General features: G+C 41.2%; 3 protein-coding genes across 3 annotated transcripts in view; 2 read left to right on the plus strand and 1 right to left on the minus strand.

Annotated features, from left to right (window-relative positions):
* The first annotated feature begins 19066 nt into the window (after nucleotides 1–19066).
* Nucleotides 19067–27830, plus strand: LOC139459155 (uncharacterized). The gene is made up of 6 exons (XM_071240611.1): nucleotides 19067–19130; nucleotides 21950–22414; nucleotides 23547–23643; nucleotides 24036–24155; nucleotides 25331–25432; nucleotides 27776–27830. Exons 1-6 carry the CDS (start codon nucleotides 19067–19069, stop codon nucleotides 27828–27830), a joined length of 903 nt encoding a protein of 300 aa, XP_071096712.1.
* Nucleotides 27831–31029: 3199 nt separating this feature from the next.
* LOC139459157 (uncharacterized) lies at nucleotides 31030–59087 on the minus strand. The gene is made up of 13 exons (XM_071240612.1): nucleotides 58851–59087; nucleotides 51777–51875; nucleotides 49152–49369; nucleotides 47163–47224; nucleotides 46321–46425; nucleotides 41492–41582; nucleotides 41203–41370; nucleotides 36965–37060; nucleotides 35497–35644; nucleotides 34804–34949; nucleotides 34057–34190; nucleotides 32076–32222; nucleotides 31030–31352 (listed from the first exon to the last, which is right to left on the minus strand). The coding sequence occupies exons 1-13, from the start codon at nucleotides 59085–59087 to the stop codon at nucleotides 31030–31032; spliced, it is 1974 nt and encodes a 657-aa protein (XP_071096713.1).
* Nucleotides 59088–65962: 6875 nt separating this feature from the next.
* Nucleotides 65963–72089, plus strand: part of LOC139459829 (von Hippel-Lindau disease tumor suppressor-like) — an 11282-nt gene continuing 5155 nt past the window's right edge. Inside the window, exons 1-3 of the mRNA XM_071241526.1 lie at nucleotides 65963–66039; nucleotides 69044–69390; nucleotides 70503–72089. The exon at nucleotides 70503–72089 is cut by the window's right edge and continues 5155 nt beyond it. Coding sequence (XP_071097627.1) covers nucleotides 65963–66039; nucleotides 69044–69390; nucleotides 70503–70627 — 549 coding nt within the window. The 3' untranslated portion in view covers nucleotides 70628–72089. The remainder of the gene's footprint in view (nucleotides 66040–69043; nucleotides 69391–70502) is intronic.

The raw sequence follows: 72089 nt of genomic DNA on the forward strand, positions 1-72089 counted from the left end.
CCCTACTGCGTGGATCGATGTTCATGATGTAAATCACCGGATATCTGGTCCAGACTTGATTATTCACAGACCGCCGTCATATCACCGGAATATTGCTGAGTGCGGCGTTATACAACAAACATTGGGTAAAGAAGGAACATTTCTACTCTGGAATCCCTCCCTACACCCCCCTACAACTGGGGGAACTTTGAAGCAAAAACGTTCAATAAGAAGGCGTATCACTTTAGTTTAGTACGTACACAGGAACAACGGACACACACGACGCTATCTGTGTTGCTGCATGCAATGTCTGGCATCTGCATGCAGCAGGTTTTTATCTTTAAAATCTAACGGTTTCCACAGTGCGTTTGTTTTGCAGTCAGCTGAACATGTATTTCTTGTTCTGCATCAAACGACATTGAAAAATGTCACGCATCTTTTTTTCCCGAAGATCGCCGAGTGGTACCGGAAAGCACCGATTCAACTTCGGGAAGAGCTTTGCGTTGCTGACAGCTGTATACGACAAAGTACACGACAAAGAATGCAGATAATTTATTGCATGTTTCTCATAATATCAATCACTGGATTGTCTGGTTCAGATTCGATTAATTACAGGCCATCGCCATATAGCTGGCATGTTGCTGAGTACGACGATAGACAACAAACGTAGACGGCTTCAGTGACCTGTGAACATCCGGGGTAGAATAGGTCTCCAGCAACCCATGCTTGTCGTGAAAGGCGACTGTGCATGTCGAAAGAGGCGACTAACGGGATCGGGTGGCCAGGCTCGCTGACTTGGTTGATGCATGTCCTCGATCCCAATTGCGTAGATCGATGTTCATGATGTCAATCACTGGATTGTCTGGTCCAGACTCGATTATTAACAGACCGACGTTATATAGCTGGAATATTGCTGAGTGCGGCGTTAAACAACAAACAAACAAACAACAACATTGATCCAGCCAGTAAAATATACAAACATAGATGAAGTGAGATGGAGATTTGCTTTCTTTATCTGCCAAGACGTAGCCTGAAAGAGATGGATAACATTTAGGCTTCTGTCTTCCAATATATGCTTTGGAAATGAGATGTCTGGAGGGATGATAACCTTGAACATAGATAGCTTCATCGCCTTAAGAAACACAGACAGGTAAAGCACGTGTACGTGATTCACCATCAGCATGTTTAGCGATTGGAGTTTTGCAATAGCAGTTTCCAGGGTTATATGTAAATACAAAACGTCAAAGCCAGATGATAACCAGTCTCGATTATCTCCCGAAACCGATTCCTTTGGACGCGAAAGGTAAAATAGCTGTGAAAATTATGTGGGTGAGTGAGTTGGATTTAACGCCGCTTTTACCATTATTCCAATTATATCACGGTGTATGAGCTTAATGTGGGAGGAAAGCCTGAAGTGATGCAGGTCTCAGACGTTTACCACTTCGGTGAAACCTACGAACACGGGTATGGTGCTGACAAACCTAGAAACATAATCGGGGCGAACCGGGATTCGAACCCACAATCATAGGTTTCTGGCACGCCCAAGAGACGCAGCTCTGCACAGCGAATCGCAGCGCCTGAGACGACTGGGCCACCCGTGCCCCCGAAAATTATGTGAATGCATCACTGAAAATCAGTGACACCGCCTGTTCGCAAAAAGGGTAAGCATGTCCTGTCCTACCGGTAGCACCATCCACTCACACCATTTGGATTACATAGACCTGACAGCACGTGAGAGGACCCTCCCCTATAACATAATATGTATCGTTTACTACACCAGCGAGGGACATTACCAGAGAAACATTGTAAAACTGATGCATACCCGAGAAATATCTGGCATATTGAAATCAAATGTCATACACTACAAGGATCATAATCGGCGCGAAACTGGGATTAGAAACCATCACCATCGGGTCCTGGAACGAAACTGTGGCGCTTTGACTTGTTTATTTATTTATTTATTTATTTATTTATTTATTTATTTATTTATTTGTTGAATAACGCTGCACTCAGCAATACTCCAGCTATGTGACGGCGGTCTGCCAATAATCGAGTCTTGACCAGACAATCCAGTGATCATGAGCATCGATTCACGCAATTGGGATCAATGTCAAGCATGAACAAGTCAGCGAGCCGGACCACCCCTCTTACGGCAAGCATGAGTTGCTTAAGACCAATTGTAATCGGGATCTTCACGAACGTTACCATTAAGTGTGAAAGTATGATCATAATTATGACATACACAGACGGGATTTTTCATCAAGAATTTAATAAATTGTTTTATATATAGATATAATGTTTATTGAAAACCTGAATTATTAAAATTAATCAGCGTTAATCAGTTACGTCCACTCTGCCAGATAGCAATGTTACGGTCGACTGTAACGAGGTATTGTTGTGGAGGAATAATATGTTTCTGGTATCACAATAAACTAAATGTTTTTATCTATAATATTTGTGTTTGTTATTTAACGCAACACCAATTTGTTCCGGCTAATTCCTCATCCATGAAGTCACCTCGCACAGCTTCCTTGGGACCTATTCTAAAACGCTACCTCCACGAGGTATATATCTGTAATTAAATTATAATTCGACTAACGGATCGGGTGGTCAGGCTCGCTGACTTGGTTGATGCATGTCATCGTATCCTAATTGCGTAGAACGATGCCCATGACAATCACTGAATTGTCTGGCTCAGAATCGATTATTTACAGACCGTCGTCATATAGCTGGAATATTGCTGAGTGCGGTGTTAAACAACAAACAAAGAAAGCCTAGCTGTATACAACTGATTACGATACGCCCCGTCCTAATTTCTGTTGAGAATGATCAGCGTCTACCATGCCCCTTCGCTGCGATTCATAATGTTGCAACTGACAACTCTTCTGTTGTTTTCCTTTCGTTTCAAGTAGATGTCAACAGATACAAAACAACAGCGGGGGAAAAACAAATATCATAAAAACTTGGTGGGATCGGTGTTTTCTCTTAGCTGACAGCTGCAATCGTCAAGGGAACACCTGTCTTAAACACCCACTCCCCCTGCTGAAATATTTATTACAAGATGGTTGCCTCTCGGCCGAACATCACGAGGTCGAGATCGCTGAAATTCCGATCCACAATTTCTATGTTTTCTATCGCATTCTGGTTCCGGTAACCTGCTACGGACATGGAACGGTTGGTATATTGTCGTAATAGTATGGAAGCATAAGTGGGTAACAGTCAGTTCCTTTTAAAATGTAGCGAAAACGTAAACGGTTATACAGGTTTTCTTTCCCAGTGGTGATAACGGGTTACGTCCCCTGCACGAGCGATTGAACGGATCGAGTGCTTAAGCTCGGCAACTGGTCTGTCTGGTCCAGACTCGATTATTCTCAGGTCACCGTCATATAAACTGCTGGACAATAGAAAGTGTACGCCCATGTTTCATGGTTCCTGAAAAAGAAGAAAACAATAAATGGTTATGATTCGGGTATCATAGTCGTGTTTTGGACCTTAAGATTGCAGTGTTTCAGCCTAGTATCGTTTTGATAACGTTTGTAATTTTGGAGTCAAGTCCAATTTTCAAGAGTATACTTTCTTTTGCCCGGCGGTTTAGTTGGAATGTTTCTGAGTGAGGCGTCAAACAAGAGGCAAACAAACAAAGAAAACCCGTGGTTGATAACACAGGCACTGGGGTACGATGACACGCAATAAACCAAGTCACTTACTCTGACCAAGCGATCCGTACGTCGTCTCGTAAGAGAAGTATAGGTTACCAGGGATCAGTTCTAACCCGGAATCTTCGCGGGGATTTATAAAAAAACATATATATACGTTGTGATGTGTATCGTGGCTGTTAATAGGTTGCAAACGAACATCCACAGAAAGCGATGATGAAGTTAAACAGGTATGTGTGTACATGATAAAAAAAATATCTCACGAAAAAAGATACAAGATTTTCTGAAGACTCGGATCCGTTTCAACATGTCCGTCATGAAGCAGCATCTCTCCTCCGTGTTTCCCGACAGTGAGAATTCCGTGGCATGGTTTCATCCGTATTCCGCATCATGTGGTGTTGACATCTAGTTCATAATTTTATGTCAGCCGCAAAGGTCCTGACAAGCCTCGACACGACTTAACGCAACACGCGAGATTATGGCGAGATAACGTCGCTCACAAGTTCTGACGTTGAAGCCTCGTTGTCGTTTTTCCAGCAATCTGATTGGCGTACCTCCATTAATCACGTGATAACGTGTTACGTCTCGAAGACCACTTGTTTCGATGACATCAGTGATGTCAAGATAATAACATTCCCTAACCAGTTGTCTCCCTTTGATTAACGAATGAAATGTAGAGTGTCTTTCTTACAATTTACTTGTGTCCTGATCATTTAGGTTTGTGCAATGGACTATGGGTGAGCGCGGTACGTTTGGGTCAAATCTCGTGGAATCTCGAAACCGCGAGATTTCGTTCCGGATCATGTGATAAGACAGAGTTTTCAATTTGTTGTACAGATTCAATCTATCAATGCAGAGGATATCTTTATGAAGTGTTAGAGGCCGGGGTAGTGTGATGCGTTCTATCCACGTATTTCATTCTCTGCAAGCTGTGTTTTGCGGTCGGGCTGTAAATTTTAGATGGATCGTGACAATACATTTTCGAAGACTTTTAAGGACGAATCATGCAACTGTTTCGAAACAAATATAATTTACCAAAATGAGAAAATTTCAGGTTTTATTCATAAGATATTAATTTAACTAAAAGAACGCGTGGGACTCATCGAAGTAATAATTTACTTTTTAAATATTTCGTCTAAACTCAGGGAGTCTAAGCAATCTAATGCGCCGCAATTCGCTGTACAGAGTTGTGTCCCTTTATAATCGTGGGTTCGACTACCGGTTCGCCCTGATTATGTTTCTGGATATTTCATCACCTATGTGGTAAACATCTAAAACATGCACTTCAGACTTTCCTCATTATTAGTTGGGTACAGGGGTTATTATAAAATTACATTACAAAAACTGTCATGGCATATTTAATGTCTTTGACGTTGTTGAAGGAATACGGCAGCGCCATTCCGAGTCGTTCGTCTGTCACTTCATTCCTTTCATAGCAGTAAAACCTCCTTACATTTTACTTGAAATATAACATACACATTTCTAGATTCGACAAAATGTGTTTTTGTTTACAAAACACGCACCTGTTATAGTCATTGTTTTGTTATCAGTAAATGGCTCTAAAATACATTCTGGACAAACAAATATATTAATATATTTATTTGATAGGAATGGGTTAATGGTGTATTTTATATTCATTTGATAACAGTACTGTGCAAATTAAATTAATCAAATTAAGAAGAAATCATGCGTTGTCAAACATTCAGGCATTCTTGTGACAAATTAATGGTTGACACTTGTCCTGACGAAACGATACATACAATAATTTCATAATTCATATTATAATTATAGGTGAGGTGAGGTGAAATGGGGTTTAACGTCGCGTCGAAGATTATTGCACTTATATAGCGACGTGCATGTACTTTTTATGTGTTTGTGTGACTGCTTGTACTAGTCTGGACTGATGCCGATTTATAGTGCTAGCTCACTGAGATACCATGCTGCAGTTTAACATGAATACCCGTCTCAGACACAGTATACTGACTCCGAGCCGACCAGTCCTTGTTTTAGCCCCTTAATACCTAGCGCCAAACAGGGTAACAACAAGTACCATCTTTTAACGTCGTTTGGTATGACGCGGTCGGGGATCGAACCCAGGACTTTCCGCTCTCCGGGCGGACGCTCTACAATTAGACCACGGAGGCAGTCTATTATAATTATAATTATAGAGGAATAAAGCAAACAGAATAAAGTATTTGAATACATAATGATTTTGTGTAAGAGCGATTATTGAAAAACGAGAAAGTTGGTCCCCATGTTCTTAGGCCGAAAATAACGCATGTATATTCCATTGATAAAAGATAAATAATCTTAAAGATATATACTACCCAAAAGTAGTTAAAGAACACTCGATTGATTTCTTCAACTTCTTTTGAGTAGTATATATCATTCACCCGGGTTCACTCATGTGATATTTTCAAGTGTTTAGATCTCTGTGTCATTTTCTGATATTTAGAAACACTGTAATAAACCGAGAGGGGTTTTGTGGAAAGTGTGTAGACGTTTGCCGTATAGCGTAGGACAAATGTACTGTTGACAAACCAAGGAACATAGTCGTACCGAATCTAGGATTCGAACCACTACCAGCGAATCCTGACACAAATCTTTGGATGCAACTACATGAAAATGTACGCGTCAAATGTTTGTTTGTTTGTTGTTTAACACCGCACTCAGCAATATTCCAGCTATATTGCCGCGGTCTGTAAATAATCGAGCCTTGACCAGACAATCAAGTGATTGATATCACGAGCATGAACATCGATCCACGCAAATGGGATCGATGACGAGCATCAACCAAGTCAGCGAGTCTGTGACCGATCCCGTTAGTCGCCTCTTACGACAAGCATAGTCACCTTTTACGGCAAGCATGGGTTGCTGAAGACCCATTCTACCCCGGATCTTCACGTGTCCATTCGTCAAATGAATAAATACCAGTACACTGCCTATTTCAACATAGATTTTCTGTTTTCAGTACAGAGACAAAACCCGCATCCATACTCCGGTATCCAACTAGTGCACTTTCTTAAATCCGCCTCCTGTCTCGTCCTGCTTCCTCACCCCCTAAATCTCACCCCCTTCTCTCCGCCCAGGAATAAAGTTCAAACGAGACATTCCCATATTTTCCCTCCCAAATCCATTTCGCGATAAACCACGTCCCGTTCGCCATTTTTCGTCATAACTTTCACGGCGCTATCAGAAAAAGTCCGGTCCTGTGCACGTGTTCACGTTAAGCCTCGCCAAATCTCCCGTTAATCTCGCTCAAAACAGATTTAGGAGCGCGTCAAAACTGGGATAGAGAATTCGTACTGAAAGTGGTTTGGACAAGAGATTCGTTGCCAATTGGAGCCTACATCTTTATTCTGGAGACATTTTGTGATAAAATTCTGATTTCTAGATTAAAATTTTATATCATTTTAAATTATTCCTGCAGGTGTACTTTCGGTTTGGAGTAATGTATTTACCAATATAGTGTCTTTCAGCGCGGCGGAGGCTAATAACCTGGTGCAATATATCGTCATACATATGTGAATATGTACTTTTTAATTTAAAGTTTCAGTGTATTTGATGAGGAATTTGATAATCTTTACCTGTCTGCAAACCAAATACATTCTCTTTGTGAACAGGTAGGCGTACTTCATTTCGAAAAATACAGTTACAAAAGATCAGTTAGAACAGCGGACTTTATTGACTTTTTTGAGCTCTCTGATTTAAATTTTACACCACATGAAGGTACAACATTATTTTTCAAAATGGTATGAATAAGGACTCTACCGTGAATGTGTAAAAATACCCGATTCTTATTCGTCAATTAGATACGTCTGGGCTGTACAGTTAAATCACCCACCCTACAGCCCAGACGTAGCCCCCAGTGACTATTTCCTGTTCCGGCAAATGAAATCTGCCCTACGTGGAAGACGCTTCCAGGATGTCCAAGTGGACAAGGAGGTTAGATGGGCCATTCCCTATAGAATACCTGTTCAGGTGTATATAGTATTTGACAAGTGGACAAGGAGGTCAGATGGGCCATTCCCTCAAGAATACCTGTTCAGATGTATATAGTATTTGACAAGTGGACAAGGAGGTTAGATGGGCCATTCCCTCAAGAAGACCTGTTCAGGTGTATATAGTATTTGACAAGTGGACAAGGAGGTTAGATGGGTCATTCCCTCAAGAAGACCTGTTCAGGTGTATATAGTATTTGACAAGTGGACAAGGAGGTTAGATGGGTCATTCCCTCAAGAAGACCTGTTCAGGTGTATATAGTATTTGACAAGTGGACAAGGAGGTCAGATGGGCCATTCCCTCAAGGATACCTGTTCAGGTGTATATAGTATTTGACAAGTGGACAAGGAGGTTAGATGGGCCATTCCCTCAAGAAGACCTGTTCAGGTGTATAGAGTATTTGACAAGTGGACAAGGAGGTTAGATGGGCCATTCCCTCAAGAATACCTGTTCAGGTGTATATAGTATTTGACAAGTGGACAAGGAGGTTAGATGGGCCATTCCCTCAAGAAGACCTGTTCAGGTGTATATAGTATTTGACAAGTGGACAAGGAGGTTAGATGGGCCATTCCCTATAGAATACCTGTTCAGGTGTATATAGTATTTGACAAGTGGCCAAGGAGTTAAGATGAGCAATTCCCTCAAGAAGACCTGTTCAGGTGTATAGAGTATCTGACAAGTGGACAAGGAGGTTAGATGGGCCATTCCCTCAAGAAGACCTGTTCAGGTGTATATAGTATTTGACAAGTGGCCAAGGAGTTAAGATGAGCAATTCCCTCAAGAATACCTGTTCAGGTGTATAGAGTATCTGACAAGTGGACAAGGAGGTTAGATGGGCCATTCCCTCAAGAATACCTGTTCAGGTATATAGAGTATTTGACAAGTGGACAAGAATGAAAGATGAGCCATTCCCTCAAGAAGACCTGTTCAGGTGTATAGAGTATTTGACAAGTGGACAAGGAGGTTAGATGGGCCATTCCCTATAGAATACCTGTTCAGGTATATAGAGTATTTGACAAGTGGACAAGGAGGTTAGATGGGCCATTCCCTCAAGAAGACCTGTTCAGGTATATAGAGTATTTGACAAGTGGACAAGGAGGTTAGATGGGCCATTCCCTCAAGAAGACCTGTTCAGGTGTATATAGTATTTGACAATTGGACAAGGAGGTTAGATGGGCCATTCCCTCAAGAATACCTGTTCAGGTGTATAGAGTATTTGACAAGTGGCCAAGAATGTAAGATGAGCCAATCCCTTAAGGATACCTGTTCAGGTGTATGGAATATTTGACAAGTTGACAAGGCGGTCAGATGAGCCATTCCCTCAAGAATACCATGACCAGATAAATGACATATATGTAGCTGAATTATTACCAAACAAATATATTGTTCCAGTAAATGCTTTATAAAATAATTTTGCTTCAGACTGTAGAAACAATAATTGTCAACCTAAAAAATACATTGTTGCAAGCTGTCGTCAAAAACTATTTAGGCTCATAGTTTCAATATTTGGAAAAGTAGACGATAACATTCCCAACAGTGTTTACAGCCTTGGTGCTAAAACGATCGTAACTCCCATACAGTGAATAGAGTCTTCGCGCTAAGACGAACGTAACTCCCATACAGTGAATAGAGTCTTCGCGCTAAGACGAACGTAACTCCCATACAGTGTATACAGCCTTAGCACTGAGACGATCGTAACTCCCATACAGTGAATAGAATCGTAGCGCTAAGACGATCGTAACTCCCATACAGTGTATACAGCCATGGCACTAGGACGATCGTAACTCCCATACAGTGAAAATAGTCTTAGTACTGAGACGATCGTAGCTCCCATACAGTGTATACAGCCTTAGCACTAAGACGAGCGTAACTCCCACACAGTGTATGCAGCCTTAGCACTAAGACGTTCGTAACTCCCATACAGTGTATACAGCCTTAGCACTAAGACGATCTTAACTCCCACACAGTGTATACAGCCTTAGCACTAAGACGATCGTAACTTCCATGCAGTGAATAGAGTCTTAGCACTAAGACGATCGTAACTCCCATGCAGTGAATAGAGTCTTAGCACTAAGACGATCGTAACTCCCATGCAGTGAATAGAGTCTTAGCACTGAGACGATCGTAACTCCCACACAGTGTATGCAGCCTTAGCACTAAGACGATCGTAACTCCCACACAGTGTATGCAGCCTTAGCACTAAGACGATCGTAACTCCCACACGGTGTATACGGCCTTAGCACTAAGACGAGCGTAACTCCCACACAGTGTATGCAGCCTTAGCACTAAGACGTTCGTAACTCCCATACAGTGTATACAGCCTTAGCACTAAGACGATCTTAACTCCCACACAGTGTATACAGCCTTAGCACTAAGACGATCGTAACTTCCATGCAGTGAATAGAGTCTTAGCACTTAGACGATCGTAACTCCCACACAGTGTATACAGCCTTAGCACTGAGACGATCGTAACTCCCATGCAGTGAATAGAGTCTTAGCACTGAGACGATCGTAACTCCTATACAGTGTATACGACGGTCGAAGCTCCAAGTTCGCATTGTGGACCGGGTCTGTTCGCTTGGAGAGCGCAGTTGCCTGCACATATCTGGTTTTGTTAAAATGAGAATTTCCGGGGCCAAATGTGAATTGCCGCTTTTCCTGTTAAACTCGTCGTAGAAAAATATGACCTAATTGTATAAATCACGCACTTTATACACATTGTTACGAAAGAAATGTTTAATACTTTTCATATGTTATGTCAGTTTTTTTATGAAACATGTTACAATAAAAAAAAAACATCAAATAACCGCAGAGCATCTCTCCTGATTAATATATATAGATGACATTGTAAATGATGTGATGTTATGGAAATTCCCGATTGAGAGTTGAATGTTTGTTCTGAACAGGCGGGGGGCACGGGTCTCCCAGTCGTCTAAGGCGCCACTAATAACTGTGCAGAGTTGCGTCCCTTTGGCATACCAGAAACCTATGAGTGTGGGTTCAAATCCCGGTTCGACCCGATTATGTTTCTAGGTTTGTCAGCTCCATACCCTTGCTCGTGGGTTTCACTGAAGTGGTAAACGTCTGAGACCTGCATCACGTCGGGCTTTCCTCCCACATTAAGCTGACACGCCGCGATATAACTGGAATAATGTTAAAAGCGGCGTTAAACCCACCTCACTCACTCACTCTGAACAGGCAGATCATCTGTGTAAACGAATAAAAGAGCGAATATCTAAACTGTCAGCAAAGAAAAGGAGTCCAATAATATTTTGATAAACTATATTTTCACGAAGGTTGCACTCCTCGATAATATTACCCGTTGGGATTCTGGGTTAGTGAGTCAGTGTGGTTTTACACCATTTTTTCAATATTCCAGCAATATCATTGCGGGGGACACCAGAAATGGACTTCACACATAGTATACATGTTGGGAATAGAACTCGGCCTCCGGAGTGACGAGTGAACGCTTTAACCACCCACCCACCCCACTGTCCCGATTCCGGGTTATAAGTGGTCCTATTAACATCAATCACTGGATTGTCTGGTCCGGACTAGATTATTTACACCCCGCCGCCATATAGAGGTAGCTGAAATGTTACTAAATGATACGTTAAACACCAAACAAACAAAATCTTCAATATTATTCCAACATCGATCATGCCTACTCTATCTTATCCTGAAATATACACTCCTGCACTGTTTAAATATCTTTCCGACACAAAGCCAACACATCACATCCGTTCGCTCCTACTTCCCAAAACCATCATTTATCATTAGGAAAATGACTTCATATAACACGGGACAAATTAACGAGCACCGTGCATGATGGAGAGCGTCAAAATATTTTATCACCCACACCATCTGTACAACATGTGTGTTAATTTACTCCGATACAAGTCGTATGAAAGATCTTCACTCGAGATCTTCCTTATCATTAAAGTACCTACTTCAGTCATATTATCGTGAACTGATACAATCAAGCTCAACAGAGAAGTTCTAAACCAAACGCGAAGCACCTGTTTAAGGTTCAAGCAACAGCCATTTTATGATATAAGGGAGGTAACTCGTGTTGGCTTATTCATACGAGCTGCCGATGCGGCGTTCCCACTGCGATGTCAGCGGAAAGATTTTACGCGTTACTCATGCCATGATTTGACAAGATGTGAACTTCGTTGACAACATTAAACCATTGATGTAAGTTTCTGTCGACAGGGTTAATTAGCAATGAAAATGCTACCACGTGAAATGATTTGATAAAGCGCCACTGCAATTATTTGTGCGATTCGTCATTTGTAAATAAGGGTGTTTGTTTGTGCATCATGTTAATGTATTTATCGAAACCAAGATTAACATGTTAGCGGTTGAAGGCGTCTTTTGAAAATGAAAAAACCCGTAAAAGTTAAAGTGAGTACATTTCCTTGATTTGAGTGAATGTTGACTTTCGGGGTTTTACAGGAATAGAATGAAGGGTTAAAGAGATGTTTAGATTTATAACGTACGTATTTATTAAACAATTCCTTCTTGCGAATACTCAATGCCTTTTAGAAAATGGTCAAATGTAACACAGGTTATATTTGGGTTAACACTTTCTGGGTAAAGTTCCAATTCCAGCATTCAACTAGAATTTGTACTTTACCAAGAAAGTGTTATCCCAAATATTACATTTATTAAATCCCTTCTGACTTGTATTCGACACATTATTTGCGTATTTAAACCACCATGGTTATGACGAACTGTTGGTTATAACGAAATCAATAATATTCTCTAAGCAATGATAGATGATAAACATTTTGAAACTGTCTAAAGTTGAGCATGTTACTGAGGTATCCATATTATATTGGGTGTTATTCACTTCAATGCTCAGCTTCAGAGGGGGAGAGCGGGAGTGATGATAAGTGATAGGTGGTATATTATGGCTTAAGACACATGCAAGAATGGTTCTGAGTTTAAATCTCCACGTGAACTTTGGAAATGTAATGTGGAGTTTTTCCCCAAGTGCATGTACTCATAAACACATTGTTAATGTGTTAAATACGCATGCATTCGTGCGCGCACGCACGCACGCACACACACACACACAAACACACGCACGTGCTATTAAGGATGAGATTTTTAGTAGAGTCTCGTGTTAAGACTGTAGCATTCCCGCATGGTCCAAGGAGAATACAGTTAACTACGGTTATAACGAACTCAAAGGGAATACTAATTTTAGTTCGTTATAACCGTAGTTCGTTATAAGCATATATACAGCATAACTACAGCAAATAGTCGGGACCAAAAACGAAGTTCGTTATATCCGTCAGTTCGTTATAAGCGTGTTCGTTTTAACCGTAGTCTACTGTACTTGTATTGAACTGTTTGTTTGTTTGTTGTTTAACGCCGCACTCAGCAATATTCCAACTATATGACGGCGTTCGGTAAATAATGGAGTCTGGACCAGACATTCCAGTTTCTGATATCGTAAGCATCGATCCACGCAATTTAGATACGATGACATGCATCAACCAAGTCAGCGAGCCTGACCACCCGATCCCGTTAGTCGCCTCTCAGAAGCATAGTCGCCTTTTAGAGCAAGCGTGGCTTGCTGAAGACCTATTCTACCCCGGATCTTCATGGGTCCATAAGATTGTAGTAGTCGTACCATCTGAATTACTTTTTTATAACTAAGTCGTTCAGACCTAATAGATGTATAGCGACAGCAGCGAAGGGCATGAGCTTCATCTTTATATTCTCCTGAATGGGACTGCTTACTCATTCGGAATTTCCTTATATCGTCCTCTCTTTCAGTCTTCTGTCGTAAGAGGCGACTGACGGGGTTGGGTGGTCAGGCTCGCTGTCCTGGTTGATGCATGTCTTTAAACAACAAACAAACAAATCTTTCAATCTCCAAGATGAGAGCACTTAAAGTCGTAAAGTTGTAATGTGGTGTTTATTAATGTGTTCAAACATGCAGACTTACGTTTCGATAACCTATAACGAGGATTGTTTTATTTAACCTTTTCGTTCATATTTTCCACTGAGCGGAATGTTAAATATTCCGGCGAGATAATCGACTGATAGAAAACCGACGTTAACACTGCAACGTAAAACATCATGCATTCACGTACGAAAACTGAAATAGCTCAAAATGTAATATCCCCAATACAATGCCGATTCTATCAAAACGGGGAGCGTAGGTCTGTTATAAATCCCGATAGTGAGAATAAATTAGTTAGTTTTCAACTGCATTTGGAATATTATTCCAGGACGATGATTCAGTGGAATAATCGGGAGAAAGACGCAGGTTATAGACGTTTACCATTTTGGAGAAACGGGTTTAGTGTTGAAAGACCGACGACTGTGAGTTGAACAACATTCACTTACTCAATTTCTAATTCGTTCAAAATTCGTCTCCTAGAAACCCAAACATCAAGTTAATAATTTGTTGTTATGTTTTGTCCGAATTAACTTTTTCCTCAGGCCTGTCAGCTGTGTCTATTTCATCAGCGAACAGCTAATAACACGGACCACACGATTCTGCACGTGCGTTTGCGCACGTGCAAGAATCTGACGTCTGCCACCGTGTCAGAGATTTACAATGGCAGACGTAAAACTTTCCCCCCATACTTGGCGATCACCGTCGATAAAGTCTCGTTGCTTCAATGTCACCGACGATTGTAGTTTTCAGTATTTTCAGAGAATACGGTTATCAACACATTATCTTTAAAATGTTTTATAAAGTTTTATTGAACGGAATGTGGCTGGTTAGTGCAGCTTGTTTTTAGCGCACTAACTGACCTCAAGGTAAACCCACATTGCAAGAATTGTTTTATAGCAATTACATTCTTTGAATAAAACAGTGAGTGAGTGAGTGAGTGAGTGTAGGCGTACACCCCTTGCATGCTTGCAGTCAACCATGTCCAAGTTATATCAGGGCTGATGTAATCACATTGGTTACATCTTGTGATCCCCCAACCCCAAATCCAAGACATTCTCGGCATCGGGTGGTCGGGCACGGTGACTTAGATGATGACTTACGTACCCCGTCATTTTTACGGTAAATTACCAATAGCTGTAAAAATAACTGAATACACCGTATCTTATGACGGTAAATTACCGTAGGATGTCAAATAACTGCAGCCCTTTACCCAAATTAGACTATGCTTTTTCTAATAAGCTTTGCACCTGGTAATGTGTTCCTCAAGTAGCCAATATTCCAGCCGAACTGGGTTTTTTTCAGATATAAATGTGTTCATGTACTGCTCCTACAGGTAATTGAGAATTTCTACTCGACTTTTCGAGAGTGAGTGGTGAAATTACAATGCATCATGCTCAATCAATCAGTCTTTATTAATCAATACTGAGGCGACCATAGGTGAGTGAGTGAGTGAGTGAGTGAGTATGGTTTTACGCCGCTTTTAGCAATATTCCAGGAATATCACGGCGAGGGACACCAGCCATGGGCTTCACACATTGTACCCGTGTCGGGAATCGAACCCAGGTCTTCGGCGTGACGGGCGAACGCTTTAACCACTAGGCTACCCGACCGCGACCATAGGCCTACAGTACATGAATGCATGATAATTTAATCATGTCATTGAGTAAGTGCACGCTTCACATATTCATAAGATTCATTGCATGGGAAAATGAACACTGACAGATTTGTAATTGTGACAGTATTTTCAGTCTTCATTAGTGGCTAAAAATTATACAAGTTAGGATCCTTGAAAATAAAAATCATTAATGAATTGGTTTCTAATGTTAACATAAAAAACAACCAAATAAAAAGAGATATTTATCTGCCATATTATTAAAACTATATAGTTGACGGATTCTGCCTTCACTATGGATTACAAAGTGTCTGCCTGATGCCATAAGGAGTGAGTGAGTGTGGTTTTACGCCGCTTTTAGCAATATTCCAGCAATATCACGGCGAGGGACACCAGCCATGGGCTTCACACATTGTACCCATGTCGGGAATCAAACCCGGGTCTTCGGCGTGACGAGCGAACGCTTTAACCACTAGGCTACCCGATGCCATAAGGATGCTGTCAGAGCTGCATCTAACTCGGGGAAACGCCACTCGCAATTTCTGTAAGTTTATTTCAAGCAAATAGCGCTCTCGATTTAAATTTGTTTTAATATCTGAATAGCGATGTGATTTATTAGATAAAGGTAGCGATGAGTCTGTGTGAAATCAGTGATACATCGTCCTGACATTTTTAGATTTTGTTCAGTCCAAACAAAACCATATCAATGCAGATGAACTATTCATGTTGTATAACACACGATGCCCTGTCTCACCATAGACCATTGTATTTGTAGTGCTTGGTTTAAACTCAATATTAAACCCAATATATACCTACAGTAACCCACCCACCCTCCAGACACATCCTCAGACGACGTATGGGGATTCATTCTTCACAAACATGGAACGAAGTTTAAAATAATTTTAATTTACATCAATAGAAACACGTCCAAAACACAGGACAGGAGGTGAGGTGAGGTAAAATGGGGTTTAACGTCGCGTTCACGATTTTGGAACTTATATGGCGACGTGCATGCAGGTGTATGGATGATGCGTGTGTGTGTGCTTGTACAAGTCCGATTTTATAGTGCTAGCCTACTGAGATACAATGCCGCAGTTTAACATGAGTACCCCACTCAGATACAGTAGACTGACCCCGAGCCGACCAGTCCTTGTTTTAGCCCCTTAATGCCGAGCGCCAGGCAGGGTAACAAGTGCCATCTTTGAACGTCTGTGGTATGACGCGGCGGGGGATCGAACCCCGGACATTTCGCTCTCTGGGCGAAGCTCTACCACTACACCACGGAGGAGGTCAGGACAGGAAACGGAAATGCAAAAGAATGTAAACGTAAATTATCATACTGAATACTCCGAACATAGAGCTGTTCCCGTCAGGGCCAATGCCTATAGATTGCCTACTACTCCAACTGGGAACGGGGAGCGCGAGTTGCCCAGTCATCTGAGGCGCTGCAATTCGCTGTGCAGAGTTGCGTCTCTTGTACCGCTAGAAACATATGGTTGTGTGTTCGAATCCCGGTTCGACCCGATTATGTTTCTAGATTTGTCACCACAATACCCGTGCTCGTGGGTTTCACCGAAGTGGTAAACGTCTGAAACCTGCATCACGTCAGGCTTTCTTCCCACATTAAGCTGACACGCCGTGATGTAACTGGAACACTGTTAAACGCGGCGTTAAACCCAACTCACTCACTCACATGGACTCACACAATGGCGGCGACCAACTACAACGACATCACAATTAATGCATCTGTTTTAGGTGAAAAAATTGCAGACCACGAAAAACCAAATTACTGTTTACCGTTAAGTTTGACAGTACTTTCCCGGCATTTCTACTTATCTTTTAGTGTAAGAAAATTTACATTGATCCCATACAGGCGTCTAACGGCCCCCATTCGATTCGCAGAACTGCTTTCCTTAGGCGCGCCAGAAACTTATGCTCGGGGGTTCGAATCTTCTTGATTTGCCAGCACCATACCCATGTTCTAGAGAATCACTAATGTTGCAGATCTCGGGCCTCCCAACCACAATAAGCTGACACGATGATAAAGCGAAATAAGGCGTTAACCCCAACTCAATCGTTGATCCAAATATCATTAACTAAAAACAGATAGATTGTTCCCTTTGGAACAAAAGTACGTAGTGAAATAGTCTGTCTTACATACCTTGATACAAATACATCAAATACAGCCCATGCAAGTCTATAATGTTTGGCAAGTCTAGATTACTGCAGTATCTGAAAATGAAGAGAGTCTCTGGGCTCCCTTTTATTATATTTTTATTAAGATAATTGAACAACTGTTTTTTTCTGTACGATATGTTCATTTCTGAGATTAGATGTTAGTCTAGTAGTGAAACACTGATCGAGTAACCTTCTAAAAAATCCGGGCTAGTTTTAAATGCGAGGTGACACGCACTTGTATCCCCTGCGTAGTGTCACGCCACGGCGGAAGCGGTTAAAAGGTTGTCTGAATCACGTGATCATATAAATTACTATTTAGAAGTGTCGCTGTTGATGAGGAGAGACATTGAGAAACATACTGTCTTTCTTTGAGAACAAACTTGTTAGTGCCGAATGCTGGTGGTCTAGCCGTCAACTGGAACATTCCCCGAGGCTGACATAGGTCACGTATGTACATTCAAGTCTAAAGCCAGTTAATGCTTGGGTTTACCTACTCGACCTACAGGAGCTAATTATAAAGTCGCAATCATAAAATAAAATATAAATTGTATATTATATACTTTTATTTGTCCGATCATTCTATAAAACTTTTTTTCTGTTCTGTTGCAGTTTCTTTTTCTTTCAATAATGATATATATGCAGTGGCATTTGATATATAATCATTGGCAAGTCCGAACAGAAACTTAGTAAACATCCTTCAATTCAAACAGATTTAGCATATAGTTTCCCTTCTAAACCGACGGAGGGGCGGTCGGGTAGCCCAGTGGTTAAAGCGTTCGCTCGTCACGCCGAAGACCCGGGTTCGATTCCCGACATGGGTACAATGTGTGAAGCCCATTTCTGGTGTCCCCGGCCGTGATATTGCTGGAATATTGCTAAAAGCGGCGTAAAAACCATACTCACTCACTCACTCTAAACGGACTTCAACAACTATATGCTAAAAGAAATTGACAATGTCTAACAACACAAACTTGTATTTATTCGACCTACCCAATATAAAGTGTTAGAAAACAGTCAGCCAACCATAAAAGTGTGGGTAAAAGAACGTATACATTTGAAGACTGGATTTGGCCCCAAAATATAAACGTTATAAAAACTTTACTCGGTTGAAAACAGTCGCCGAAACACAGCAAACTGATATTTCTCATACTTGTATAAATTCAAAAGTGAAAGGTGTCTTAATAATATTTTTCTTGTGGTTGCTTTTCATGTACTAATGTTAAGTTTCAGTAGAATATCCCTTTAGGTCCTAAAACAACATCACCATCGAATAACCACTTCTTTGGTTCATCTTAGTCATTATCAAATGTGGGTGTAACCTTTCTATTGCCCGCCAGTTTAAATAAACCTGACTCATGAAAAAACACTATATATTTTTCAATACATTATGAAATGAACAAATACTAAAAGTATATGTAGATCTAGATCTAGTCCGTGGTTTGGATTATAATTATCGCTGACGGGGGGTATAACTACAAACTAATAAATACGTCCATATCAAGTTTGGTAATTAACAAATCAACCAAATTGGTTTCCAAAACCAAGTCAATCTAGATTCAGTAACAACTGGTCGTACAATACTGACATTACATCATCAGATGAGCTTGAAAGGTCAGTGTGACATCTCGTCTTCTCGGTGACGTCTGTACTTCTATCGTGACGTCATTGTATGACGTCACATAACTTCCGGTAGAATGAGTACACACAAGATTCGACATTATGCAAATCTTTCATTTTGCCTGGACTTTTGACCACCTAAGTATTATCTATGCATTGCTCGTAGGTAGGTATGAAGATAGTGATCCATATTTATTATTGTACATGTTATAAGCTTGCGTACTGGACAAAAACAAGGTGTTTCCAGGGTACTGTTCGCGTTTTGGAAAGGATACCCTCAAAATGGCGACATTAGCGAAGAAGGCCTATTTAGTCATGTGATGAATAAACATTAATATCGTCCGTTATGTTGAAACAACAAAAGCCACTCGATATTTCATATATGCCGTTCTATTAAATTATGTTGAACTCGCAGTAAAGCGAGTTGAAGTGAAATCATTGTCGGTGCCTCATTTTCAAATAAGCCTTTGGGTTCCTAGTTGTAGTCGAATATCCACAGCTATCTTAATTCTATGGTTTCGCTTCATGTTGTTGTTTTTGTCTCTAGAACTATTGTTTTTATCCGGTTATCAGCTGCAGGTGCTGATGGGTTGCATCATTTCTTTCTCTCCCGCCAACCCATCTGCCTTTCAGTGTAATTGCTCCGAGGCCAGCGTTGACGTGAAGAGTTATCTCCCTTACCTATCTCCCTCAGAATTCCGAATGAACGACGCACTCACAGTTACATTCTGTTCCGAATTAGATTCTGCCAGAGAGAATGAAGAGATTAAATAAAAAAATATAATCTAATCCTGGAAAAAATAATTTTGCTCCGTTTTCGCATCAGCATCGTGATTAAGTGCGAGGGGTGACAAAAGTGCATGAGTTGACAGTTGCCAAACAAATATATTTCAAGTTGCTTCACCATTCCCTGCGCTGCTTGATTTACAGGCTTTCGCCGGACGAAATACGATTTGAGAATGGACCCAAACGATGTCATGGGGGAAGCAAACATATATATGTTCCAGTCGTTAAATTTATCAATATTGTAGATTGCATATTACATTGAAACCCGTATCTAGAGTAGGCGGAAGGCTTCTGAGCATGTACAGTGAATATTATTATTTTATAATCGTGCCACATGTCGACAGCTTAAGACACCAGAGTGAATGCCCTGGGTCCCCCAAATATATTACTGAGACTCCCTTGGACAGGAGAAATGATAGACCCATGTGAATAATGTAAGCAGGGTGTGTAAGGGGATAACCCCTTCCTGTGGAGATGTTGGCCATCAAGCAAAGTGTCACCCTCGATTAGCCAGTGCATCATTTCTCCAAAGTATCATAAATATTGTCCATAATTAGTACAATGTGGATATAATACATTTGATAATCGAGGATGGAAAAAAGTAACTGTCTCCCAGAGAAATAATCACGTTAAAAGTCCAACATAGTTTTTGAACTATCAATAATTTTGCTGAAGATAAAGACATTTTCGTGATTTTATAAACCATGATAAGATAATCTATATAATTATGTATCATTACCAAAAGTGAATGAATAGTCTATATTAATTTATACAGTTGGTCAGTCAATGACCAAGGTAAAGAACTTATCTGAATCTCTGAGTCTGACAATCCCAATTTCATCATCGGACACCATTTTATGTACTGTGGTGTTTTATGCTTTTCAGCAAGTATAGACTTTCCAAAATATATATTACACAAAAACTAAAAATGCGAGTATAGATATTTCTGTAAACCAGGGTTTCAAATTGGTTCCTCTCCTAGGACATTGACTGATTGTCATGCGGGATGTCTTGAAGATGTTTTCTGAAGAATGTCCTGTCAAAAGTTGACAAAATCTTGAAAATGTTCTATTACCTTTGACTCAAGCAAAATCACCTCAGACACGTGATGAGTTTATTTTTAATGCCATGGATGTGATTTGTGTCAGTACAATGTCCCATGGAGAAATGGTACACTGGATCATCGAGGATGATACGAGAATAAGTATTTATTTCAATTTCGCAAATCATTTCCAGATTTTCATATGGTTCATTACTAGGATACTGACAGCTTGGGATTGTCATCCAAAATGTCCCAATGATATTTTGTTCAAATTTGCTAAATATATTGAAGCATGACATAGTTATTTCCTAAAAAATAATTCATACTGACGTAGTTGAATATTATGACACGAATTATTGTTTAAATGTCATTTCGCGTACCTTCAAATTCACCAAGAAAAAAAATATTCTGTATTTCGACCACGGTTAATTCTTTTTCAATATTGATCCACAAGCTAATAAAAGAAGCTTAACACTTAAGTGGGAAGAAATTCAGGGTAATTTAAAAACGAAATAATGACAACCAAAATAAAGAAATTACAAAATATTGCACACCATAAAACAGTTTCAAGTTGTTGATTCGCGATTTTATAGATCATTGATTCAGTCGACAACAGTTCAAATTTTCTTGACTAAATGTCCTGTTTTCAAAATTGCTTTGAGCTCTGTCCACCAAATCATGTGACAAAGTTCACGCTTCCTGTCTGCAGAGTTGATGCTATTCTAGCAAAAACACTTGTCAAAATAATAACAATTTTTACTGTGATCATCCGTTATCACAAAAACCATAACACTTGTGAGTGAGTATGGTTTTACTGCGCTTTTAGCAATATTCCAGCAATATCATGGCGGGGGACACCAGAAATGGGCGTCACACAGAGTGATCATGTGGGAAATCGAACCCTGACGTTTGGCGTTACGACCGGACGCATTAACGTCTACGCTACCCCACACGGGTAAATTGTGTGAAGCCCATTTCTGGTGTTCCCCGCCGTGATATTGCTGGACTATAGTTAAAAGCGGCGTAAAACCATCACTCCGTCATATCGCACATGATATAGTGTAAAGTGTATATAATCTTCAAATTTATTCAATTATTTTCATTTGTTGTATCTGTTGTCATTCTTCATTGTCAAATGTTTATCAAAATTGTTTCAGTTCTCGACGGCGTTAACACACAGACTTCACACGCTCCAAGAAAGCCTGAATTTTCGCAAGAGGTGAACAATGTTCGCATAATAGATACGTCGCGTTACCATGGGAAATCCTACGAAGAAATCCAATATGTATTTGGTGGGAATACAAATAAAAAGACTGACCCATCACCACAGACGCCTCCCAACCATGCGGCCAGTCCAACAAACACAAACAAACACGCTGAGAGTCATGGACAACCTCATTCTGTTAGAAAATCGCAGCAAGTCGTTGAGTCAAATTCAAACGAAATTGACGGCGTGAGGAGTGGAAAACGCCATTTTCAACTTGGACATGCTGACTTGGCAACCGTTTCTTCCACGGTAAAAACTCCAAACATGTTTGTTGGTAACGGAAATGTTTCTCACATTGTGAAAACATTGACGTGGAAAGAAATTCAGAGACAGAAGTTTTCCCACATGGTCCAAGGTGAGTTTATGCATTGCAGTGTTCAAGTGAGAAATTGGTTTTTTTAAAAATGTTAATCAGAGTTCGAATATTCCTTCTATTCGTATCAGTGGCAGGTCAAAATTGTTATTTCAGAATTGATATAGTCTGACGCCTACCGTTTGTTTGTTCGTTGTTAAACGCCGCACTCCGCAGCATTCCAGCTATATGACGGCGGTGTGTAAATAATCGAGTCTGGACCAGACTATCCAGTGATTGACATCATAAGCATTGATCTATATAACTGGGATACGTTGACATGCATCAACCAAGTCATCAGCCTGTCTACCCGATCCCGTTAGTCGTCTCTTACGACAAGTAGGGAATGCTGAAGACCTATTCTAACCCACGCATCACAGTTTGAAATCAAATGTATTTATTTACTTTGTGACAAATGAACGCGCTGATTGCACAGTATATAAAATAAGCCCAGGAATTTAAAAATTGAAAAGAATCTTATTTATGATACTGACTAGGAAAGCCCAAAAAATCCTAACTTACAACAGCTTGTCTAGCTCATGATGACATTGCATTCACCGACCTTTAGAATTTGGAGTAAAAAACTATCCTGATTTTATTTTTGAACTGGTCCATCGTTTATAAAAACACTGCTAGATGTCATTTAAGACAGAACGTGTAAGCGTGGAGTTCTTAAATGTAACATTTAACGGTTCTTCAATACATTTCAATCCCTGCTTATCAATAACAGTGAACATGTATTCAAAACAATTAACAATCCAGCCCTGCATGTTGGTTCCTTTAAACCAATCCGAGAAATGAGAACTCGAAACGTTACCGAAAATAAACAAACACCTGGACTTGTCCCGCGCATACATATTTATCGTCCAGATGTTTTTTGTGTGGTTATTCCTATTAAATTCACACGTATTTATCAGGAGGTGCGATTAAGGAATATGGATTACTTAGCTGGAACATTGTCTGATCGTACTGGAATATTTCCAGACCGCAGTCAAGGAGCTCGAATATATTGCCGAGTGCGAAACAACAAACAAATCTTATTAAAAACCTGTTGAAGCGTCGTAAAATCACACTTTTACATCCAGGGCGACGGCGATTCCGTCTGGAGAAGTCAGATTGCACGTTGTTTTTACAGAGTCGCCGATGTTGCTGGGGGCAGGTGTTGGAGTGGCCGGGAGTTTGATAGTGTCACTGATGGTAACCGCCATCTACTTGATTCTCAAACGACGCAGGTGAGAATGTTGAGGAGAAACAGAGTTAGTGAGTGAGTTTGTATTTTGTGATCTCGCATTGTGTCAGCTTCAATCTCATTAAAATCCCATGTTTGTTCTTTGTTTGTATTTTAACGCCGCTCTCAGCAATAATCGAGCTATATGACGGCGGTCTGTAAATAATCGAGTCTTGACTAGAAAATCCAGTGATTGACATCATGAGCATCGATACACGCCCCCCTTTACCAAATAGCTGTGCGTCCCCCTTTTCCAAATAGCTGTGCGTGCCCCTTTTGCAAGAAGCTTTATCCGCTTTTGTTTTCCTTAATCATTCGCGAATCATTGTGTGATGCAGGTTACGGGTTGGTTCTCAATCATCTGGATGGTAGCTATTTGAATGTTTTCTGTTGAAGGACTCGATGTGCGAAGTTACAGGAAGTGAGTTTTGGCACACCCAAAGAGGAGAAACCTATATACATCAAACTGTCTCAACTACATCGACCTAAACTTAGCCCCAACTATGTCGTCACAGTGTAAGTAGCTGACAGTGCCCCGTGGGGGATACCGGGGTAGAATAGGTCCCCAGCAACCCATGCTGCTCAAAAACGTATGATTACATGGCGTGAATCGTTGCTTTAAACTTGTTAAAAACATCAGTCAATGTATTGTTTGTCCCAGACTTGATTATTTACAGGCCACCGATAAATAACAAACACAATTACCCCATGTACATTGGCTACTGTTGCCAAAACAAACCACAAAACTACCTTTAAGATTGCTCATAATCTGAATTTCGTATTCATACGGATGAGTGAGAGGATGTTGGTTTCAGCCATTTCACGAGGGCCTGTAAATAATTGAGACCCGAGGAGATCCGGGGTAGAATTGGTCGTTAGCAACCCATGCTTGCCGTAAAAGGCGACTATGCTTGTCGTAAAAGGCGACTAACGGGATCGGGTGGTCAGGTTGGATGATACATGTCATCGATCCCAATTGCGTGGATTGATGCTCATGATGTCAATCACTGGATTGTCTGGTCCGGACTCGATTATTTTACGGACCGCCGTCATATAGCTGGAATATTGCTGAGTGCGGCGTTAAACAACAAACAATAAATGGAGTCTGGGTAAGTCAACCAGTGCTTGGATGACAAACGGTCAACGCTGTGCGTGACATAAAGTAATAATAATTAAAATAATAATAATGCCAACAATGGGTGAATGTTGTTTTACGCCCTATTCGCTGTCGTGGCACCATGGCCTGCAGTAGGTCAGGTCCCTCATTGTAACACAAGTTTCATTATTCTCCTCTGACATCACCAGGGGATTCCCCCGGAATTCCTACGTGGTGTATTCGCCAGAATAATGAAATGTTTCCACCTGTCAACTGCCTTTGGTAACTTTACGTTTTAATGAATTCGTTTATTCCTATTGGAAATAAATGTATCATTATCTCGGTTTCACACGAAAGGTTCAGGTTCATTAATTCAAACGTTTTGATGATGACGTTACTATTATATATTACAGTATTATTTCTGTGAAGACCTTATTATTTTTGTGATGACATTACTTTTGACAAATAATCCAAATACTTCCTCAAACTCTGAGTGTCAGTACAGTTTGACATTATTTGCTATCATTGTTCAAACGTGCTGAGAAAATAGTCTTCAAATTAAGTTTTTCTTATTGTCATCGTTTCGTGGTTTTAGACTGGACGAGTCCAACTTCTCTGTGGACAGTGATGGGAGTTCCGAGGAAGAGCTGTTTGATCTGTCGACTGTTGTGGGGGGGAGTGCATGCCAGAAAAACAGGTAGGTGTTTCCCTTATGGTGGTATTTTAGGTTTGGGTCAGATCAAAATATGTTTTAAGCACCACTATGGGTGAATGGTACTTCGTTTTTTGGAAAACTTCACGAACTATTTTTTCAGTAACATGGAACATTTGGAAGAACACGATTGTATCCAATGATGAAATGTTTTGTGCATGCGACGCAAACATTTATTGATTTTAGTTGAATTAAATGTATAGTAATGAACATGAAATACTACACTTTGCAGTGTCCTTGTAATAGGGTCAGAATACCCTGCCCTACTTTGTTTAAAGTTGGTGAAAAACTAGAAGTGGGCCACACTGTGTAACCTCGTTTGCCATACTGTGGAACCTTGTTAGTCATCTAAACTACCGGGCAAAAGAAAGTATACACCCATAAAATATTTTGCTTGTTTGTTAAGTTTGTTTGTTGTTTAACGCCACACTCAGCAATATTGCAGCTATATGACGGCGGTCTGTAAATAATCAAATCTGGACCAAACAATTCTGTGACACAAAATGAGCATCGATCCACGCAATTGAGATCGATGACATGCATCAACCAAGTCAGCAGCCTGACCACCCGATCCCGTTAGTGGCCTCTTACGACAAGTATAGTCGCCTTGTATGGCAAGCATGAGTTGCTGAAGACCTATTCTACCCCGGATCTCCACGGATGTATACACTCATGTTTGATGGCACACTGAAAATGAAACAAACGAGAAATGGAGAAACGCTGTGCAGAGTTGCGTCCCCTGGACACACCAGAAACTTATGATTGTGGGTTCGAATCCCGGTTCGCCCCGATTTGTCAGCACCATACCCGTGCTCGTGGGTATCACCGATGTGGTAAACGTCTGAGACCTGCATCACCTCGGGCTTTCCTCCCACATTAAGCTGACACGCCGCGATATAACTGGAATAATGTTAAAAGCGGCGTTAAACCCAACTCACTCACTCACCCACTCAATTTTGTGTTTTGGATTCGGGTATCATATTTTATTCTGAAACATAGGTTTGCAGTGTTTCGGCGGCTGTTTTCAGTCTCGTAACTTTTGATTTGATTTTTTTAGGTCAGATCCAATTGATGTATGCAGTACACTACAGTTATCACGAACACAATGGGACCACTTATTTCAGTTCATTATAACCGTAGTTCGTTATAAGCATTTCGACTTAATTTCCTCTCTAGTCATCGCATTTAAAGACAGATTTATCCACTTCAAAGACCAAAGTCTAATCACTGTTTTACTGTTGTTATTTAGGGGGTAAATTGGGGTCAAGATGTTAGTACTTAATCCAATTAATTACTTGCCTTTGGTTTTTTTTTGCCGTTTGAAACAGCCGCGCGTGCCCTTCAAAATCCAATTTACATTTTGCCCTTTTTACGAGACAATTGTAAAGCCTGTTCATGTATGTGACAGTTGCCGAAAGGAGTCGGTGCATAAGAAATTGCTGAAAATGTAAACAGGAGCGCCAAAGTGAGCTTTCCGCCATATTGGCCAGTGTTAACTATTTTCATTGTACAATATGTACCAGTGCTTTTTAAGGGAAACAATTCACTTGCCTTTGCATGTTTTTGTGACCGATGCAACCGGTAGGGCAGGATACGCTCACATTTTCTGTAGGACCTGTTTGCGTATTTTCTAAAACATTCTAAACGATTCTAGGGTTATTGGTGACGTTTCAGAATGATCATTTGTGATTTATTACATTACAGATACCCGTGATCACTAATATCCTATTTTTGTAATTACATCCTTCGAGTAAATATCCGATATTGAGATTATTTTTCAAAACATCCACGAACTAACCCCATCAATGGTGATTTAGTAATGTCAGAAATGACGAGATTAACGATGTACCTAATAAATTCAAAACTGCGAAGTGTATTTGTGTGCGTGATGTCTTTTAACTTATATTCGACTTAAAAGTGAGGGTTGAGGAGGAGACATATATGTCACCGTAGCGTCCAAGGGGTTAATCAAGTTGTTTTTCACCTATAAGGTTAGAAATTAACGAGTTCATAAACATCGTATGTGCTCTAGTGCAAATATGACCAGTGTATTCTTTATGTCATGTGGACGTTCTTCGAATCTTATTGTGACGTAAGGTCGAAATGACGTTACACTAGAAACGACGTCATAGCTGAAGCTGTTGACGTCAGTCGACAATTATGGTTTTCTAAGACGGCAGTCGTGATCAGTACATATTTCTAAAGGGGAGCTAAAATCAGTGTGACACAGATGCTCGTTTAATAATCTCTGTTTATTAGTTGCCCGCGAAGAGATCACTCGTTTAATAGTCAGTCATGATCAGCAACTATCATCTCTCATCTTCACAGTTTTCGGATTTTCAACAAGACGTCAACACCGACGAAAGACAACCACTTCAGGTGATGGCGATTGTTTGCTGGGCTGTGATACCCTTGAGTGATACAAAGAGCAAGAAGGACGGTTGGGGCAGTGTTTAATAGCTTAGCAGTACATTTTGATCAGAAATAGCAGAACAGTGACCATATGTAGCGTTTGTAATATAGCTCTTGAACAAATCCTGATCATTGGTGGGAACAAGCATGTTTTGATTCAGAGTCATTAGCCCTGTGAATTCTGAAGAGATAATGTCTTGCAGTGCGAGGAAATGCATGAGAGAATTAAGTAGCAAGGACAAATGGAGACAAGCAGGCCATGACATAGCTGATAGCTCACTTAACTTTCAGTCATGTGAGCTAAACAGTCCTGTTTTAATGAGACTGGACAGGGGTTGGGCGAGGCATTACCAGGTGGCAAGATGCCTATAAAACAACACATTGTATGTGCATGTTTCAATGTTGCCCCAGTAGGTGAGGTGAAATGGGTTTTAACGTCGCGTCCAAGATTATTGCATTCATATAGGGTCTGCTTGTACTTGTCCGGACTAATGCCGATTTTATATAGTGCTAGCCCACTGAGATACCTTGCCGCAGTATAAGTGAGTGAGTATGATTTTACGCTGCTTTTAGCAATATTCCAGCAATATCACAGTGGGGGACACCAGAAATGGGCTTCACACATTGTGCCCATGTCAGGAATCGAACCCGAGTCTTCGGCGTGACGAGCGAACGCTTTACCACTAGGCTACCCGACCGCCCCCTCTCCGCAGTTTGGTTTGTTTGTTGTTTAACGCCGTACTCAGCAATATTCCAGTTATATGACGGCAGTCTTCAAATAATCGAGTCTGGACCAGACAATCAGGTTTCTGACATCGTGAGCATCGATCTACGACACGATGACATGCATCAACCAAGTCAGCGAGACTGACCACCCAATCCCGTTTGTCGCCTCTTACAAGCATAGTCGCCTCTTACGGCAAGCACGGGTTGAAAAAGACCTATTCTACCCCGGATCCTCACGTAGTTTAACAAGAATACCCCACTCTGACACAGTATACTGACTTCGAGGCGACCAGTCTCTGTTTTTAGCCCTTTAATGCCGAGCGCCAGACAAATACCATCTCCTAACGTCTTTTGGTATGACGTGGTCGGATCTTCCGCTCTCCAGGCGCACGGTCTACCACTAGACCACGGAGCATATATACCAGTAAGGCGCACGGTCTACCACTAGACCACGGAGCATATATACCAGTAAGAATGTATCGTTATTTAGTACTACTCGTATGGCTATTTATTACACCATTTCTTGAAAAGAGTATTTTCATATATTTTATGTGTATAGCGAAACTGTTTGTGGGTGTATCTGGATATCACAGCATCAGCTGACATACAGTGCATGTGTACCTGAACCAAAATCTGGGGCACCTTTCACTACACGCAATAAGTGTTGTGTGAATTGTGATATTGTCTTTGTATGATAAGGTTATCATTAACTTTCATACCGATGTGCATACAATTACAAGACAACAGACTGAGAAAGTGAGTTCTTAACGCTTAGCTTGAATAAAATCTGCCAATTAGTTCTATCCTAGTCTTGTGATGACGGTGTATAGCCGAGGTATATATACATCGAGGTAGTCTAGGTGTTGAAATTCAGTGTGCACAGACGGTTGTATCTCGCGATTTATAGAATAAGGTCGAGTCGATATGTGCGAAAGGTGAGTGAACATTATTTCAGTTATATCACGCCTTGTCATATCGGTGTGGGAGAGAGGTGAGTGAGTGTGTTAAACTTTAACGTCGCCTTTGCATTATTTCAGCCGTATAGCGTTGGGAACAAGTTGATATATACATAAGTAAGTTATAAAGGCAAAGTTGTATTTCAAACCAAATTTGTCAAACATATTTGTGCATAACAATATTGTGGAGGCGAGGTGAAATGGTATTCAAGATTATTGCAATTGTATAGTGACGTCCATGTGTGTGCTTGTACAAGACCAACTGATGCCGGTTTCATAGTGCCAGCCCACTGGGATTATATACCGCAATTTAACATGGATACCCCATTCACACAATACAGACCAGTCCTTGTTTGACCGCTTCTTGCCGAGCGCTAGCTAGGCAAGGTAACAAGTACCCTCATTTCACGTCTTTTGAAATGACGCGGCTGGGTATCGAACCACTGACCTTCCGCACTTAGACCCTCTCCACTAGACCAGAGAAGCGGTTGGCGAGAGATGAAATCTCTTAGCGATGCAGGTCTAAGACGGTTCCACTTTGGTTAAACCCAGTGGTATGATGCAAACTAACTTAGGGTAATTTGGGGTTCGAACCAAGGATCACAGATAAGCCCGCCAAAAGGGTGCAAATAGCTATATACATTCCAAAGAGATGTGTACACAATCTAACAAACTCCGCACATGATATATGCAGCAAATGAAAGACTTTATTTCCAAGTAAAATACCAAGTAAAGAATTTTTTAATATAAAATCAGAACTAGAGATGACTACGGGAATGTAATGAAACTTATATAGGAATGTACATTTTTCAATATCTTTTGATTTAAGAACTTTGCAGAAAGCAAATCAGTTAAAGTTCTTTAAAACAAGAATCGAGAATGTTTTACTCTTTATCATCACAGAGTGGGTAAAATATCTTAGATTACAAATACATAATCTCATTACAAATAAATATGTAATAATTATTTTATGAATTATTGAAACTATTATCTACTTCAACATGAAAATTGATAATAAATAAGGACAATTTGCCACAAAATAAATATTGCTTCATAAAAGACTGAGGCAGAATGCCAAGATGAATGAATGATTAAATAAATAGTACCTTAAGACCTTAAGTAGCACAGGATAATCGAAGATTCTGTTACGTATTCTTCAAAGCAAAGAATACTTTGTATGAAACAAGTATTCAAACAAAAACATAACAAGGAATACGTAACTCGAAAATCAAAATTATCAACTTTCCTCTTATCGATTTCTCTGACATTGAGCCACCCAACCCATTGTCCTTTTCAAATATCCACTCGTTTGGTTCGCAAAAGACAAAACCAACGAAAACTCCATTCGTGTCAATATAAACCGTTCTCCCAGTTCTAAAAACCAAAACAAACTGGAACGTCAGTTTTGTCGAGGACAACACCATGTCCTTCCAAATTTCCACAAAATTGAATTAGATATTTTCCAATCAAAAATCTCACGCCTCGTCCCTAGTATCTCTGGGGTCCAACCGGAAGTACTGCATTTGGGTTGACGTAGTCCGACAGAGAGTTTGCATTGTAACTTGCGGTCGACGTGGGCTGGCCGTAGTACTGATAAAAGGCATTCTCCACGTACATCCCATATGCATCTCTCTCCAGATTCGACATCCTGGCTGCTGCGTTGCCGACAGGGGTTGAAATGGGGTAGTTGTCGGGAGAGAGAAAGGTGTTCGGGTACATGCGGTTGGCGTTGCTGTCAAGATCGCCGTAAATGTGCGACTGTATGTGCACTCCTTGAAGGTGCAGTGGAGAGCTCGTGTCGCGGTTCGGATCTGGATAGTCAAATTAAAAGAATATCCTCAAGAATAATGACATCACAGACGGATACTGACATAAATTGCTTACACGTAATGTAAAATACACATTATCTTACCTTGTACCTAACAATACTCGTTTCTAATTGGTTACTGAATGTTTCCCATATACACTAACATGGAAGATACAAAACTGATATACCCCGAACTTGTTACCAGTGCGAATACAATGATTGGAAACTAAACTATCAAATGCAGTTTAACGAACTTAACCGAGCATATCCGAGTGCAATGCAACGGTTCGCTAGACATACTGATGAAGACATTTTAGATAAACGGGCAAGATCTATTCGTATTTAGGAATGTTTAACAATCAAGTCTCTACGCAAAACACTTAACTTCCTATCCGGAGTATGTACATATCAAATACCGCCATTTGAAAGTAAAATATACCTTGTATACCTAGTATATATGCTGCTTGATCTGTAACTTTAGCATATTTTAATTTTTCGATTTACAGTCGAAGTCAAAAGCCGTCTATCAATCTAAAAAAATATATGTAATTTTTTTTTTCACCTGCCCTTTTGTTTGTTGATAATTAAATTGAACCAATAGAACAGTTTCTACAAAATTCAACCAAATTAATAACTGCTTAAATGCATGGTATTATCTGAGTTCATTGAAAATCAACACCCTAGAGCGCTGTGCCTTAATAAATTCGAAAAGAGGATCAATTGTTACCATTGGCATCCGTCCTCCCATCCGTGTCGGACTGCATGTAGATCAGCCCCTGGCTGGACTGGGTGGTGGTGGGGGAGGTCATGGGGAGGGGGGAGATGTGCATTCGCTTGCTGCCAGATTTAATGTCCTTGAAACTGTCTGTTGATTCTGAAATTGTAACCAGCAACATACTTTAAAGCCAAGCAATGATGAGAGAGTCGGATTTAACCTCTCTTTGAGCAGTTAGATCAGTATCAAGGTGTGTCAGCATAATGTTTGTTGTTTTAGGTCGCACTCAGCAATATTTCTATATTAAGGCGGTCTGTATATAATTCGGTATGGACTAGACAGTCCAGCGATTGATATTATGAGCATCGATCTATGCGATGAGGATACGATGACATGCACCAACCAAGTCAGCGAGCCTGACAGTCGATCTCGTTAGACGCCTCTTACATACATGGGTTGCTGAAGGTCGATTCTAAACAAGTCGGAAAGACTTCGCCTGTATCCCCCTCCAAAAGTTATATATGTATGCATTGCCACTCGATGATCTTATTTGAGGGGGGATACGAGCGGAAATATTACCCATAAACATCTGTCAAATTATTATTTTACTTACCTTCAAAATGACATAGTATTTCATCAAAGCATTTAATGATTTGTTTGTTTGTTTGTTGGTTGGTTAACGCCGCACTCCTACATTCAAGCTATAAGACGGCGTTCTGTAAATAATCGAGTCTGGACCAGACAACCAAGTGATTAACATGATTATCGATCTACGCAAGTGGGATATGATGACATGCATCAAACAAGTCACCGAGCCTGACCACCCGATGTGGTTAGTCGCTTCTTACGACAAGCGTAAGCACTTAATGATATTACCTCCTTAAACAGACAAGTATGATATGAAAAAATATATTCTAATATAGTTTTTGTATAAACCATCTTGAATGTCCTGTATATGAACACTAATTTCTGTTCATGTACCACCGACGATGGTCGTTTCAGAGAATAAACAGAGTCCAGGTTGCCAACATTCCTGAGCCACGAGCATTAAACTGCGATACATTTCCGTGTTGTCGTTCAACGCCAGCTGCATGCACACCACCCGTCGCAGAGGTCACCGATGTTTGACTTTTTGCGATGCAGCGGGGTTGCATGCCGCTTGTTATAACTGACAAACTATGTTTATGCATTCAAGTTCATTCCACGAATGTCTGTTTTGGGCATCAAGGCAAAATAACGACAACAATTATTGAAAATTCATGGATTGACACTGCCTGGCTATCCATGGTCCAACTTGTGATAGCAGTTCTTTGAAAACTGTGGTCGCCATTCGAAAGTAACGGCAGTGGTATTTGGGATGAAATCTCATTTCTTGAACCATATTCCTGTAATGTTCGAAAGCTTCGACATAGTATTGGACGAAAGCATGTTCCGTCGACGGTTATATCTGCATATGCTTTTGTTTGTTTGTTGTTTAACGCAATATCCCAGCTATATGACAGCGGTCTGTAAATAACTGATAAACAATGCAGTGATTGACATCATGGACATCGATCCACGAAATTGGGATACGATGACATGCATCAACAAAGTCAGCGAGCCTGACCACCATATCCCGCCAGTCGCCTTTTACGACAAGCATGGGTTGCTTAAGACTAATTCTACTCCGGATCTTCATTCGTCATCTGTATATGCACCACAAAAACACTGAGGTGAGCTCGCGTCATTTTCAGAATCAACGCGGGAAGTTTACAAAGGTCGCGCGTTTGCGATGATAGTTCATCGCACCCAACTTGTCGCTGTCGAACTGTGGTAGACTGTGACGCGAAGTGCGTAAAGGTCATGCCCCACGTGCATCAGTCAGTGACTGGCCCACGAGTTGATATTCCTTGTATCGACTGCACGGATTATGCAGATCTGCGAGTTCAAGTGTCAGATCCTTATGTTGCTACAGTTTGTTTTGTGGTTAGTCGATGCTTTCATGAAGAGTTACCCCTCTTTCCTCCCGCCATGGTCATCTGCGCCTGCGTCGCTCGAGTGGGCGTGGACATTGGGCTGTGACTATGAGGTATACCCATGTCAAACATGCTCGAGCCAGACGCCATATTGCTGCCTTCACTACGACCACTGCAAACACACAAACACAAGTCATGAATATATTTTGAACAAAGCACTGATTACACTGTAGATCACCTTGATATGAAGTCAACAGTTTAATGTCAATAGCCGCAAGAGATGCTGGACTGTACCAGCATTGTCTCTTTTCTATCTAAGTACAAGTACTTAATTTGAAACACACACATATATAATTATACATAAATAAAGGGGCAATAAGGAATATGAATCCATGATCAAAAGATTCTGCACAGTGAAGGGCTTCCTTGTTTGTTTCATGTTGTATAACCCCGCAATATTCTGCTATATGACAGCGTTCCGTAAATAATCGAGTCTGGGCCAGACAATCCACTGATTGACATCATGAGCATTGATCCACGAAACTGGGATGCGATGCCATCCATAAACAAGTGAGCGAGCCTGACCACCCGATCCCGTTAGTCGCCTCTTACGACAAGCATGGTCGCCTTTTACAGCAAGCATGGGTTGCTGAAGACCTATTCTACCCCAGATCTTCACGGGTATGACGGGCTTCCAATGTGTGAGAAGCCTGAGATAACGCGAAGGGATACTGTTCACAATACTGCCCACACCATTGCTGCAGGCGATAATGAAAAACACGTACCTGGTGTCCATGGTTGAAGATACTCGGGTGGTTGACGGAGATTCTGGGGGGTCCGGCTCTCTCCTCCCTGACCGTCTTGCCGAACCCCGCCCTCCATCGGTTTTTATTTTGGGCAGTACTGCCCCCTTACTCATAAGCGTTATGACCTGAAAGCACAAGCGTGGGCATTCCCGGCCTGTAAACAAGTGATTCTGGACCTGGGAAACCTGTGGTTGATAATATATTACAATGGGTAAACCACAAAACGAACCCCGCGATTTGTTTGTTTCTTTACTGTTTAACGCCACACTCCGCACTATTCGAGCTCTATGAATAATCGAGTCTGGAGCAGACAATCCAATGATGACACCATGAACAGCGATCTACGCAAGTCAGCGAGCCTGACCACCCGATACCGTAAGTCGCCCCTTACGGCAAGCATGGGTTGCTGAAACCAATTACATGAACATGCCCTTGTACTGTTAAATTCGCATGTACGTTTCAAACCTGAGTATACAGTGTAATAAATACTGGTATATATCAAAGGCCCAAACATCTTCACAATCTTTCTCTGACTTAGCACAGAACTTTACTCTCTCAAAACAACAATTTGTGACCTCGTTGCTTATACTTTATTAAGACGATGACAAAATGCATGGCACGTATGGCGTTTCCCACTTTGCTTCTTATGACCGTTCAAGGACAAGGGCCTACCTGGTTTTGAAAATCTGCCGGTATGGCGGCATTAACTATCTTCAGATAGTCAACCGTCATTTCTAGGATGGATGCCATGTCCGTCTTCCTGCCCCTGATGTACGGCAGGAGGACCCGCAGCTGGTCGCAACTGTCCTTGATCCTCTCTCTAGATGACAGAGGGAAAGTGAGCGAGTGAATTTGGTGTAACGCACCATTGAGTGAGATACTATGGTTTTACGTAGGCCGCTAAACGATATATTCCATGACGGGGGACATCAGAAATTCGCAAACATATTGTACCCATGTGGGGAATCGAACCCAGGGCTTCGGGGTGACGAACAAACGTTTTACCACCCACCGCATATATGAACAGTATTTCAGTTATATCACACCAGGTCAGCTGATTTAAAAAGGAAAACTCGGAGTGATTATAATGGTTCAGTCAGTAATGCTATTAGAGCAGGGGTGTCAGTGCGAAGCTATACAAAGTCGTTGATCCGGTAAGGTATCATTGTTTTGAGAGCGTGTATCATGTATCCAACAAGGTATCCGCATGTTTTGACGCGTTTAATCATAGTGAGTGAGTGAGTTGGGTCTAAGGCCGCTTTAAACAGTATTCCAGTTATACCGCATGATGTGGGAGGAAAGCCCGAAGTGATGTTGGTCCTGGACGTTTACCAGTATGGTAAACCAACAATCACGTGTGCTACATTTTGCCGAGGCAAGGACGTTTAAAAGACCGTAAAAGTACACTTTCCACTCTTGCCTAACAAGGCTCGATTGTCGCGCCACCAGTGGCTATTACGAGTTGTGTCCCTTCTATGTCCCTCATATTGACAACCAGATTCCATCTCTCATATCACTTGCACTTGCAAACGATATGGCGGCGATCTCATCAATAATCAAGATCTATATTGTAACTAAACGGGTCTTACCTCACGAAGTGCATCAAATCACTTGAGCAAACACATGAAAGGATTTGGAAAGTATCTGTTCACGCCCACACGGTACACATGCTTTGCAAGTTTACGAACCGGATGTTCAGTTCATTACTCCCTTACCTCGTGAAGATGGGATATGGTGGTGAAAAAATATGAAATAAATTCGGGGCGAACCGGGATACGAACTAACGATCATAGGTTTCTTGTGTGCCCAAATGAAAAAACCTTGCATAACGAATTGCGGCGCCTTACACGACTGGGCCACTGGTGCCCCCGGTTTAATCTGAGACGAAATTAGTGGGCATTGCTTACACAATCCAATGAGGCATTCTCCAAACCAGAGCGAAACATGGGGGTGCAAACTACCCAAGTCTAAACGTGAAAAACACACAGAACTGGTTGACACATAAGGTGTCCGAAAAAAGGGGAGTAGTGCACACACTCTCTGGACCCTCTACGAGGGACGACTATGGGATTCGAACAAATGATGGGCGGATCCTGGCAAGGCATCGCTCTGCGGCCACTGTACCTAATGTATACAGTACCTGCGTAGTTTTTCCTTTGTGGTGTGATCAGCCGAAGACGCCATTGTCGGTCGTGCGGGTCGCGGCTGATAGGTGACAGACTGCAAGTTGAAGTTCCTGCATCGGCAGAAGAGGAATTACATATAAAAGAACACACGACATCATTTTCATAAGATTTCAAGGATTTACAGCTTTCATTAATTTATACACATAATCCGGTCATTCGAAAGCTGAAGGGGAAAATATGGCACACATCGAATCAGCAGAGTCTTTTTTATGATTGTTGTTTAACGCCGCACAATATTCCAGCTATATGACGGCGGTCTGTAAATAATCGAGTCTGAACCAGACAATCCAGTGATTGACATCATGAGCATCGATCATCATGAGCAGTTGGGATCGGTGCCATTCATTAACCAAGTCAGCGAGCCTGACCACCCGATCCCGTCAGTCGCCTCTTACGACAAGCATAGGTTGCTGAAGACCTATTCTACCCCGGATCTTCACGGGTACAGCAAGTCAGCAAGTGGTCTTAGTGCTTGAGTGAGTGAGTGAGTATGGTTTTCCGCCGCTTTTAGCAATATTCTAGCAATATTCCAGCACTATCACGGCGGGGGACACCAGAAATGGGCTTCACAAATTGTACCCATGTCGGGAATCGAACCCGGGTCTTCGGCGTGACGAGCGAACGCTTTGACCACTAGGCTACCCGACCGCCCCTCTTAGTGCTTGCATGTCAAAGTGTCGAAAGAAATACGAGTTTCCGTTTTTCTGCGGCAACATTGTTCCTAATCCTCTGTAAAACTCTTTTCAAGTATTCACGGCAACCAGTTTGCAAATGGTATCACAAGATTGTACAACAAATGACAAGAAAACCTTTGATGCGTTGTATCACCACGGCGGCAAATTCTTTGTTTATATCAGATTAAATTTACAATATAATGATTTCCCAAAATATTTAACAATCTGTGAACTCCCGTTGTGAACGTCGACTGGATGAGATTTATTTTGTTATGAAATAGGAACGAAAATGGCAAAAGAGTATAATATCTTGAGAAACTAACATTGTTACTTAACATATTTTTTAAATCACATTCTGAAAATAGTTATATCAACAGATAACACGTCCCATTTTCATTCTGGAAACCCAAAAGTCCAGAAACTCTACGCTCTTTGCCCAGTCTCGGTTAAAGGTATTTACAAAATTAAACATGCCGTTTTCATGGGAACATACCAAGGAAGAAAAAATGAACGAGAAAAAGGTTTGGCCCATGGGCGAGAATATGTTCCTTTACTTAAAACTCATGATTTTGTTTCGCAAATACATTAAATGTATTTATTTAAGTATCATGACACAAAATTTAACTCATTTTAACTTAATTCAACGATTTTATAGCGATATTGAAATATTTCGCCCATGGGCGAGAAAAGGGTTTGGCCCATGGGCGAGCATATTTTCCTGTACTTAAAACTTATGTTTTTGTTTCGCAAATACATGCAGGTGTTCTTACTATTTTCATGGCACATAATGTACCTCAATTTTACTCAATTCAGCTATTTTACAGATTTATTGAAATATTTCGCCCATGGGCGAGAAAAGGTTTTGCCTTCGAAATCCTTGATTATTATATCATGCCAGAGTTCTGAAATACAGTGACAATGTTGCTGAACAGTAGAATCTGATGGACGTATTGTGCAGAACCTGTTTGACACTATGGGTTCCAGGACCACTAACACTCTGAGCTGAAACGGTTTGGTCCTAACCGCACCCAACATCTTTAATGAACCCGGCCTTATCTCTCAAAACGTTTTGGCAGTTTATCATACGAATTCATGTGCGTGTACAACATTAAATTTTAGTTAGTTTCTATTTCATTTCCCATTTTATGACCCGTTGATACATCCCACTGTGCAATTACGTGACAGGTACGCGTGCGCGTATTTTAATGGAAAGAAACTATTCGTCTTTTATTGCATAACGTTTGGCTGAATATCTTACATTCTAACGAAATCTCGAAATAATTATTTAATTACAAGCAGTGTCGAACTGACCAGTAGGAATTATGTTTCAATGCGATTGAGGAAAACGTGAATTTGTATATGGAACCATGCGTACAGCATGACAATTACTTGCTATTCGTCAGTTTACAACACACATAACACGGTCAAACAATTTTAGGCACCGCTTTTGCGAGTTATTTAGTACAATAATGTTTTATTAAAATCTATTTCAATTTGTTTTCACCATTTTCCCTATTGACAGTCGTAGTTACGTGCGTCACTAGGTAATTAGTACGGATTGACCTTGTTTAATGTTTCTATACTTTGAGGATTTCTGTGGCAAGTGGCGGACGTAATTCAAACTCCTTCCGCACTGACACCGCATCAAATATATTTGTGTACCGATTACATAACTCTAATGGACAGGGTGGGGTGGTAGTTCACCGGACGACACTGTGTATATTGGGCGGCTCCTTTAATATCTCCTCCAAACATACGTTTATTGAATGGCCCCATTAAACGATGATACACATCTCGATGAATATATCAAGGCACTAATTCATCTTTCATAAACATTTTTTTGTCTTTGTGCTTAATATATCAACATATCAACGAACATTTGTAAAACATGTATCCTAAAAAAAATAAACATTTTCAGGCTAGGTATTTGCCCACAGCAACACCTGCATAACTGTTTATTCACGCGTGGTGTGGTAGATCGTAATTGACGATATTATAGTAATATAATGATATAATATAAAGTATATTTCACATGATACAATATACTTTGCAAACAGTTAGTTGATGCTTGAAAGGGACTGACGAAAACATGGGCGAAATATTTTAATAACGCCGTAAAATAGTTGAATTAAGTACAAATTAGTTAAATTTTGTGTCATGATACTTGAATAAATACATTTAATGTATTTGCGAAACAAAATCATGAGTTTTAAGTAAAGGAACATATACTCGCCCATGGGCCAAACCTTTTTCTCGCCCATGGGCGAAATATTTCAATATCGCTATAAAATCGTTGAATTAAGTTAAAATGAGTTAAATTTTGTGTCATGATACTTCAATGAATACATTTAATGTATTTGCGAAACAAAATCATGAGTTTTAAGTAAAGGAACATATACTCGCCCATGGGCCAAACCTTTTTCTCGCCCATGGGCGAAATATTTCAATATCGCTATAAAATCGTTGAATTAAGTTAAAATGAGTTTAATTTTGTGTCATGATACTTCAATGAATACATTTAATGTATTTGCGAAACAAAATCATGAGTTTTAAGTAAAGGAACATATACTCGCCCATGGGCCAAACCTTTTTCTCGCCCATGGGCGAAATATTTCAATATCGCTATAAAATCGTTAAATTAAGTTAAAATGAGTTAAATTTTGTGTCATGGTACTTCAATAAATACATTTAATGTATTTGCGAAACAAAAACATGAGTTTTAAGTAAAGGAACATATTCTCGCCCATGGGCCAAACCTTTTTCTCGCCCATGAGCGAAATATTTCAATATCGCTATAAAATCGTTGAATTAAGTTAAAATGAGTTAAATTTTGTGTCATGATACTTAAATAAATACATTTAATGTATTTGCGAAACAAAATCATGAGTTTTAAGTAAAGGAACATATTCTCGCCCATGGGCCAAACCTTTTTCTCGCCCATGGGCGAAATATTTCAATATCGCTATAAAATCGTTGAATTAAGTTAAAATGAGTTAAATTTTGTGTCATGGTACTTGAATGAATACATTAAATGTATTTGCGAAACAAAAACATGAGTTTTAAGTAAAGGAACATATTCTCGCCCATGGGCCAAACTTCGCTCATGGGCAGGCCCATGGGGGACATAGTCTAAATATTGAGTTTTTAAACAATTTTTTTTTCATTTTTTCTTCCTTGGTATGTTCCCATGAAAACGGCATGTTTAATTTTGTAAATACCTTTAACCGAGACTGGGCAAAGAGCGTAGAGTTTCTGGACTTTTGGGTTTCCAGAATTAAAATGGGACGTGTTAGATACATTTAGAAGAAAAAAATACTCGTTCCGATAAAATAATCGTTCACTAGTTCCAATGCATGAAATTCCTGTATAATTACCCATAAACTCCAATGTCCCCACAGATTTTAACAGATCTACATGTATTACAAATAGACCATTGCTGCCGCGGAGAGATATAGTGCTTAAGTATACAGTGCCTACCAACATATGTTTTCCCCATTTGATAACACGTCACCATGTACCTGAGCGACGAGAGGACGGTACTAGGGGTGCCGGGAGACCCGTGCTTGGAGGTGGGCGTGGCGTTAGTCGTCACACTGGGAAGGTTACTGGACATCTCACTCCCAGAGGAAGACTGCGCTGTGACACGTGGCTCCGGCGACGTCGACAAATTCAAATCTTGGCTTGCACTGAAATTGTTTACAGAACGTAGGCATATAATGACACTACTGTTTCATAAATTTTGTGTCTTTAAAATATGCCTTAAATTAACGAACCTACATCTTTTTTACTGAGTTACCGGGAACCTACTTTAGGTTTGATGTGACGGTGTCACTGCAGGCCGAGGAGGGAGTGGTCGGGGTCTTGGGACACTCTGGTGTCAACAGATTGGGGTCGTCCACTGAAACAAAAAAAGTAAATGGATGTTTTTTTCTTTAGTTATCAGTTCAACAGTTACTCGTAGTCAAGAAGACATTGTCCCAATAGTTTGTTTTTCTCTGAATAAATCGTTCCGATGCTGCTTTTTTTTCTTTTGAGTGAGTGAGTGAGTTCGGTTTAATGCCGCTTTTAACAGTATTCCAGTTATATCGCGGCGTGTCAGCTTAATGTGGGAGGAAAGCCCGAAGTGATGCAGGTCTCAGACGTTTACCACTTCGGTGAAACCCACGAGCACGGGTATGGTGCTGACAAACCTAGAAACATAATCAGGGCGAACCGGGATTCGAACCCACAATCATAGGTTTCTGGCGTGCCCAAGGGAGGCAACTCTGCTCAGCGAATCGCGGCGCCTTAGACGACTGGGCCACCCATGCCCCCTTTTCTTCTGAAGCACGCATGATGTTACGGACTACTTTTAAATATCCGAAAATTTAAATATTAGGATAGTACTTGAAAAAAATCGAATTTACTGGTATTATTGAGATTTCAATTTCTTTTTATTCTTTGCTGAAATTGAGAAGCGACAGTATTTTGGCTCAAAAATTGTGTAGCATAATGTAAACCTGCTCGAACATAAATTCTTTTGGTCAGTTATATATCAAGGCCGTTGCATATGTATACTACAAAGAAGTTAAGGAAGACACGATGTTTACATATGACTAGTTAAACCTAATATGCCATGCTTGGCATTTACAAAGCTTTATGTAATACCGCACTCTGAAATATTCCAGCTATATGACGGCCTGTACGTAATCGAGTCTGAACCAGACAAACCAGTGATTGATATTATGAGCGACGTCTCACGCAGTCGGATTATGTTGACCATGCAATCAACTACAGAGTCGGCCATCCCATCTACTGATTCAACTATGAGTTTGGGTTGCTGGGTACCTAATTTACCCAGGTAGTACCAGGCGGTAAGACCTAGAACAGGTTGCTATGGGAGGATTTGTTGTAAAGCTGTGTCTGGCCTAATCGTACATTGACTAATGTAATTGGTACCAGTCGTGAAATACGTGTGAACAGTCGTATCTTGACTGCATCTACAGTACTGTCGATAAGGCAACAACCACCTTTTTTGGTTTTGCTTGTCGTTCAACGCTTCACTCGGCTAAATTCCAGCTACATGACGGATAATGGAGACTGGACCAGACAATACAGTGATTGATGTTGTGAGCAACGATCCACGCCGTCGGGGTACGATGATACGCAATCAACCAAGTTACCGAGCCTGTCCACACAATCAACCAAGTTATCGAGCCTGTCCACACAATCAACCAAGTTACCGAGCCTGTCCACACAATCAATTTAGTCGCCTGGTACGGTCTATTCTAACCCCAGATGACGCAGGCCGGACATTTCTACAACTCTATAGACAAACGCAGCCACAATGAGAAACTAAGGAGCGTTATCGGAGTCTGGCTTTTGAAGCCACCAACAGCAGATCCAACCAAGGCTAAGGGACAGAGCTCTACTAATCATGTGGTCATATTATAATATGACCATATTTTGTTTGTTTGTCCGGGCTCAAGAGCGAGTGAGTGAGCACGGCGGGGATCACCAGAAATGAGCTTCACACATAGTACCCATGTCGGGAATCGAACCCGGGCCTTCGGCGTGACGAGCAAACGCTTTAACCACCAGGCTACCCGACCGCCCCGCCGAACTCGAGAACATTCCAGCTATATGACAATGGCCAGTGGACCAACCAGTGCAGTGACCGGACAAGTGAGCAACGATTCACGCCGTCGAGGTACGATGATATCCAATCAATCAAGTCACCGAGTCTGACCATCCGATCCATTTGGTCGCCTTTTACGACCAGCACAGGTTATTGTTAATCCGTAACCCGTGACGAAACAATACATTTCAATGTAGACCCGAAATCATGACCTCGAATATTGATGAATACGTGATGAATATTGACTAGTCTGCTGGAAAACAAGATGGCGTCTGGTACGAACATTTCACGGTTCGCATCTAAGTTACTGTAATGAAACAAAGGACGGTTTAAAGACTTTAACTTTAAAGTGAATTTCGGTGTAACAAAACGAATGATTTCTCCTGACGAGGTAAATATGCAAAAACAAGGACACTCGGACCCGACCCCTTCGCCTGTCTGACCGAACCTGAATTATTTGTATATTCACACTCGGATTCCCCACGGAGAGATGGTCATGTATGTGGACAGAGTAAAATAAATATATGATTTAATATTTTTAACTTTTAATTTTTAACAATTAATAAATGGGGAACATCCTTATTACCAATACAAGATGTTATGTCAGCCAAAATCTGACCGTTTGATTTCAGCTTGAGCATGAGCGTTTTTCTCATCTTTGTACTACTTTTGGATTACATATGTTTCGGTTGGTTGGTTTGTTGTTTAACGCCACACTCAGCAATATTCCAGCTATATGACGGCGGTCTGGAAATAATCGAGTCTGGACCAGACAATCCAGTGATTGACATCATGAGCATCGATCCACGCAATTGGGATCGATGACATGCATCAACCAAGTCAGCGAGCCTGACCACCCGATCCCGTTAGTCGCCTTTTACGACAAGCCTAGTCACCTTTTACGGCAAGCATGGGTTGCTGAAGACCTATTCTACCCCGGAATCTTCACGGGTCACATCTGTTTCGCATGAATGTTTAGTGTGTATGGCTGTAGAAAATGTCAATAATTTCAGTATTTATTTTGTAGAATAGTGAGTGAGTTAAATATTTCTGTTATACGAGGGGTATCAGAAAGAGTGGAACCTGACATGTCTAGGTTGTTGTTATGCTTACGCGGGATATATCATTAATATTGACCCGTGGTCGCTTAGTCCATTCAGTCCAGCGTCGCTTAGGTGCTCGACTTCTTGACATTGAAATGCGACAAAACTGACTATAAAGCAATCATCAAATGTTTTACCTTGAATATTGTTTATGGAGAGGCTGACCCATCATGTGCCGTTATTAAACGCTGAGAGAAGGAATTTCAGCGCGAGAGAGATAGTTTGGAAGATGACCCTCGCTCTGGTTGACCCACTAATAACATCACAAAAGAAAGAAAACGGACAATGAACAATAAGCTCGTTCAACTTCATTGACTAGAGTAAGTAAGTTTGGTTTAACGCAGCTTTGAACAATATTTCGGTTATATCACGGATTGTTTGTTTGTTTGTTGTTTAACGCTGCACTCAGCAATATTCCTGCCATATGTCGGCCGTCTGTAAATAATCGAGTCTTGACCAGACACTCTAGTGATTGACGTCATGAGCAATTGGGATACAATGACATGCATCCACCAAGTCAGCGAGCCTGAACACCCGATCCCGTTAGTCGCCTCTTACGACAAGCATAGTCGCCTTTTATGGCAAGCATGGGTTGCTGAAGACCTATTCTACCCCGGAATCTTCACGGGTCATATCACGGATTGACAGCTTAATGTGGGAGGTAAGCCCTAAGTGATGCAGTATCAGACGTTAAGCACGTTGGTGAAACCCACGAGCAGAGGTACGGTGCCGACAACCCTGGAAACATAAACGGGCGGACCGGGATACGAACCCACAATCAACGGACGCAACTCCGCGCGGGAGAGAGAGTTTGGAAGATATCCACCTCTGGTTGACCCACCACCACCAAAACACTCCTTGTTGTGACACTGTCAACAAACTGATATTGGACGCAATACTCTCTGTGGTCTAGGGTGAGTGAGTGAGTATGGTTTTACGCCGTTTTTAGCAATATTCCAGCAATATCACGACAGGGGACACCAGAAATGGGCTTCATACTATGTGGTCTAAAGGAAACAACAACCCTCAAGTAAGGGCCAATAGAAACAAGCCTTCATGAACATGTATATATGTCGGAGGACAGTGCCCGATGGGCTCTTGCAATGGTGTCGGGTAAATTGTAGTCTGGGGTTTGTATCGAGATTAATTATTTTTTTCAGCTACAGATATCTGTTTTTTTGTGTGTGTAATATTTAACACTTTCAGCCTCAATTTTATTCTATAGAATCATACCTACCAACAACGTAATATTTAACTAACGCAATTACCTTTTATTCTCAACAGTCTGAAGCATAATATTTTTTCAAGAATTTTCAGGGACTATTTTGCATCAATCGGTCTCCAATGCATCATTTCAAATTGTCTGACAAAGAGTTTTTCAATCTAACCACGAATGTCGGTACTTCTTAGTTTTGACATTGTTTTACGGTGTATTACTATAACGGATGTAATTACAATGTTGCTATTTCTCCTAACTTTCTGACATTGTATTGGGTGAGTTAACAAATCAGCGATGCCCAAACGTGTAATATTTCAGATACAACATATGCGATATCTGAGAGGTATTTTGTTGCCATGGAAACATCAAAGGAAATTATGCCGGCTATTGGATAAACAATGTTATTTTCCTAAGTTTTAAATAAAGCTATCGGGTAAAACACTGAACCGTCAAATCGACTCCATGTTGGAAATAGAACGATACGTCACGGCGAGCTGACGTTTTAAGGACCATCCTACCCGAAAACTTCGGGCTCTACACTTATAAGTAATAACAAGTGCGAAAATCCGAATACGGGTTACAGTGTCACTCTCGAATATCGATTTTACTGATCCATGAGCCGTCCAAGTGCAAAGCTTGTCTACCACGAGCGTTCCGAACACGCGCGGGTATACATAGTGCACGCTCGGCGTCTCACCATGCACGGTCTGCACGGACGTCCATTTCATGTATTTTTGCCTCACTATGGTCTTCGATAACGGCCCCACCAACACCTCGTCAATGCCATGCAGCCGTAAGTCAACTGAAACAGGAAGTGAATTAAAGGGTATCAGAATCAAACTATGTTCCAGTTTCGTGCCCATGTCCAACTCATGGCTTATTCGTAAATATTACTGTCAAAATGTCAAATTTCCATACATAAATACAATTTGAGTCAGCAGACAAACAATTTGGTTGTTTCGACGACTTACACAGCCAACTTCATTGCCTGTCAAACTGGTATACATAAAACACAATGTGAGTTGCGAGAAAAGACAAACTGTTGTTTGCACGACTAAAATCACACGTGGTGGGACTGCCAATTTACCAAAGCGAAGTCCCCCTTTAACAAACATCTGACCTTGCTGGAGCGATCAACAGGCGATCTCAGCGCTACCAGTGTTGTAGTCAATGATAATGTATGGCAGTCACCGGGTTCTTTCAACCAAATACAATAATACGTTGTTGTAACTGGCCGCGTCCCTTTCTAATGGAACGGAAGGTCAGTGTTTTGATCCTCTGGCCGTCTCATACCAAACTACTTTTGTACTTGATTGTACTGGAAGCTTCCCTGCATATCTTAGGCTACTTTGGGAAAACCCATGTGCACTGTATGGTGCTAACAAACCTAGAATCATTACCATCGCGAATATGGGATTTGAACCCACGATCATCGGTTTCTAGTCGGCACACCACTGATAGCATAACAGCTTCAGTCTGGCTGTATGATTGAAATATTGCGGATATTTGGCGTTAAGGAAGGAACACTATGGACATTACCATCAGGTTGAATGTCTGCTATTCCCAGAATGATGGTCCCACGGTTGGACTTGCTGGCGTATCTGTGATAAAGACAAGATGGGTGTGTTAACGCTGCAGGGTGTTCCCCTTCTTTACCGAAACGTGAACATCCGGGTTAGAACTGGTCTTCAGCAACTCATGCTTATCCCAAGAAACGACTAACAGGATCGGGTGGTTAGGCTCCCCGACTTGGTTGATGCATGTCATCGTATCCCAGGTGCGTGGATCGATGTTCATGATATAAATCACTGGACTGTCTGGACCAGACTCGATTATTTACAACAAACAATCAAAGGCCACGGTCAGTTACATTCCAGTTATGTCATGGCGGGATGTTAATAATTGAGTATGTGCCATACAAACGTGTGGTCGATACTATGAGACACGCCCCTCGATAGATGGCAAGTGATGGAGCCTGACCATCCAATACAATGTTAGTCGCCACTGATTTTATCAACCCTGGGCAACGCTGAGCTCCAGATAACAGTTTTACCCACTGAATATTTAACATGTATAATTTGAGTATTTATTCATCGACCTCATTACTTGGTCATAGTCACTTCACCTTGATAATAGTGTAAGAATCCAAATCGAAACGTCCCTATACGCGATAAACCAGAAGTTGTTGTCCACTTTTTCATGCGTATTATACGAAAGGAACTCAAAATCAACTAGTTATGTAATTAACGCAGTTTTTCAGGGTTTTTTACGCAAATACGCATCTATCTTGAGCTTTGGTTACTGCGATGAAATTTAATTTTATACTTCTTAAAGGTTTGTTTGTTGTTTACCGCCGCACACTCAGCAATATTCCAGCTATATGACGGCGGTCTGTAAATAATCGAGTCTGAACCAGACAATCCAGTGACTGATATCATGAACATCGATACACGCAGTTGGGATACGATGACATACACCAAGCATGTCAGCCAGCCTGACCACCCGATCCCGTTAGTTGCCTTTCACGACAAGCATGGTCGCCTTTTACGGCAAGTATGTGTTGCTTAAGGCCCCATTACACAGGGCTGCGACCTTTGTGCCACCTTCGAGCGATCAAAAACTGGCTAGGACGCTCAATGGTCGCCTAAACCCAGAAAATCATGTTTCCATGCAACTGCTCCAGCAGTTGTTCAGCAGTAACTGCTCGAGTTGTTCAACGTCTGCAACCACAATGAAACACTGCAGGTACAAGCCCTCTATTTATAGGCAGGCTGAAGAGGGACTACAGGTTGCTCAAAGGAGGCAGAAGCATTGCCGTGGTGTCTCAAGTGTTGCCGTGGTCGCCGAATGGAGGCACGGCGGTCGCCATACTCATCGTTCAGTGCATGCTGTTGGTCGCCATAAGAAGGCAGAAGGGAGGCAGAAGCATCGCCCAGATTTACGGGACAACATTTCAGCAGAACGCATCTACTACCTGACGACCATTGGGCGACCACTGGGCCTTCATTCTGCAACAACGGCAATGCTTGTGCCTCCCTTTTGCCTCCTTTGAGCCACCTTTGAGCAACCAACCTCCTCGGCGACCTTTGTGCGACTGTGTTGAACATGTTCAAAACTTCACAGCGACCATGGCGTCCATGGCGATGTGTGAACCTCCTGTGTACCACCTTGGAACGACCTAGGCAACCATTTGAGCCTCCAACGACGAACTGTGGTCGCACACGGGAGGCACAAAGGTCGCTATCCTGTGTAAACGCCCCATTAATACCTATTCTACCCCGGGTTCATGAAATTATGAATGCCAACAGCGCTAAGGTGTCTCGTTGCTGAAAATCAAGTCATAAATATCCAAACCCGGTAAACAGAAAAACAAGTAATAAAAACCGTATTATGATTAAATCACCATTTGGTTTGAAACGATTTGCCCATCAAAACTGGTTTTAAAGGAACCTGCAAAACCTAAGCAACCATAAGCCTATTTTCAACCAATCAGGTCGAAGGATATCTTGACTGCGCGCCGTGTTTTACCTAATGGAGGTGGAGAGACTCAAAGTCTCTTGGTTGGCTGGCACGGTCATTTTCATCCATATCAGCTGATACACGTTGTTGTTGCAAGCATCGAATGTCTCCTCGTGCCTGTAGGCGTGCACTTCGTGCTCCAGCACAACCTGGCCGATGAGCTCGCGCAGTCTAGCGCTTTCCTGCCCGTCCGCCACAACCAGTGACTTCAGCTCTGATTCTGTGATCTGGGAACAAATATATGGCCATAGGTTAAACCGTACCGTTTTCAGTGACAATTGGATTTCGGGAATATTTTCATAGTGCGCTACTTACAACTTCTAAAACAAGTGAGTAACTCATTTTGTTTTCAATACTGTAAGAAGATTGAGTTATTTTGTTGTGTTTTTATCCCTCAAGAATGGGTTGAGTGGATTCTTCGTTTTCTTTCATCGTTACTTTGATACACCCCTTGTGATATAGGCTGATACCTTCTTTATACTCATACCTTGCCTCACAAGTTACTTTCAGTTGGTAACAAAATAGTCACGTTAACTTCCCAGCTGATACGCATTTTGTTAAGTTTGCTTGCTTCTAACTTCCCGTAACGTTGTTTAATTAACGTATGTATTATGTATATATTTTTTTCTATTGGTTATATTTTATTACATGGTCTTGTCAGTGAGTGAATTAGTTGGTTTTAATGCCACTTTGAACAGTATTCCAGTTATATTACGGCTTGTCAGCTTTGCTATGGGAGGAAAGCCCCAAGTGATGCCGGTCTCAGACGTTTACAACTGTAGTGAAAACCCACGAGCACGGGTATGTGCTGAAACAATCGGGGCGAACGGGGGGGATTCGATCAAACGATCAGAGATTTCTGGCGTGCCCAAGAAATGCAACGCATTAGACGACTGGGCCACCCGATGTGTTGTCATGGATACAAGAATATACCGAAATATGGACGTGTAGTTTGTAGTGTTTATACCACACATATCACTGTTACCATCGTGAACATTATGTCACGCTGTATAAACTATCAGATCACAATATCAAGCAGCACATTGACGGGCAAACTTGGCGCCAGTTTATGAATTAAATAAAAGCGCGTCTGAAACGGCAGTTTTGCAAGGACTACGGGACTAGTGCCAATTTCTAACGCTGACTGGGCAAATATTTAAAAGATGCTTGAGAAATTGCACAATGATAGGATAGAAAGTTAACGATCACACCTACTTCAAATTTCATTTTCTGCTGAAGCGTCACGTTTCTAGAGTGTTCGTATCACGAGCAACTCCCTTCGAACTGCAGTCAGAGCGTACATGTTACACTTTTCAGACATCACTGTCTGCACGTGTTCGATCACGCGCTTGTACAAAGCGGCACGGCACGTGCAAATTAAATGCGGGCGTATTCTAACGGTGAATGTTTTCCAAATGTCGATCGTATTGACTACTTGAAATTTTCATAATCTGTAACGACAATAAGGTGAGGTGAGACGAAATGGGGTTTAACGTCGCGTCTAAGATATTAGCGCTGATACAGCGACGTGCATGCGCGTGTGTTGCTGCTTGTTCTAGTCCGGACTGGTGCCGATTTATAGTGCTAGTCCACTGCGATACCATGCGGCAGTTGAACATGAATACCCAACTCAGGCACAGTATTACGAGCCGATCAGTCCTTGTTTTAGCCCCTTGATGCCGAGTGCCAGGCAAGGTAACAACAAGTACCATTTTTTAACGTCTTTTAGGTATGACGCGGCCGGGGATCCAATCCCGGACCTTCGGCTCTCCGGGCGGTCCCTCTACCACTCGACCATGGAGGCGGTCGTAACGACAATGAGATCAGCCAGTTCGAGTGTGAACGAATTACTACAACAGCATGTTTGAGGCATGGATGGGGATTTGGATTGCACCAAAGAAAGCATTAACCAACCCTGTTATCATGTGTAGGTGTCGAGAACCCTTTGCATGCAGTAAGGACCGACTAAAATGAGGACCGTGTGGTCAGTGGGACAAGAGCTGAATGTGTCATTGTACCCCAAAGGGGTGGATCGTAAAAATCAAGGATTTGCCTGCTTATGCAGACTCAATTGTGGAAACCGCAACAGCTGTGCATAAACCAACATTCGCACACTCATTAATAGGAGTAGGATAATGAACGGCAAGGTGAAATTGGGTTTAACGTCGCGTTCGGGATTATTGCACCGACGTACGTACGTATTTGCGTACGTGCGTGCACGTGCATGTCCTGACTTATGCCGATTTAGTGCTAGCCACTGCATGAGATATATCATGGATACCATACCCCTACACATCGTACAGATTCCAAACCGGCAAGTCCTTGCTTTATCGCTTCAATGCTGAACGCCAGGCAAGGCACGGTAATAAAAAGTACCATCTTTTGACGTATTTTGGTCTAACGCGCGACCACCGACTTTCCGCTCTGCTGCCAGACGCTCTTATAACTACACCACGGAGGTGATAGTTCCGAAGATTATTCTCGACAGGAACTGTAATGGTTGGTGAGGTGTTGATTTTTCTGGTACAGCAGAAGCCTAGCATTGTATAGAAGCTTAATAACCTACAGCTTTTATAATATAAAAATTGTGTACTACTGTAGAAAAAAAACAGGAATACTTATTAATAAATCTACCTTCAATTCAGGAGTATCCCGGCCAGGTGGGATAGCTCGGCTGTTGACTGTGGGGGGTACGCCGGGGTAACCATTCGTAAAACCAGGTGATTGTTCGGCCTGAAGCAGACAAACAACAGACGCACGATAGGCATGAGTGGGTGAGAGAATGGGTATGGTTTTACGCAACTGTTAGTGGTGAACTTAGAAATTCTTTAACTTCAACATTTCAACACCACACCAGATGCTTGGGAGTGAATGTGTAGTTGTTGCTTTACGCCAATGTCTAATACAACTGTTGTATCGTGATGGCCTGTGAACAGCCTACCACTTCTTTTTTGTGTGTGTTTGTTTGTTGTTTAGTATACTCAGCAATATTCCAGCTAAATGACGGTGGTCTTTAAATAATCAAGTCTGGACCAGACAATCCAGTGATTGACATGCAATTGGGATACGATGACATGTATCAACCAAGTCAGCGAAAATTGTTTTCCCCCACATACAGACTTAAACCACACACAATATGCACGATGCGATGCGATGCGTTGCGATGCGATACCGCAAGGTATTGCCAACTCTACTACACGTTTACTACTCAACTTTTGATAATCAGATGTCATGTTCGACATATTATGATCAGTGTTGTGTATCGTAGAAAGATGAAAATATCCCTATCAAAAGTGGGGTAGTATACAATTCTACAGCTATTCATTACGGTAATTCATATTTCGTATATCTTATGCACCAATTTATCGTTCAGGATCACACGCACACGCTCTTCCAACAATAACCGCTTTGACAATATGAGACTCAAAACATTTCAAGCAAATGCCGTGTCGTCCAAAGGCATTCGTCGTCATAAATAGTTACGAATGGTTTATGCGGTAAAGAGAAATACAAAACAGTTATACCACAGTCGCCTTTAAACCCAGAATGGTGAGCTTGAGACAGCTGGTGCAGTTATAGGCACTATAACTATTATACCACGGCCGGTTGTAAACCACGGAAAGGTCGGTCAATGACTGAGTTGGTTTAACGCCGCTTTAAACAATATTCCAGTTAGATCACGGCGTGTAAGCCTGACGTTGGGGGAAAGCCCGGAGTGATGTAGGTCTCAGACGTTTACTACTTTGATGAAACCCAAGAGCACGGATATGGTGGGGACAAACCTAGAAACATAATCGGGGCGAACAATCATAGGTTTCTGGCACAGCGAGTTGCGGCGCCTTCCATGTCCCCGGAATGGTCAATAAGAGAAGGTTGACACCGTCATTGTTAAAGTGGAGATGGAGAAATCAACAGACAAATCCGACACTGACACTGTAGTCTCCGATTAAAATGCCAGACAATTAAGAACAAAGCGTTGTTTATTCCACGATAAAACATTGTTCTATCATGACGTCATTTCTGGAGATTCGAACTCGCAACGACGACGTCATTTCTGAGAGGTACGTGTCTTGTGAGTTGAGAGTTGTTCCCATTAGATGGAGCTGGGCAACGTAAACGCAATGGTCGAACTACCGCACCCCAGTCGGTATTTGGAGAATAAGGTACAGACAATCGACAAGAAAATTGTGAGAATATGCGGGAAATACCAAATGTTATCCCCCTTTTCATTTAATGGACTTGTCCGACATGGCCGAGGTCGGATTGTATTCAGGGAGTCATCATCATGGAACGGGCACATATATTTTTAAAGCTTGTATGTATATTTTATTTAAATCCTTAAAGAGGCTGTACATAATGTTCATATCTCGTTAAACAAGTAAACGACCGGTAGAAGTAGTTTATCATACAATAATTGCCTAGTTACCCCTCATGGTTTATTCTCCCTGCAGTGTTTTATTGTACGATAAAAACAATCGCCCCTCGTTGTTTATTCTCCCTGCAGTGTTTCTTGTACGAACAACAATTCCCACTCGTCGTTTACTTCCAAGTCAATGCCCTGCACATAAGACTAACCAGATACTGAAGGGTGACTTGGGCAATAATTTCTCTTAATTTTTTGCCGTTTTAGTACAGTTTTATCAGAGAGGACACCAAAGAATGGCCACATCCGGAATCGAACCAGATTCGTGGCGAAACACTGGACTACCAAACCACCGATTTACTGAAAAAAAAACGATATTCTCTTGTTGCTTAACGCCGCACTCAGCAATATTCCAGCTACATGACGGCGGTCTGTAAATCGAGTCTGGACCAAACAATCAAGTTTCTGACATCATGAGCATCAATCCCCGCAATTGGGGAACGATGACATGCATCAGCCAAGTCAGCGAGCCTGACCACCCGATCCCGTTAGTCGCCTCTTACGACAGGCATGGGTTGCTGAAGAATCGGTTTGTCTTTAACTTCTTTTCAGTACAATGGTATACATACGTTAACATCCTCGGTTGTCACTCTTGTATCTCCTAACAAACTGGAGACACAATACCCTTGATAATCGAGGATGATACCTTGTATGATTCAAACTAAGAAAGTGGGTAAATGGGCCATGAAGAGTGCGTTAAGACGCCAATCGTATAAGCACATGAAGAATGAGCGAGTGATAAACGTCACATAACGGCGGGTTGTTTACAGAGTGAGTGAGCGAATAATTCGTAATAGGCCTTGTCGTCATCGAAGAACAGTTCCCTGCTATGGCCTTGCCGATTCTGTACCCTACATGGTATGTCAGTGGGCAAGCACTATAAAACCGGCATTAAGTCCAGATTAACTCGCGCCACGCGCGCACACACACAAACACACAAGCTCTTAGACGTTCTCAACCATTGTGAGTGTGAGTATGGTTTTACACCGGTTGTAGCAATATTCCAGAAACATCACAGCGGGGGACACCAGAAATGGGCTTCACACATTGTACCCATGTCGGAAATCGAACCCGGGGCTTCGGCGTGACGAGCGAACGCTTTAACCACTAGGCTACCCGACCGACCCCCACTTTTGAGACACCAATTAACACAGGTATGGTGCTTACAAACCAAGCATCATAATCGGAGCGGATCTGCAATTCTTTTTTTTTCACTTTGTACAGCGAATTCCGGGGCCTTGGAAAAGTGGGTCACCAGTGCCTCCTCGTTTTCGTCCCCCATAAAAGCATTGGTTCAACTACTGGTAATCCATTCTGGCCCGGAAATACTCATGGAGAATGTGGTGCAAGGTTTCACGGCGACACGGTGAATTTGTACTTACAATGTCAGTGGGTGAATATGGTTATACGCCGCTGTAAGCAATATTGGGCACCCGAACCCAGGCCTTCGGAGTGACGAGTGAACGCTTTAACCACTTCGCTTACCCCGCCCCATATTTACGTCGTTCGGTTTCGGAAACCATGACTCTCTTATAAAGTTAGCCAAATGCCTTGTCAATAACTTTGTCATGCACCGGAAGAGATTAACGAAATTCACAGTTTCCCGACCTACTATCTAGAAATAGGCGCCGCTGTAATATTGCCGGAATATTTCAGAGTGCGGCGTAAAACAACAAACAAACCTTCATGTATCAACCAGCTGGTGAGTTTGGTTTAACGCCGCATTGAACAATATTACAGTGATGTTACGACGCGTCAGCTTGATGTGCGAGGAAAGCCAGGTAATCCTGTGTTTCAAGGGCAACTTATGTGTTTGTTTTCTTACATTTGATCGAAACAAGTTACCCACTTTGGTTGTGACGTTTGATTCTGGAGCAGAACTTATAGACTCGGTTTGCTATTTCTCTACGAAACTATGGAGAGATGGGTTATTGTTACATTAGTGAGTGAGTTGTGCTGAACGCCGCTTTTGACAGTATTACAGTTATATCGCGGCGTGTCAGCCTAATGTAGGAGGAAAGCCTGAATGCAGCTTACCACTTTGGTGAAACCCACGAGCACGGGTATGGTGCTGACAAACCTAGAAACATAATCGGGGCGAACCGGGATTCGAATCATAGGTTTCTGGCGTGTCCAAGGGACGCAACTCTGCACAATAGCGGCGGGGAGAGGACACCATACATTGTAACATGTGGAGAATCGACCCGGGTATTCGGCGTTCGATCGCTTTAACCACCAGGCTACCCGACACACATCCCTAATTAGAATATCATCTCCGATCACCCGAGCGTCACACATACACATCATTACGACATATCTACATGGCGTTCACATCTACATGGCTTTCACCGAGTGACACGTAATCTGCATGCATCATCGGACAGCTTGATACAGATTGATTCAATGTAAGTAAATGAGTAGATTTAACGTCGCTTGAACAGTATTTTGATTATGTCACGGCGTGGCAGCATGAGGAAAGCCCCAAATGACGTAGGTCACAGATATTTACGGCTTTGGTGAAACCCACGAAATAGTCTAGACCAGACAAACCAGTGATGGTTGTTATGAGCACCCTCCCATGCCGTCCGCACCGGTACAACTGCACGCAATCAACCATTCACCACCGTTCTATTCATTCGCGCTTCGAGTGAGTGAGTTGGGTTTAACGCCGCTTTTAACATTATTCCAGTTATATCACGGCGTGTCAGCTTAATGTGGGAGGCAAGCCCGAAGTGATGCAAGTCTCAGACGGTTACCACTTCGGTGAAACCCACGAGCACGGGTATGGTGTTGACATACCTAGAAACATAATCGGGGCGAACCGGGATTCGAACCCACAATCATAGGTTTCTGGCGTGCCCAAGGGACGCAACTCTGCACAGCGAATCGCGGCGCCTTAGACGACTGGGCCACCCGTGCCCCTCGCGCTTCGAAAGGCACGCTGGGGACTGCCATATACGAGTGTCGACCCGTGTATATCCGGGTTAGAATAGGTCTTCAGCAACCCATGCTAGCCGTAAAAAGCGACTATGATTGTCGTAAGAGGCGACTAACGGGATCGGGTGGTCAGACTGGCTGACTTGGTTGATGTCTGGTCCAGACTCAATTATTAACAGACCGCCGTCATATAGCTGGAATATTTCCGAGTGCGGCGTTAAACAACAAACCAACAAACCATGTAAGTGTGTTGATTGAAAAGTCTCACACAAAAGGTAATGCGTATGGTGAATTATTTTGTTGTGGACGTGAAATGATGTTATAGAGGCATATCCGCACAGAAATTGAGTCAGTTGAGCAAATTGTTTCGCTGTGACATGTCAGTAAAATTAGCAGGCATCAAGGACCCGTGAAGATTCGGGGTAGAATAGGTCTTCAGCAACCCATGCTTGCCGTAAAAGGCGACTATGCTTGTCGTAAGCGGCTACTAACGGGATCGGGTGGTCAGGCTCGCTGACTTGGTTGATGCATGTCATCGATCCCAATTGCGTGGATCGATGCTCATGATGTCAATCACTGGATTGTATGGTCCAGACTCGATTATTTACAGACCGCCGTCAAGTACTTGAGGAAAAACGGCTTAACGCCAAACGTCATCCATGAAGATATGATATCCAATGATTGATACTGTGAGAAACGATCCACGCCGTCGGTGTATTGTCACCGTGCCTGACCACTCGATCCACTTGATCGCCAGCACATTGTATTACTGGGGACCAACCCGGGATCCCCACGGGGTGAATGTCAAATTGCGTCAGCTCGTTGATATGTACAACTTTCATTGAACCCACTGTCATCCCGTTCCAATGAAAGAAAAACAAAATGTATGTCGACGCGGGAATAGTAGTTGAGATGATGCAGTGCCCGTGAGTGAGTGAGTATGGTTTTACGCCGCTTTTAGCATTATTCCTATATCACGACAAAGGACACCAGCAATGAGCTTCACCCATTGTACCTACGTGGGAATCGAACCCTGGTCACCAAAACGCCCCTACCCATCTGTGAATTAAGTACGTAATGGTCACAAAATCTCTAGCGGAATGGTTTTGCTACTGCCTACTGATTTCAGTAAGAATGTTGCCGTCTAATTTTACCTCAAGGGACCGATCATTTGATATTGTGGAGAGCATCTTCGGGTTCTTTTGGAATTTTGTCCGCTCGGCTGAAAACATAGCCCAGATGAAGGCGACAGGGTTGAGGAATGTATGTGACAGACCACACTAGGAGTGAGTTGGGTTTAACGCCGGTTTAAACATTATTCATGTTATATCACGGCGTGTCTGTTTAATGTGAGAGGAAAGCCCGAAGTGAAGCAGGTCTCAGACGTTTACCACTTCGGTGAAACCGAGAAACATAATCGGGACAAACTGGGATTCGAACTAAGAATTATGGGTTTCTGATGAGCCCGAGAGAATTGCGACGCCTTTGACACCCGTGCTCCTTAGGTAGACCACACTAGGAACTAACCGGGTCCGATCTATCCATTGCTTTCCGAGCAATCCTAGTTTTAGGTGAACAGACCTGCAAATGTTCCACGAAATAAACGCATCGGGGATCTACAATGCAAGCAATTAAATAACAGCGCTGGACCAGACAATCCAATGACTGATAATGTCATCAACAATCCACGCCTTCCGGAAGAGAATACACGCAATCAACCAAATCACAGAGTTTGACCATTTGGTCGCTTCCTAAAAACATAATACGACCAGTACAGGTTGCTGGGAGCCATTTTATAATCAACAGCGTTTGGTAGTGAACAAAACTAACACATCGATTGGAAGAGCTCCCATCGTCCCCCCATTGATCACAATAAACGCGTTGTGATCTCAATGTTTATGTTTCGTCTATTTGTTTACGTTTTAGTCATTAATGACTTGACAAATTCAAATGTATATATACATTAACATATTTGACATCCAACCCATATCCTTATATGTTTGCAACTGTAGTGTGTGATATTTAATATATCACCTCTTAACATAGTCTGTATTGTTCAATATGAATCATATTAGGAATACGTTCTGTAAGGATATTCATAAATATACGTCAGCAACCAGTTGACTCCATACATAAAGAAAAGCATCACATTTCGGATTATCCGTCGGCAGTAGCGATCAAGAAAATAGGACGTGTTACACCTGGACATATTTTCAGGGCGCGATTGGGCAACATATGTCATGTATCAGGGGTGCGTACATGAGAGCACTTCCGGATACATTCAAAGACGAAGCTTATGGAACTGTGAAAGGTATCTTTACAGAATATATTTTATTTTTTCAACTCACCCATGGATCTGAGGGGCTCAAAGCTTGTGGGGTGCTTGTGCTTGGGGTGTAATAAACTTCTTCGAGAAATAGTCCCTCACTGCAAATACTGGTCGCATCGTCAGTGCTTTCGTGGCATGAATTATTGTCTAATATGGACGGTATTCGCATGTCTTTACCATCGCCCGCTTCGTTAGTTGAAGTCGAGCTGTTTTCATCAATAGCCCTGTCATTCGCGTTGTCCGACTTGGACGACATAGCAGGTAACGAGTTGAATAACAGGGTCTGTTATCTGACCAGGAACGCTGGGTACAAAGTTACCCGGATTAGTACAAACTACTTTCCCACCCGATAGCCAATCGATGTCGATTTCAGAGCGTGGCCAGGTAAACGACATGTCACTCACCAATGAAGAAGACCGTTTTGGCTCGCCAAAAGCATGCGCTTAGTAATTTGCATATGAATCGCATGCTCATTTGATAAGGACAGTTTGGGTCAGCGTGAGAAATAAATAGAATCAAGTGTTACATAATAAAGATCTGAACACTTAAACAAGCTTAAGAAGCAACCGGAGAAATTATTATCCTGGTAGGTTTCTGAGATATATGGTCAGTGGATCAATATTTTGTTTAGAAATGCAATGGTCGTTTCCGTTTCTTGGATAGGTCAATGATAAAAAACAATATGAATCATGTTTCATCCAGTGGCGGATCGAGAGAAGGGTATACATCTGATATTCTGTATGCATAACAGGGTCTGTTATTCTGTATGCGCATTTCCTATCATGATAACATGTTGTTTGGATGTTAAAGTAATATGATTAATAAAATGGCCCAAGTGGACCCCACCTTTTTTATCATCCTGGATCTGCCTCTGTACATGTCGATGGGCTGCATGTGACCTACTACTGGAACATATACCATTCCCTTTGAGGACAAATCAGTGGGTTGTGGTTGTGATTCATAAAAGTTTTTTTTCTTATTTCTCCAATATTTCGCAAAATTACTAAACTAAGCAAGTTCTGCAAGAGAACTGTCCACTGCACCAGGTGTTTCAAACATATTTGGGTCGGAAATGTGTTTGCATCATGAAAATGATTGCTGAGGGTAAATAAATCCTGAAAGTACTCATTTTGGCCATTGACTCATTAACGCTGTAAATAAAATAGAGAATCTTTCTATATAAACATGTTTAGTTATACAACTGGAGGTTTCCTCCTTGTAAACTTACAGCTTTACATGGGCCTCGTGGTATCAAAGAAAAAATCGCAGGGAACCTTTTTGTTGATATTCTTTTACAGACTTTAAATTAACTCGCCTTATTAACTTGAAAATTCTCATCGATCAATTGTGATGTAAATCATACTATCAGCAACAAGATTTAGTTTGGTCGCCAATGAAATACATACGACAATCTAACAGCATGATACGTAATTGAGGCATACTATTTGATTTAAACTTTTTCTGAAAATATCCTATTTCCTGTCTTTACGATAATTTGGCAGCCCTGTATATAACAAAATGCAGAAGCCTAAAATTCTTCTTGAAAATGTTCTTTTAACTATGAAGTGACATGATCGATAGATCACTTCAGTGCAAAGTTATAGAAATTCCCACTGGACACTCGGGGAAGTAGTGTTAAACAACATTATTTCACGAGCCCTTGTGAATTAAACTTTAATAGGGGCTAATGCTGGGTCTTGTGTCATAATTGTGGGAAAATGAGAAAGAGAATTAGCGATGTGAATGTGCATTATTCTCCTCCCCATACAGTGGGACAAAAATGTCCTAACGCGTCCTTTATTTCAAAAGTATTTTATGTTGATAGGGACCTACATTTACACCAGAGTATATAAACACTCTCGGGCTGTTCGGCAGCCTTGATGCACTATTTGTGTTTTATACATATATTTTGTTTTATTTTATAGTTGTAGTAGTAGTGGTAGTGGTAGTGGTGGTAGTTATTTTGTGAACAGGTAGCCTTCAAATGCCCCTAGTCAACGAGGACTACCATCATTGTATTCATTACTTGTCTTCATCACACACTTTTGTAGTCTCGGGCTGGAGGACTAGAGCGAATTTCGAAAGCTGTTTTGTCCTTTTTGCAATCGATCGGAAATATTTTGGAAACACTTATATAACATGTTTATTTATGTAATATATATATATATATATATATATATATATATATATATATATATATATATATATATAATAATTAAAAAAGTGGAGTAAGATTGAACACAGTTTTAATTGGCTAGCGCTTTCAACTCGTACCACGTAAGAGTCTCATCATATATATATTTCGTCCACAGACCCTTCGGCCTTTGGAATAAAATCCACCTAATATATAAACTTTATTATAAAAGGATCAGATACAAGTGTAAATGCACTGAAAAGGTGAAAAAGTATTTTCTTTCACAAGACAAACTATTCACTCCATTCCAGGAGCAGGCGTTCGTCAATATGTATAAACTTCACGATATTCGGCGTTCGCTCGCCACGCCGAAAGCCCGGGTTTGATTCCCAACATAGGTACAATGTGTGAAGCCAGTTTCTGGTGTCCCCTTCAGTGATATAGCTGGAATATTGCTGCTGTATTTACGCACTCACTTTAAGATTCGCACCGCGTGAATAATGTCCATAGCAATATATGAATCTTATGATGATGTAACGAAAGTCTGGCAAGTAAGTAATCAGTGGTAAATTGTAATGGCGGCCATTTAATTATCGCCTATAATACAATCATGGAGATTGGAAGACATGAGTACTTACAAACAAACGGTTGATGGATTGAAACCACTGCCACTGGAGCAGCAAATCATTGAGCAGGAAATCACTTTCGAAGAGCAACCAGTTTGCCATTCATAACATTCAATCGACAGATATATTTGGCATTGCTGTGTGTTTTCCGATATTGCATGTCGTCTGCTATCCCGAAGTGTCACGATGGTCAACATCGGCTATCAGCCAATCAAATAGCAGATATAACTCTTACTACGTCTGATATGCATATTCATGAGAAACCCTTGCTTGGCAGCACGACGATAACTTATTATTTGTTATTGGCTCAAAGCCCTCGAATTTAAGGAACCAGTACAAAAGTTCGATGACGGATAAAAAAACCCTAATTCCTTATTTCTTTGGGCAATCTTAAGGTGTAATGTTTGTCTGTCTGTTTATTTTTTGTTTAACGCCACACTCAGCAATATCGCAGCTATATGACGTCGATATGTAAATAATCGAGTTTAGACCAGACAATCCAGTGATTGACATCCTGAGCATCGATCTATGCCATTGGGATACGGTTAAATTCATCAACCAAGTCAACGACTCTGATCGCAATAGTCGCCCCTGACAAGCATCGGTTCATTTTCTAGGACATTGTCATCCAAAATGACCTAAAGGTGTTTCAAATTTGGTAAATATAAAATATAGAACAATGACCTATCCAAAATAAATCAAATCATACTGCATTTGTTTCTTGCAAAATCACTGCTACATGATCTCAAAGTCTTCATTGTGTCAAAAGGGCAAATATTTGTACACGTATCAAGTTCAAGTTAACTTTCACAAGAAAAAATGTCCCCCCTCCCTCAGGAAATGTGCACGGGTGGTTAAAACTAAGAAAACACTCCTATCCTATTTTCATGAATATGCTGTTAAAGAGTTGTCATTAAACGAAGAGCCCCGTGATGGTCGCACTCGGCAGTATTCCAGCTATATGACGGCGGTCTGTAAATATTCGAGTCTGGACCAGACATTCCAGTGATTTATATCATGAGCATCGATCCACCTAATTGGGATCGATGACATGCATCAACCAAGTCAGCGAGCCCGACCCTCCGGCCCCGTCCGTCGCCTTTTACGGCAAGCGTGGGATGCTGAAGACCTATTCTACCCCGGATCTTCACTGGCAGCCGGTACTGGTAGTAAGCCCTTCTACTGCAGTGCGTAATGTAACATAGAATGACAGGTTGGATATATAAAAAACAAATGTCATTATTGGGATAACACTTGCTGACTTTTTGTGCTGGCGATTAGGTGCTTCACTCTGGTAGTGAGGGTTCGAATCCCGGGTGGGATTCAACCCAAAAATGTACAAGAATATGTACTTAATTGAGAAAGTGTTATCCCAAATACAACATTTGTTCCATTTGACCACTTTCTAAAATGACATTGTGTGTTTATAAAAAACACCTAGTAAATAAACGTTCTTAAAAAGCAGAATAAAACACGAGAATGCGTGACAAAGAGGCCAGTAATCTCAGGATTACATTTTCAGAATAGTTTTTTAAGGGGTATGGGTATGTCTCAAAACTTGATGAATTACGGGTTTTTTATCCGACATCATTTTTTAAACTGGTCCCCAAGACGCATTTGTTGCTTCCCTGTGGCGTGCCAGAAACCTATGTCGTTGGTTCGATTCCCGATGCATCCTGATTATTTCTAGGTTTGATGAAAAACTAAGATCCTGCAGACATGGCGATATATGTCCAAAGGGTTACTTCAACCTTACTAACGCCGCGATATAACTGGAATACTGTTAAAAGCGGCGTTAAACCCAACTCACTCACTCACTCACTCACTCACTCACTCACTCACTCACTCACTCAACCTTACTAAAAAATGAAATAAGGCATAGATTTAATTTCATTTTATACGTGCATGTATATTGTACGTAAGGCACGTTATAACAAATCAGGTGTAGAACTTCCAAGATAGGTTTTCAGATCACTGACTGTTGATTTGAACAGTTTGCATGGAATGGTGTCCGTCTTCAATCTTTTAAATGCTTCGTATCTATGACAACCACCAAATGAGTAGAAGTAGTCTCCCCCTTGTCGGCCTGTGATCCATAGCACATCAATCGGAGGAATATCATCACTCGTGTCGGGATTCTGAACACAGATGGAATGAAAGCATTCTCGATTATCATGATTTTACTTGAGCAATAAAGGACGAGTTGGATTTGTTTAACGTTCAATAAAACACTGCAGGGAGAATAAACCCTTTTATTATAGGTTTATTCTCCCAGTGGTGTTTTATTGTACGATAAACAACGACCTTGAGTCGTTTATTTCTTATATGAGATATCAACATTATGTACAACCTTTTTAAGGAGGATAATAACATGTATAAGCTTTCAAAATATTACCCGCTTTTAAATAATGATGACTCCCCTGATAGAATCCGACCTCGGGAATGTCGGACAAGGCCATTTTATGCACAGGTGGGTATTTTCGGTATATTATCACAATCATCACGTCGATTACCTGTACCTTTTCTCCAAATGACGATTGTCATATCTCTCCCACTTTTGGATGCGATCGTTCGGCCATCGTGTTTATCTGTGATGCCCACCTATACATCTATGGGAAACAGCTTACTAGACGCCCCCATCTCAAAAACAACGTCGTCCAATAGACAACGTCATCAAGTATCGAGCGCATGTTCGAATCTCCACAAATGATGTCATGATAGAACAATGTTTTATCGTGAAATATAAACCACACTTCGTTCTTCATTGTTCTTTGCGATTTATCGCGTAGCTATCTTATATAGAGTTATATATTACAACCCTGTCAGGATAAATACCCTCGACCCATTTGCTACGATAACTTCGTTTCGATCCGATTCGAAAAATGTAAACCGCCCAATCCAATTATAAACATGGTGCCGTTTTACTGAGATAATTGCGTTGCCGTTTAGCTAAACCACATAAGTCCCTTGCGTTACCATTAGTTCAGTGAGTGAATAGTGTTTATCGCCGCTTTTAACAGTATTACAGTTATATCACGGCGTGTCAGCTTAATGTGGGAGGAAAGCTCGAAGTGTCAGACGTTTACTACTTCGGTGAAACCCACGAGCACAGGTATGGTGCTGACAAACTTAGAAACATAATCGGGGCAAACCGGGATTCGAACCCACAATTATTGGTTTCTTGCGTGCTGTGGTCTAGTGTGTAGATCGAACGTCTTCCCTGGGAGCGGAAGGTCGGTTTGATCCCCGGCCGCGTCACACGAAAAGACGTTAAAAGATGGTACTTGTTGTTACCCTGTCTGGCGCTCGGCATTAAGGGTCTCAAACAAGGATTTGTCGGCTCCGAGTGAATAAACTGACTGAGTGGGGCATCCATGTTAAAACTGTGGCATGGTATCTCAGTGGGCTAGCACAAAATAACCATCATTTATAAGTCCCGATTAGCAAAATCAGCCACACACACACGTGCGTTGTTGCACTTCCATATATATATGCGAATGATTTTGAACGTGACGTTAACCCATTTCACCTCACCTCACCTCACCTCACCATTAGTGTAAAGTTATACGTACAATAACCAACCTTAATAGTCTCCATCAGCGACAAAACTTTCCTCTCGTCCAAAATGGAAGGGATTGGCCTGATAAGTATGTTGATGGGAACGTTGTGAATTTCATCTATATGTGCCGCGTGTATCGTCTTGTCCGCGGGTAGGCCTGAACAGTCGGACTCCATTCTTACACCTGACGCTTCGGTTTGACGGGATATAAAACTTGCTCCGTGACAAGTAGTATATCCACCTACGGAATGAATTTGCTGTAGGTACGTGCAAAATATAGGGTACAACACCGGCGTGATCTGAGAAATCCGGTTAAGACCTTTCGTTACACAACAGATCCTTCTCGACAGCATATTATCCTCGATAAAATAGCAAAGTCATTACGCTAACGTGAACCAGGAAGTGAACCGGAAGTACTTTCAAATATATTCCGGACAACACGACAATGATGGTACATTTAATCATGCAGCTGCATTCGTTTTAATTAGTAAAGGGTCGATCTAAGATAGATAGCCTAGCTTTCGGGGAAATCGTTATGGCTCGTCACACTGAAAACCCGAGTTCGATTCCCCAAATGTGTACAATGTGTGCAGTCCATTCTTATTGTGGTGTAAAACTAACCCCAGTCATTATATCAATTTTGATAAATGGTATAGTTTTCTTTCTGCTTTGTTTTTAACAATCGCAGCTGACAAAATAAGAACGAAATACTGACGACGTGATAGCCGACAGACCTACAGTATGTCTGTTATTTATTCGGGATCCGACCGGTAACGATCCAGGTGGTCATCATTTGTTTTGGGGAATATAGTATGCTAACTAAATCAACATGGCCGCCGAATCTTGAGTTGACAGATGAAATCTTGATTCGGTTTGTCGTATGTCCACAGTAAGACATTTATCACCATGAATGTAGCTATTTCATTGTTGCAGACGTAATATTCATGTTTACATATTTGGGTGAATTGTCATCATGTTTGAGCATACTATATCAGTGTTTCAAAATGTACACCCGCCTCGGCTACAGCCCTAATCTGTCTTGCTAAAAAAAGAATTCTCAACTCGTCAAGAAGCAAATTGATATTGTAGCAATAAGAAACACCTCCCTAAAAGAAATGGTAAGACTTCCGTCCATATCCCTACTCAAAAATATATATGATTGTAAGGATTGAGCAGCAATGCATTCGTATGTAACTTTTGAGGCGGGGTCCGGGCGGAAGTTTTACCCTTTCCCTGTCATTTTTGGACGCAACGAAACAGGCTTTCAACTTCGGGAGCGGTTATTTATTACAGGGCGTGGTAGGAGACAGATGGTTTTTTAATGCACTAATGTACTGAAAAAAATAACCCTCCCCTAATGCTTGTCATATGTTTGTATTTCCCTCTCCATGTCCTTGTCCATGTTTTCCATGACCCTCCCCGGAAATACAAAATGTAAAAAGTACTTTATATTATGTTATGAATTGCCTTGTATACATAACCCTCCCCAAAGATGTGTAATATTTTTTATGACCATCCCATGGAGATTGTCATATTTTTTGTGACCCTCCCCTGATTCCGTATGAACCCCACTCCCCTAATAATAAATGAAGGGTCCCTTTGTTTTCTTTGACATGTCGAACTTGAAATTCTTAGATGACACTGTTTCACTTTAACAGTATGGAACTTTCACAAGGCTGGGACTCTGAATCACTAATAAAATTCATTAAAAAGATTCATTAATAAATTTCACAGAATTAGGCTTTCAAAAATAAAAGAATTGGTTCTCAGGCAATGTTTTTTGAAAATATAGTGTGGGCGGGCGGAGTCTCTTTTTTATTTATTGGTTGTTCATAACAGTTGTGTAACCAAATAAACAATGTGTACAATCAACCTGGGAAAGGGCCCCCCTGCATAAATGTATTCCTTGATGAGTAAAATACTGGAATACAGTATTGGACTAAGTTGGTTTTGGAATGTTAAAGGATTTTTGGGTTGTTGTTTTTTCAAAATCAAAATAATAAGGAAATGTTCAGTACATTATGGTGTGAAATGTAAATGTTTTGAAAAGTATCTGTTTTCCAACAACAAATTTTGATTGTGTCATATTGATCACTCAAAAGAGTCAATATAGCCAGTCTCAGCATGTTTAGCTTCTTGTGGTTTGCCTGACAACAGTGGACAGTCTACAGGACCCAATGACTTTTATTCACTGGCAAAAATTATTAAGTAGGGCTTCAAGAAGTACTCCAGAGCCGAGTTGTTTTCAGAAAGACTCGAATCTATTATTGAGGATTAGAGTACTCACAAAGGAAGATCACTCTAAGAAGTTTAATTGTAGATTTATATGTAAGAACATGGAGTAATTATGTGCTTTAGAGCTTGAAAAAGTAAAAAATTAATCCTTTCAGAAATTCTGTCATTATCCAGTAAATTAAGAGCTTCTTTTCACAGTAAGCTTTGGGTTTCAAATATATGTCATATCAATCAGCATGGTCTCTCTAGATGACCAATTACTAAACAAAATCATCCGCTGCAAGTATTTTGTCAAAGTTGTCAAAATTATTGTATTTGAAGCAAGTGATAGATGATAATGTCCTTGTGGTTAAAGTGTTTGCTTGTCATGGTGAATGCTGGGGTTCAATTCCCCACTTGGGTACAATGTGCAGATTTCCTGTATTCCCCTCCGTGATATTGCTTGAATAAAAGCTGCGTAAAACCATCCTCACTCACTAATAATGGTTTTGTTTGTTTGGTGTTTAACGACGCACTCAGCAATATTCCAGCTATATGACGGCGGTCTGTAAATAATTGAGTCTGGACCAGACAATCCAGTGATTGACAGCATGAGCATCGATCCACACAATTGGGATTGATGACATGTATCAAGTAACTATCAACCAAGTCGGCGAGCCTGACCACCTGATCCCGTTAGTCGACTTTTACGACAAGCATAGTCGCCTTTTACGGCAAGTATGGGTTGCTGAAGACCTATTCTACCCCGGAATCTTCACCCATCACTAATGATGGTAGTTTGCTGTAATGAATCATGACTGACATGAAAACTTGACTTGAAAAACAGCAATATCACATATGTGTTTCACGACGTGAAATTCACGTACATATTACTTATTGAAAGGAAGGACGTTACGTGTTAAAGGCTTATCCATAAGATGGCTTTATCAGAAATGTGTTATTATCGGGAACTTGAGTAAGAGCCATATTGACCTTGGTGAAGCCGCAAAGCCCTGTTCAATAAGGGTTGTTGCCTCCCTTAGCGAATTATCCCCCCTTAATGGTCCCATAATGCAACACTTATTGAACAGGGCTGTAAGCAAAAAAGCAAATATTTACTTCTTTCTCAATCGGGGGCATGGGTTGCCGAGTCGTCAATTCTCTGTGCTGAGTTGCACCCCTTGGGCAATCAAGAAACCTATGATTGTGAGTCGAATCCTTGTTCGCCCCGATTATGTTTCTAGGTTTGTCAGCACCATACCCGTGCTCGTGGGATTCAGAAAAGTCGTAAATGTCTAAGACCTGCATCACTTCAGGCTTTCCTCCCACATTAAGCTGAAACGCCAGGATATAACAGGAATACGGTTAAAAGCGGCATTAAACACAACTCACTCACTCACTCTCTCAATCATTGTCTGTTGGTATTTTGAAATGATATGTACAATTATATGTTACATAATGTAGAGATCACTTTTTAGAATATCTTTGCTAACACCAAGGTGTTTAATTTTATGATGGTAGAAAGATAATGTTATCAATTTGGAGCTAGGTTACCTCTAGATTTATCCACTCTAAATTTAATCATCACGCTGGAGGGAGTTGGGGTACGAATTCAATTCAGTGAGTTTGTCTCCTAATGAACTGCAATGATTGCTCAAAACATGATGTACTTGTTGCAGACTATTCTGTATTACGATGACTGGCAACGAAGGAAACGCCGCAGGGAATGGCCGTCCAAAATCTGGAAAATCAACCGCACATTCATTTGTGAGGTTTGTAAATAACACACGGCGAAGAGTGGACATTATCTGGCTCAACTATGAAGGTGCTCGAATCAAATATCGGACATTGCTGCCTCAGCAGTTTGTGGATGTCAACACATTTGTTGGACATCCATGGGTCTTCCGCGACTCCGAGTCCGGAGATCGCCTTGTGGTGCAGCTGAAGGAGATATATGAACCTATTGGCTGGACACAGCATGATGGATGGCCGCCATGTAGAAAGGTCGTACATATTTCCATTCCAGGTACGTGTAAAAGTCAAACACATTTGATACAAAAACTCTACAAAAGAGACATGCTTCTTGTATTTTTGTTGTATTTATCAATTTATTGTTACAACTTGATAAAAAAGATGATGGAAAACATTTGGAATGTTTTATATTTCTGTATCTCTTTTTTGTATGTTAACTCAGTAATGAATCGATTTGTTTTTAGCCCACCTTGGCATCATCAAAGTGAGCTTATGACATGGGTTTTCATCCTTTATCCATCCTTTTAATTAGCAGTGAACTTTTTTCCATATCCTTACGTAAACCTCTCAATGTTAAAGACAACCTCCATAATCTACAGTCCATCAACCATCATTTTGGCACCAGGTGTTTCACAATTAATGGAGTGGTTCAATCCTCCTTTAGCCAAAAGACAGTACTTATTACCCAGCATATCATATCTCTCTCTCTCTGTTGAAAACATTACAAAGTCAGGTGAGCTACATAGCCTTGCGGAGTTATTAACTAAGGGAGGTAATTATGTTAATCCGTTTGGGAAAATCACACTCAAATTCTCTCCATTATGTCACTATCATTCATGATTACATAGGTTAGTTTTGCTGTGGTTATTATTATTCAAATAGAATAGGTTTTCAGGAACCAATGCTTGCCGTAATAAGCATCCATGCTTGTCGTAAGAGGCGACTAACAGGATCGGGTGGCCAGGCTCGCTGACTTAGTTAATACATGACATTGTTTCCCAATTGCGTAGATTGATGCTCTTGATGTCAATCACTGGATTGTCTTGTCCAGACTCGATTATTTACAAATCGCGGCCATATAGCTGGAATATTGCTGAGTGCAGCGTTAAACAACAATCAAATAAACAAACAAATCATATTACTAAAGTATCAATATTTTGTAGGACGATTTTCATGGTGTCAATCACTGGATCGTCTGGTCCAGACTCAATTATTTACAGATTGCCGTCATATAGCAGGAATATTACTGAGTGCAGGGTTTAACAACAAACAAGCAAAACAAATATTATTATTCATTATGTATTTTCAAATTTGCATCAATATTTGTGATTTATGGTGCACTGACTTTTCTGTTTTTATAACTGAGATGTTTATGTTATATTTCAGTGTACTCCCTTAAAGAGAGGTGCATGCAGGTGGTTCGCAAGTTTGTTCCACGAGACCAAATATGTCAGCTTGAAGTGCCAACAACATTGAAAGTTGCTTTAAAAGATACTGTTGTCATAGGTTGAAAGGAAAGGTGCTTCATGTACATTTTGTCTGTAGCCACACCAGGCCAGTAGGAGCCAGCCCACCTTCTTAGTGTAGGGTGGCTAACGTCTTGTTGGGAGTGTCTGTGAACAGTGTGCCCTAGAGAACCATGGGATGCGTTGTTTTAGAAGGGAATCATGGGATATGCTGTTTCAGAAAGGAATCATGGGATACATTGTTACAGAAAGGAATCATGGGATATGTTGTTTCAGAAAGGAATCATGGGATATGTTGTTTCAGAAAAGAATCATGGGATACATTGTTTCAGAAAGGAATCATGGGATACATTGTTTCAGAAAGGAATCATGGGATATGTTGTTTCAGAAGGCCATGATGGATGTGTTTTAATTCAGAAGGCAATTATGCGTTGTTTTGGCAGTTAGTCTCTGCCTTTTTACCCTTGAAATAAAAATTTCAAGGATACCCATTTATGAGCTTTAAACAATATATCTATTTGGAGACATTTTCTTTTTTACATTAAATTTTGTAAATGGATTTATGGTAGTATTGAGAAATAGCCTAGTCAGTTGCTCTCTGGGAGAATTACTCTTATGATAGTTATCGCTCTGCCATGAAGTGGGGCGGGGGATATAGGAACGGAGTTCGTCCGTCCGTCACCTTCTGAAAAACTGTTGTTTAGGTCATAGGAACGAAATCTTACACACTGATGTTACTGGACATGATCTCAAATGAAAATTGGTCCCGTCAATTGTTGTTTTACGGAGTTATGGCCCTTGTTCTGTGCTTTCCCACCTGATGCATACACACTCGGTGAAATGGGGACAATATTTTTCAGAAACTTCTGAAGTAACATGAGTGAAAGTTTGCATGCTTCCCTACTTGTCAAGACTGAGTTCGAAAATTGAACCCGTAATTTTTTTTTGTACAGAGTTATGGCCCTTGTTATTTTACTTGCAGCACAGTGTCTGCAATATGGGGATAAGTTTTCTCAGAAACTACTGAAGTTTATTTAAGAGATGCGTATCAAGACTGAATTATTTTTTTCTAGTGAAGTGGTCTTTTGTATGTAGTAATTTCACATGTAATAATTTTTTCTGATGACAAAGCAGCCCAGTGCCTATCTCTTCTAAAGTCTGTATTGGACTTTTTTTTATAGTTTATATTCTCTACTATATGAACAAACAAAATTCTAATGAGCCCCATGGTGGGGGATAGTGATAACACTGTTTTCTTGTTGAATTATTTTTTTAGTCCAGTATCAGTTATTATTTGATTCATGTTTTCGGCAAGGAATCATTGCAGCTCTGGTGTTTCATTTTTCTTTCAGGAAACAATACAAGAGAATAAGGTGTGTTCAGATAGTTTATGTAAATCATAAATCAGGTAATTTCGAATTTGCATACCGTATTCGACGTAACAAGCGCCCAGGGCGCTCTAAAAATTAGAAATAGGGGGCTCTTATTAGAATATTATTTTGGTGAA

This window comes from Haliotis cracherodii, unplaced genomic scaffold, assembly GCF_022045235.1.
Source record: "Haliotis cracherodii isolate W230 unplaced genomic scaffold, xgHalCrac1.p SCAF_13, whole genome shotgun sequence".
NCBI classification, from domain to species: domain Eukaryota; kingdom Metazoa; phylum Mollusca; class Gastropoda; order Lepetellida; family Haliotidae; genus Haliotis; species Haliotis cracherodii.

What these genes read in the sequence shown, in the direction of transcription:
- LOC139459155 (XM_071240611.1), top strand. Translation starts at nt 19,067, where the DNA reads ATGCAAATCTTTCATTTTGCCTGGACTTTTGACCACCTAAGTATTATC. An exon ending in TTGATTCTCAAACGACGCAG is followed by an intron (nt 23,644 to 24,035) that starts GTGAGAATGTTG and finishes TTTCTGTTGAAG; the next exon opens with GACTCGATGTGCGAAGTTAC. An exon ending in CCCAACTATGTCGTCACAGT is followed by an intron (nt 24,156 to 25,330) that starts GTAAGTAGCTGA and finishes TCGTGGTTTTAG; the next exon opens with ACTGGACGAGTCCAACTTCT.
- LOC139459157 (XM_071240612.1), bottom strand. Translation starts at nt 59,087, where the DNA reads ATGTCGTCCAAGTCGGACAACGCGAATGACAGGGCTATTGATGAAAAC. An exon ending in CGGCAGATTTTCAAAACCAG is followed by an intron (nt 34,950 to 35,496) that starts GTAGGCCCTTGT and finishes TTGTGCTTTCAG; the next exon opens with GTCATAACGCTTATGAGTAA. An exon ending in CATGGCGGGAGGAAAGAGGG is followed by an intron (nt 32,223 to 34,056) that starts GTAACTCTTCAT and finishes TTACAATTTCAG; the next exon opens with AATCAACAGACAGTTTCAAG.